The sequence below is a fragment of the Dipteris shenzhenensis genome, chromosome 29 (genome assembly GCF_047967505.1).
Source record: "Dipteris shenzhenensis isolate YYH24624 ecotype China chromosome 29, Dip_SZ_1.0, whole genome shotgun sequence".
Taxonomy (NCBI): Eukaryota; Viridiplantae; Streptophyta; class Polypodiopsida; order Gleicheniales; family Dipteridaceae; genus Dipteris; species Dipteris shenzhenensis.
The window spans coordinates 9,036,132-9,108,220 of record NC_141624.1 but is presented as its reverse complement, the minus strand read 5'-3'; the positions used below and the strand labels follow the sequence as shown (position 1 = coordinate 9,108,220).

The window sequence follows — 72,089 nt, the reverse complement described above, 5'->3', positions numbered from 1 at the left end:
GTGCTTTATGCCCTTGGAAGATCCAACCTTATGTCCCTTCAAGATAGACTTGATTGTCAGACAGATTCCCAGGCTAAACACTAAAATATCCAAGATGCCTTGTGTCATTGACGTCTACAAATCAGACCGCTCGGTCTTGCATGCGTACACCCCTTGATCATTGCAGCCTAGATCTCTCTCTCTCTCTTTTTACCATCCAAATGTATCAACTTTCAAGCTCGCCACAGGATTTCTAGCTTTTGCTGACCACATGCACATCTTAAAAGAAAGAATTGGGTGGTCATCATCATCGTGTCACTTTGGGACCCATGCTGGCATGAGAACTTTGCCTGTGGAGGGTCACAAAATTGGCGAAATGTATCTCACACTTTTCCTATGGAGAGAGCTTATAAGTAAGATGAGGAGTGGTCATCGTCATGGAGTCACTTTGGGACCCATGCTACTCTTATCCTTTGCCTATGGAGTCACTTTGGGACCCATGCTACTCTTGTCCTGTGCGCGGTAGAGTGCCTCACATGCACTTATTGTGAGTTTCCTATATTCTTCTATTGTTGAAGATAAACACTTGGCTGCTCATTTGAGGACCACGATGTAGCATCTTGACCAAGAAAAAATGCAAATCCTTGTGTGGATCTTTTAGGTTCATGGTCCCTTGCATAGTCACTATCACAGTATCCATTCAACCTTGGATGACTTTCTCTGTATTCTATTCCAAACTACCTTGTACCATTGATGTATCTCAAGACTCTCTTGGCTACATTTCAATGAGACTACTTTGGATTTGCCATAAACTGTGCAAGCATTTCTTACTTCTCTTGCAGCTAACACTTAGGCTCATTTTTTGAGTGCTTACTTAAGCACACTTTTTTGGTTATTTTGCTTTCATCCTTAGAGTAGGGTTATGATTTATTCTTTTACTGGGTTCGTTCTCTCCGGCAATCATTTTATGATTGTCTTCTTTTGGTGCGAGAACTTGACTATCTCCTAAGATTACATAGACGATGGAACTTTTGGAGTCCAAACATTAGAAGCTATGTCAACATACACCTTTGCTAGTGAATTGAAGTAACTCTCACGAAATGTAGACATTTTCCTCATATTTATAAGTTTCACTCCTCACCATCTCTAATCATATTTCCTGAAACTTGATTCTCATTATACATAGGACTAAAAGCCTAAATATTCCAAGAGAGATATGATTCGAATATTAGATAATTAAATGAGTATTGTTTTTCCTTTGTGATCCACCAACACACACACGCGCACGCGCGTGTGTGTGTGCGTGTACACATGTGGGAGTGTCTATCCATATATAGTATATAACCCTTCTTATAATCGAATATGTCCCCTGTCCGAGGTAGAATAAATGTAAACCTTTTAACTTGCAAGGACAAACGAGAGCTACTCCTTTTAAATGTAAACTTTTTAACTTGCAAGGACAAACGAGGTAGAATAAATGTAAACCTTTTAACTTGCAAGGACAAACCTTACCTTTTGGTTGGACCTACTCCACAAGAACCTTGCCTTTTGGGTGAACCTACCACACAAGTGTGTGCTTTATGCCCTTGGAAGATCCAACCTTATGTCCCTTCAAGATAGACTAGATGTAAAGAAGTTAACTTGCAAGGCCAAACTTGTCTTTTGGGTGGATCTACTCCAGAAGTGTGTGCTTTATGCCCTTAGAAGATCCAACTTTATCTTGTTAATGGTATTTTAAATTATGGACCTTATCCTATGATCCCTCTCTCATCAGTGGCCATACTAAAAAGTATCAAGTTTGTGCTTTACACCCCTAGAGCAATTAAGTCTCTCCATTTAATGGCACAAATCATAAAATTCAAAAGCATGTCACATATGTGACCATTCAATTCTGAACCACGCATGTACTACTTTAGATCAGCCAATGTTTAGTCTTATATGGCTTGGAAACTATGCATGACATGAAAGTTGAATATGATGGTTGTCAAATTGCAATGGTGTAGATAATGAATTATTTTTTATGGGAAAGCATCATGGCATTATAGCAACCATCACAACCTACTTAATTAACATGTGGCCATCTAGTTTAGAACGAAGAGTGTGGAAACAAAAATTTAGTCTCATATTATGGGTGGAAGTATGCATGATATGAAAGTTGTCAAATTGCATTGATGTAGATGATAAAGTATATTTATAGAGAAATCATTATGGTACTATGGCAATCATCACAACCCAAAGTTTGAATTGATTAATGTACTTTAAAGTTCTAAAATAAAAGATATTTCTTGCAAACTATGTGCCTTTGTAATCAATTAGATACATCCAGTCAATTGTAGTAGTTATTACAAGGTCAATTCAATTACCTCACATCTATAGGTTTGACTCTTTACTATTCTAATTAGCTTGCTTATAATTAATCTGTAGACGAGACCCAAGGTGATTACATAATAGAAGTGTTTTAAGACATATGATGCAAATATTTACCTTTCCAAACTAAATTGTCGACATCAAGAAAATATATTTGCTGTTATCAAGCCCCATGTATGACCGTCATGGAATAAGAGCAAAAAAGAATTCGTATCTATGTTATTGAAATGCGATCTCAAATAAGGATTATAAATTAAGTTTCCTTGGTCACCATATTTAACACTCCTAATATTACATTATTTCTTTCATTTCATGGTAGACCCAAAAACAAAAATAAATTTGCCTCCTCCCCATTCATGGTAAAAATGATAAAAATCGTCATATTGCCAATATTTCCTCCCTTCGATGGAACACCCTATTGTCCCCTTGTATAATTGTTCCTATGGAAAAAATGAACTATATCCACACCCTTTACTAGAGAAGTCAAAGGTCCCCTTTTCTTCTTCTATGTTACATAATTCGTGAGTTCTCCTTTGAACCTACAAATCTCATTGTCCATGGTAAAAAGAGTGATGTTTTATTGAAGTTTTTGTCATCGACAAGGCCAAGGACCTCCCATCAAGCCTCACATACAAGTCTATTGGTTTATCTTTCAAAACCTATGATGTTGATAAACTCTTCATGTTTTCCAAAGCATTAACACTCTATATGTTATAGTATAGGTAATTGTGTAATGTTGACATAAATTTGCGATGAATAAAAGATATAGCATCCAATTGTTAGTGCAAAAAACCACTCCATTTTTTACCACTTTGAATATGTAAATTGCAAATGCACTTTGGAAAAGGGCAAAAATATACATCCATTATTTCAAATAAGTATTTGACAAGAACCAATGAGGATTATCCCACCATCCTTCTCTTATGAAAGGCACAATTGAATATAATCAAGATCTAATTGATATCCTTAGAAGAATCTAATCTCTGCTTCCATGGTGCAAATCATAAAAATCACCCCATTTTGATAAATGAACATATGAATGCATTCTTAGAGTGGTGCTCATTTTAAAACCATGTGTGTGCCCTATCCTTAAAAATTTTCAATCACCTATGTGGCCATTTGTATTAGAACAAATAAACCACTTTATGTACAGAAGATTTCTATAATATGGTTTGGAACTATACTAGATAGGAAGCTTCAAAATGATGGTTCTCAAATTGCATTAATAGTATAAGTAATGAGTTGTCTTGAAGACAAAACCTTGGGGCATTGTATCAACGATCAAACTTAAAGATAACATAGATGTTGGAACACTTGGAGCTGAAACCTTTGCAATTGATTAGGTTCATCTAGTGAATTGTAGCAATTATGACAAAATGTAAAACTTTTCCTCATATTTATACATTTCACTCTTAACAACAACTAATCATATTTCCTTAAACTTAATTGTCATGGTAGATAGGATTAAAGGACTATGATGACTAGGTAGTCGAAGCATTCCGAGAGATATGATGTAGAAACCATATTTTTAAAGAATAATTAAACAAGACTTTAGGGTTTTTCTATCACATACACATATGCAAATCAATATCCCAAACACTCACATCCACGAATCAGTATCTTTCGTATTTTTAAATTGATGGTATGAATCAAATATGAATATTTCCTTTATAAGATTATGCAAGGAATCAATGGTGGAACCTTCGGAATATTTTGCAAGCAATCAACATGTTTCATATTTTGAGGTTGACAGCATGAATCAGCTCAGACTATTTCCTGCATTGGAAGATTTGCAAGCTCTCAATGATGTTTCTTATTTTGTGATTGATAGCATGAATAAGCTCAAACTATTTCCTTTGAAAGATTTTGCAAGCAATCAATAGTGGCACCTTTATAGAACACATCATATCTAATCTTGTCACATATTGTGGCCTAAAGAAATTAGTCCACAAACCACATTTGGCCCATCTATTAGTATACAAAATATATCTTGACTATACATGTCACAACCGTGTGTGGAAAATTGCAGGAGGTAGACTTTAAAATTGCATGTTCAAAGTTGATATATGGTGGTGCCTGTCATTTAGAAAAATCAAAATGACAAGTAAATGTGAGAAGAACTTGCAAAATATGAGTACCACAATCCTTATAGTTGAATTTCTTTATCTTCATGGTAGACTAGATGTCACTTTTTACTGGTCATGGGATACTAGATGTAACTCTTTTAACTTGGAAAAGTACACCTTTTCCCTTACTTGATCAAAACCAAATGTGTTCTTGATGCTATTGCAATGTGCAATCTTATCCTTTCTATAATTTAAACGATGAGTTCATCCCCACTACAAGATGGTGGTTGATTCCCGATGCTTCTCTCTGATTCTTTGTGTGCCTTAGAATTGTTTTTGTAAGCACAAATAAAAAAACATCGTTGAAATTGGCAATGCAAAATTCATATGTTTGCTAGTTAGTATGTGCCACGTTGCTATGTACATCGGTATGCACAATGTGACATGGGTCCTTATTTAAGGTAGGTATACAACCAAATTGAGGATTTGATGTAGGGGCACAATGGGCTGCTGTCAGGCCCTGAGCGTGGGCAAAAATGTAATAACCCGAGGGTATTTATAGCGCATGTCATGGTTAGCCAACCTAAAGACTAGGTCATCCAACAAAGTGACACATCAGCTAGATTGGGGCTCTACAAGAAGTTTAAAGAGGGTTTAAGCTCTTGATATAAACCCCCCCTTGAGGGGCATTAAGGAATTGCAAAGAGTAATCAAATCAGCATTGCAGGCTATAGATCTAAATTTCTGAAGTGCACAAAGAAGTAACATACTGTAACCAGCAACTCCAGCCCTCATATGTTCCTCCACTTAATAAGAGAAGGTGTACCAAAGGCATCAGCAAGGTGCAACAAAGGAACCATTAGTAGCAGCAGCTCTCTCAGTGCTTGTGAACAGCTACTCCAGTGAGCAGATCATGTAATAAGAGAGAGTACTGACAAAGAGTTTTGGGGATCCTCCTTAAGCCACTCAAGACTCACTTCAGAGGTAGGCGGCAGCAAGAGTGAGATGAAAATTGGGAAGCAATCCATGGCCTCAGATCCAGTAGCATCATCCTGATGTCCATGTAGTGTAGGTTGTGAGGTGTGCTTTTGTACCTATGTTTTGGTTATTTATGTGGACATTTCTAAAAAGTTATTGGTTTCCATATCTTGTCGTTTGCTTCAGGTTTGAGGATGGAATTCATTCACGTACATGCACACATATATGGAGTAGGATCTAAATGGAGAAGAAATCTAGAATGGCTACAATTCACATAGCATGCGCTCAAGAAAGTGAATTTATGTTTGTTGCCAAGATTTGTAGTGGACCAATAGGCTAGAAAGAGACCATAAAAAATGAGCAACAAATGTTGTATTTGGAATAATGTGGCAAAACCTATAAGACTGGGTGTGTGTGTGTATGTATGTATGTTAATTGTCTTATGCTATGAGATAGATATGTTAACATGTCTATAATAGATAGTTGGGACATAAGATGGAATATTGGTGCCACACAAAACTTTCTCAACATGTTTGGAGCTGTATTAATTATGCTTAACCTAACCAAATATGCAGCCATGTTGGTTGAACAGATGAAAAAATAGGGTGGACAAGATGATCGGTCGGCAGATCTATAAATCAACCCCCATAACTTCCAAGAGACGTTTTGATGTTTGCAAGTAGGTATTTGATGGTCTGTGTTGTGGTTCCTATGTGGGGAAGAGGATGAGGTTGGCTTACACTAGGAAGATAGTAGATGCAATATACAATGGTGCATCCCTAAATGCAAAATGCAGAGAAACACATGTTTTCACACTACACATTCAGATTATGTTAAAGGTGTTCCTTGGAGATACTTCAAGCAAAGGATATGGTAGCTGAAAGACATTGTGTCTTCTGTGTTTGTATACTTACAATAGGACTATCAAATGACACTTCTACCTATGTAGTTTGTTTCTTTTATTTGATAATTTTTATTTATTTTGTGCTTTCTTGAATGTGTAGTGGTCTGATGCAAAAGCTACTTTGCTAGGGCTATTCAAAAAGAATTTTTAGAATTTCCTTGACAACAAAATAGGAGACAATAGTAGTTTAGTGAATCAGATTGTAGCTGATGGACTCGAGTAATATTTAATAAAACAGAGAAGTCAACAATAATTTGTAATAAGAGGGTTTAAATCATGCAAGGTTTTTCATTATTGGAATGTAGTGCACACAGATTTAGCCTATGTCAAGTTCCAAAGAAGGCTGGTCAAGGTTTAGACATTTCAAGAAAATGGGTTTTCAAGTAGAGTACCAAAGCCATACTATTCATAAGGCTAGCAAAGATTCCTTGGAAAGTACACAAATTGAGAATTTGAATGTTCAAGTTTTTGAAATTGTGAACTATATATAAAATATTTATTCTTGCAAACCAATCCAAATTTTTATTTGCATCGACGCTTGTTTTTATGGGAGTAGGGAAGGGATAGAGCCTTGCAAAAGCTATGGCAAGAGAGAGAGAATGCACACGATGTGTGGGTGCCGAACCACCCTAATAGCTCCTTGCAATCCAATCCAAATTTCTATTTGCATCGCTTGTTTTTATGGGAGTAGGAAAGGGATAGAGCCTAGCGGAAGCTATGGCGAGAGAGAGAGAATGCACGATGTGTGGGTGCTGAACCACCCTAATAGTTGCTTATCCTCATATCTATATGAATGGTACATGTGTGTAAGTATACATGGTAAACACAAGGAGTAGGCACATGGGCCTTTAACCCCAACAACCTCCCACTTAGAGGTCAATGTGCCTTTAAGGGAGAACACACACCATGGACATGCTACCCGATGCCCATCAATAGTTTGCAATGTGCAAACTACTTGGACGACAAGCTCTTCATAAGAAGATCTATAGAATTGTCATCTTTGTGAATCTTCGCAAGCTGAATGCACTTATCCTCAAGCACTTCCTTGATGAAGTGGTACTTCACATCAATATGCTTTGTCTTTGCATGAAACATAGGATTCCATGCCAGCTGGATGGCACTCTGATTGTCACAATGCAAAACTGGAACTTCTTCTGCAATGCCCAACTCTCCCATTAAACGAGCAATCAATATGGCTTCCTTGCACACTTCAATGGTGGCTGCAACATACTCTGTGTCAGTGATAGATATAGTTGTACATGGCTACAAGCAAGAAACGCATGCAACTGCCCCTCCTGCGAATCTGGAAACATAGCTCCTGTAGTAGACTTCCTATTGTCTACATTCCCTACAAAATCTATGTCCACATAGCCAAGGATTGCAAAAGCACCCTTCCTCCTTAAGCAAATGCACAAACCCCTTGTACCATTCAAGTATCTCATGATACTCTTCACTGCTTCCCAGTGCTTCTTGCCAAGATTTGACATAAACCTGCTGACCACTCCCACTACAAATGCAATGTTTGGACGTGTAGCAACCTACATGGCATACTTCAAGCAACCACATGCTGACGAATATGGAACCTTGGCCATTTTAGCCCACTCCTCATCAATCTTGGGACTATCTGCTTGCCTAAGTTTCACATATGGAGGTAACAGAGTATTATTCTCTTCCCCCTCTCTGTATTGAAATGCTAAAGTACCTTGATGATGTACCCACTCATCCAACCGTTTCTCCGCTGCACCTCCCTCTCAAATCGTGCCCTCCCAGGTCATTGTTGCTTGGGTGTAGCCATTTCTGATGAGGTTCAGGGACTTTTCTGTATATGGGTATCTTGCATGACCCATAACTTATGCATTTCTCAACGGAATTCGGCAAGCTTTGTCTTCAAGTTGTAGTACACATTCCAAACTTGAACATGAGAGCAAAAATGTATGGAATAAGGATTTGGAACAAGACCATTAAAGCATTACAAGTTCTATGTTGCATGTGAAGCATAAATCCTGAAGACTATAGGATATAGCAGTTTATTCAAAAACATCAAAATTTTGTTCTATACATACATGCAACCAAGTAATCATTCTAAAGTACACTACGTAAGCTTCTCCCACTACTACACACGGATCCTATTACAATGCTTAAGTACCGACATTTAGCATGCGCGGCGTGCTAATCGTCGGTATTGGAAGTGAGGTTCGTTAAGGGTCGCTATATAGCGACTTTAGTAAAACATTGCTATATAGCAACGTTTGCCTAAAGTCGCTATATAGCGACTTTTATCAGATTGGTAATGGTCGTTATATAGCGACACTGAGATAGTTTTTTATAGCGATGTTTTACAGAGAGTTTTTTTCCCATACCGACCTTAAAAGATAGTTTTTTCCAATGACATTTTTTTTTTATTTTCATACATGTTTGATCTTTTGAGAGAATAAAAGTACGAGAGCATGTACATCAAGCCTTCATATATTTATGTCCAAGTTTGAGATGAAAAAAATCAATGAAGAGCATTTACATCAACGGTTTCATATCCTGAGCCAAGTCTAAGGCGCCAAACAAGTCTATCTCTAACTCTATACCGAGTTGATCTCCTATATCATCATCGTACTCTAGCATCGTACGTTCACCTGAGTACTTGATCATCTTCTTTAATAAAGTGTGGTGATTCTTGATGATCGTCGTCTTCTTCCTCAATATCGTGATCTCCATCTTCCTCCCGTATGATGTCATTATGCGCATCTTCCTCTTGGCTCATATTGTGATCTTCATCTTCTTCGCTAGATTCATCTGGATCAATTGGATCCGACATTGGTAGTGGCATCTCCATATCCACATCTCTATCTTCAAAAATTTGCTTACTTCGTGGTGCAACTTGGATCACGTACCACCATCTTGGATCAAAACGATCCGGATGAAAAACCACCTATATTGAAGATGGGTGCCAAATGCCATCAATTATATATATGAAATTATGCTTAAGTACATGTATCAATGGATCTTTAAAAAGGAAAGCTTTGATTAATTAAATCATTAGTATGCACCTGCTCACAGTGCTCAGGAAGAACAAAAGTATCACTTTCATCAGTCCAAAGTTTGGTGGAGTCTATTGCAAAGAAACTGCTACTGTCTTTTCTCACTATCGCATGGGGACCGTTGTAAATAGTTCTAAACCATTTTACATCAAGAATGAAAATACTAAATTGTCTGAAATCAACTTCATAGATTTCACGTATGGTTCCACAATAATCCAACTGTGAGGAGAGAAGATTGGTATCCGAAGCACTTGCTTGGCTATCTTATGTGAAGTTAGCCATGACTCCACAATCATACGTGACTCTCTTTGAATCGATGCGTTCCACGTGAAAATTAGATGATCTGATAGTGACTGGAAGCAATGATAGCTTCATCAAAAAGTTGAAACAAGACTTATCTACAGAGCTGCAAAAAAAAATCCCATTGTAAATGTAATAAGTAGAAGTGAATATATGTGTGTGGCATTAGTAGAATATAATATGCATCTATTTTATAGCGTATATTGCCACAAATAATTACTTAATTACGTCAAGAGGTAAGAAACTTACATGCATCATACATCCAGATGATAACTCTCGCTCTCGCACTCGTTTATTGTCTCTCCATCACGTTCGGCTTTACGTAGAGCCAATTGTAGCCAATCAAGTGACATGTGAGTGGGGAGAAGAGCCAGATCCTGTGGATATGGTTGTGATCGCCTATACATCACTCTGAATCTTATCCTTGCATTTATTCTTTCTGCTTTGGCCGCTTCATATCTCTCAATCCACTTCTGCATCTCCTTGCTATTGACGATACAAAACTTATTGAATTTCTCCATTTGCTCTTCGCTCATCTTTCTTTCAATCCCTTTTCCTTGGGGAACTTCGCCAACGATGCGATCATCATCCTTGTTACGCCAAGCTTGCGGCATATCGGGATCCATGGATGCAAGAAACTCCGTGATATATACCATTGACTCTTGCACAAGCCATCCCTCTGCCATGCTTGCTTCTGGTCTTGCTCTTTGTCTTACAAATCCCTTCAAAGTTTTCATAAACCACTCGAGAAAAAACATCCATCGACTATGAACGATACCTGCAATGGCCACCTCATCAACTATGTGCACAAGCAAGTGCACTTGAGTTGTCATAATGCTCGAGGGAAAGTGCTTTTCAAGCAAGCATATGGCTTCAATGGATTCCACCCTAGCCTTCTCGATGCTCAATATGGAGATCTCTTTTTTAGATATCCACCTATTTCACATGCCCATGTAAGATATATTCATAATCAGTCTACAGATTATTTAGCTTAAATTGAAGAAAATGCAATCAATGCGATTTGATAGTAAGCATACCTCACAATACCACTGATCTTGAATATAGCATTTCTAACATCTTCTTGTAAGCACCCTTTTATTGTAATTGGGAGGATGAACTATCAAAGCAACAAAGAAGTCATGTCAACAATACAACATAATCATAATTAACACATCACGATGTAAGGTACACTAATCCTACATTTTAGAATACCTGTAAGACCTTGTGCCAATCATGGGACTTGAGCCCACTAAGCTTATTGTCCTTTGAAAATGCTTCTTTCAAGCAACGCATGTACCCTGTGGGTGTTTGAAAAGAGGCAATGTCCGCCTTGACCGCTACCTCCTCTCTCCTAGAGAGGATCCATGTTGCTTTTGAGAGGATAACTTTTCCCGAAGCATGCATTTAGGGCCACAAACGAGACATCCTATTCATAGCACGCAAGTCTTCTCGCACTCCTCTCGAGTCTTTGGAACCAACCAAGTGTGCCCAAATAGTAGCCCCCACATTCTTGAAGATATGCATGGGATCCAAGAGATGATTGATTTGTAACTGACCCCAATAAGGAAGCTCATGAAAGATCGATAGCCTCTTCATACCAAGAGGAGGTTCCTCTCCATTCGCCCTCCAAAAGCCTAAATCCAGTCACTTGCCTTCAAATATGATGGTGGTGGATCAAGCTCACCTCCACGTGCGAGAGGTCTAGCGGAAGGTATTGAGCATGACCTTCATAAACATTTTTCCTCATATGTTTGGAGTATCGTGCAAGCGATCTCAGACCCGGTCCACAAACAGGACGCATGGTACCCACTTGTAACAAGTCCTGCACGTGTGCATGAATGTATTAGTATAAGACGTGTGCAAAAGAGAGTCATAAAAGCATAATCCTATATTATACATGTAAAGACACAACCACGTACCTACGCACTCTCCATATCCTTGGTAGCCATGCATGGTCCACATCAAGATACCCCTAACCAAAATATCATTGGTATGTCTAGGAGCTCTGGAAATATCAAAGACCCGCACTCCTCTCCATAAGATCTATAACTCCTCTATCAAAGGTGCCATGTGCACGTCCATATTTTTGGCCTTGTACTTCCTTGGCACAAGTAGTGCAAGCATGAGGTGCCCCTTCTTTATTGTTAGCCATGGTGGGATATTGTAATTCACCAAGACTATGGGCCATGTCGAGCGTAACCTGAAAGGATTCACTCCGTCCATGGCAAGCCCAAGATGTAAGTTGCGTGGCTCCCTCGCAAAGTCCGGCCTTGTCTATGTGCTTCCAAGTTGCACAATCTACTGGAATCCTCAATGTGTCATCAGTGGACCGCTGAGATGCATGCCATGTCATTAACTCCGCTATGGATTTGCATCAGAAAATGTGCTATATTCTTGCAATGATGAGAAAGTGTCTCAAGACCTTTACCAGTATCTGCTCACCCTACAAGTCATCTCTATATCATTGTTCCCCACACTTCGCACAACTAGCCAAATCTCCATGCTCACGACGAAAGAGAATACAATCATTATGGCAAGCATGGATGGTATCATAATCCATACCCACCGTTGTTAGCATCTTCTTCGCTTCATCTCTTGATGCGAGCATGGTATTTGGTGCAGGCAACATCTTTTGGAGCAACCTATCACAATTCAAACATACATAGGCTTCGAATAATGATGATTTGGTACACTAATCCTACAGCTTAGAATCCCTGTAAAATATGGAGCAAGCTTAGAATCTTACAACATACATAAACTGGGGATACAAAGGCTTCGAATAATGATGATTCTCAAACATACATGATGATTCTCAAAACAAACAATATCCAAATAATGAGTCAAATTAATGCAAGAGCTAACCTCATTAAGGCCAAGACACTTGTATCCGACCACCCATACTTTGCTTACAGATTCAAGATTGAGAGACAAGCACGTAGTTTAGACATCTTAGCACGCTCATACAACTGTGTTGATTGCAACTCTTGCATTTTGACCTCAGACTCTGACATCACGTGTACATGTGATGTAGTGCCCCTAAAAATAGAATCCATCATGTCGACCATACCCTCGTCATCATCCGGGAGACTATAGTCTTGATCAAAGTGCGAAGGTATATGCGCACCCTCGTCACCCTCCTCATCCTGTTTCAAGATTTTGTATAAATATAAGAACTTGTCTCAAGATTTCATGTCATAATGGTATCCAATATTAACCACGAACTCAAATAGCATTGACTTATCGATAATCCATCACCATGTGCAACACCAACGGTGGGTACTGGTTCGGGCTCCTCCCCATACATCCACAAGTGGCGCATGATAATATGACGTTGATGTCATACTTCTCGCTTGCAATGAGTGCAATGACTATACAACCTCTCCATAAGCCACTCTGTGCTCCCGGGCATTGGCGCATCATCTGATGAACTTCCACTCATCCCTTCCATTTGCACACTTCCAAAATCACAACATGAGTTGCAAGGAAATCTATTAAGAGTCAAAAAATAGCCACCCTTGAGCTTATTTTCTCTTTTCTAACAATAAGTGTCCTAAATCCTCGCTATATAGCGACGCTTTGCTCTGTTCCGCGTCAGTATATAGCGACGCTTTGCCCTGTTCCGCGTCGCTATATAGCGACACTTTTTGGGATATAAGCATCACTATATAGCGACTGACCAGTGTCGCTATATAGCGACACTGGGGCTTAAACCCAAAATCCCGCGCTACGATGCTTTCTTTAGCATCTCTATTGCAAGAAAAGCAAAAATCTCTCCTCCCACCTTATATTCGACGACCTCGCTTTCCTCCTCTCTATTCTCCACTCCTCACTACTTAGCCCCTCTCCTAACACTTGTGCTCCCTCTCCACCCTTCTCCCTCTTTACTTGTGTGAAAAGAAGTTTTTCAAGAATGTGAGTCTCTTTAAGCAATGTAGGTTCGTTTTTTGTGAGATTTCGTTTTGTGAGTATTGAAGCATGTTTCTCCTTGTATTGCTAAGGCTATGTTCTAGCTTTCATGCTTGATTTTCAAGGGTTAAAGACAAAAAACGATATTTTGTAAAAGAAAGAAGACTCACCTCTTCTCTTTTTGGTATTTCTCTTCCTTCTCTTTCTCCTTGTTTGTAGGCTTATGCTTGTCTCCTCAATCCAATCCCTTTGAGAAGTTGCTTCTCTAAATTCTCCTTCCTCTAACTAGTTATTTGAAAAATGGTATGTTTCCTCTCTTTTGTAGGGCTAGTCCACAAACACCGAGCAGGACTATTCCAGGTAAGAAAGTCCTTCCTCTTTTTTCCTTTTGTTATTTTTGTTATTTGCATTGGACTACAGCTAGCGCTTAAGGCGCTAGTTGCAGTGATGGGTGTAGGAACCCTCTCTTCCCCTATTTCCTCTTCTTTCCCTCTCTTCCTCTCTTCCTTCTCTTCTTTTTCCCTCTTCTTTATCCCCTCTTTCTTTCTCTTTTTCCCCTCTTCCTCCTTTCCTTCTCTTCTTTTTCCCCTCTTTCAATCTCTTTTTCCCTCTTCCTTCTCTTATGTTTATGCTCTTTCTCCCTCTTCTTCCCTCTTTCATCCACTCTTTCAATCTCTTTTCCTCTCTCTTTCCCCTCTCTCAATGTCTTTTCATAAGCATATGTATTTGCCTATGCTTAAGCTTTGTTTTTTGTTTTTTGTTTTTGTGTTTGTGTCTACGTTAGACATGGGATCATGTCGCACATCCAACGAGTACAGAAACCCTCGTAGGAGGAGACATCATGATCTCTATTCTCCAGAGGACTTTGATTCCCCTCAGGCGACACCTCAGGGGCCTACCCCTACAACTACCCTTGGCTCGACTCCTCTCGAACGTAGCACTGCGACTACCCCTCGGGGAACTCCTTTGCTAGCAGCCCATGGCTTTGTCGGGAGTCCCGACGAGTTTGTGGCATAGATGACCGATGAGGAGGCAGCGAGATTCTTCTCTCTGCTATCCCAGAGGACCTCAGCAATTCCCTCTCCTACACCGACAACTGGACCTACTGCCCAGCCATCCCCTCATGCCCCTTCGATTGAGGGGTCATCACCTGGGCATGCCCATCGTAAGGGAATGAAGAGTAGGAGGGGTCGCTTATGTTGTGCTGACTCGGGAGATGTAGACGAGTCAGCACACTCACATCCCTACAGGTCTCCACTTGGTCCCCAGTCCTAGTACCAGTCAGTTCCCTTGCCCTCTCCTACTCCCACTGCTACTCCTCGCTCCGGAAGCGCTCGCGCAAATACCACTCGCTCTAACTCTGCCACTACCATGAGGAGTCCTTACCTAGTCAAGGACCTGTCCTATCAAATCATGGCTGCTAGAGAGATAATAGAAGATAAAAAAGGCAAAGCAGTGATGGCCACCATGAGGTGGTTGATGAGCCACCACTTCAAGAGCGGCATTGCTACTGATTGGCGGTATCATGATGACCAAAAGAAGCAGGCGGTCATCGATGAATTGAAAGAAAAATACCCTAATCCCCCAGATTGGGAGTTCAATGAGAATTACATGCGAGAGCACATGGGTTTGGTCTTGAAGCATCGTAGATCAACCTTGCGTACTTTCATTGCAAAGGGGAGGGCTAAACCCAGCTGGGCAAATAAAGCTGATTGGAAGTTTTTCAAGAAGCAGAACAGGGACCATCCCGAAATGTTTGAGGATCAGAGGAGGGCTGCGAGGAGATGGCTGGATGCCGTAGATACTTCGCACTTTGGTACAAGCGAACGGTTGGCATTTGAGGCAACCGTGGTAAGTCTACTTCTTCTCATTTAATGTATTGTTCTATTTGTTTTACTACATATTACATGCACTTTATCTAACTCTCGTAAATTGGGTCCACAGTAAGCTACGATGGGTCACCTTCCTACAGATGTAGAGATGCAACACGCATTTCGCGTAGGAACAAAGCCGTGGTTTATTGAGCAAGAGGCAATGGGAGCGACGGTCGATTGGACTGAGGTGGCTGCTCGCACAGTATAAGTCTACTCCTACTTGTAATCTCACTTTTTAAATTGTTTTATTCTTTAAGTTCTAATCTAATTTCCAATTAATATGGTTTCACTCTTAGAATCAAAGCTCGAGCGTCCCATCATCGGAAGCGAGCGATGATGAGGGCCAGGGATCAGATGTAGCTCATGAGGGCAAAGGATCAGGCCAGCAAGACGAGGACGAGGAGGATAACAACGATTTGAATGAGTAGTAGTAGTAGTAGTAGTAGTAGTTTGCATATACTTCGCCATGTATATCCTTTTGTATATCGGCTCGTTTGAGCAATTTTATATCACCCTTTTCGAAAGGGTAATTTTGTAACAAACAATGTTGTATATATTCGACATGTATATGCTTCTATTGCTCGATCGGTTCATTTGAGTGATTTTGTATCACCCTTTTTGCAAGGAAAATTTTGTAATAAAAAACTTCTTTTTGTAATTACTATAAAAAAAACATTAGTGGGGCAAAATAGGGCTTGCTGTGGCCCTATTTAGTCCCATTAATGTTTTTTTTTAAGTTCTGTTAATCATCGCTATATAGCGATGTTTAGCAATGTCACTATATAGTGACATTTATTAGCGTTGCTATATAGCAACGCTTATATAGCGATCGTTCTTTTCTGACGCTTATAACGATGTAAATAACGACCTTTACGCCCATTTTTTAAAAAAAAATAGTGTAAAAAATGTCGGTATTTTCATCGAAAAAGGGCCTATGCCTTGTAGTGTCCTCAACCCAAGGACACACCTAGATGAGATCATTATGCATGGGTTAATGGGCCTCCAAAGTTGTGCTAAAGTGATGCATACCCATTTGATGCTCCGTAACTTTCTTTTGATTTGTTGAAAACCAAAATAGAATGAAAATTTGCAATCCAAACTATTGGGACTAGTGCATGGTGGTCTTAAAACATTGATAGTAGTTGGTATTGGTATCTAGATTCACCCTAAAATGGAAGAAGTTGAAAAAGTGCAATTTGTGCATGTGCAAATAAATCCAGCACTATTTACAATTTTGAATTGTTTCTTTTTCTATGCACTTGCTTGCTATATGGCTCATAAGCATGCCAAAGGTCATTGCATTTAATAATACATAGCATCAAACCCGATAGCGTGCCCTTTGGCCTATTTGTGTTTTGAAGCATTTTAGGCCACATTGCACTTGTTTGGGATATCCAAGTCTACTGACGTGTATCACTAGAGGGGAGAAAACTGATGGCTGAAATTTTGCTACTCTTGCGAATTTTGAATTTTCACACCTCCTGCCCATTAAATCTTGGAAGATTAAGTACCTGCAACCTACCCCCACCCTACAAACACCTTGCAACTTGACCTTGCACAGACTTTGGTTTGCCATTGTCTTCTTTCGGGTAAGTTGTCTTCTATTCTTTGCTTGCCTCACCAGCTAGCTTATCTGGGTCTATTCTGGCTTATCGTGGCCATGGCATCAATGGCAATATGCAACTCGCCATGGCTTGCAAGAGAAGTAGACAGAGGCTACGAGATAGGAAAGCCAAAAAGCCAGGTTAAGGCACAAGGAACAGAGTCCGGGTCGAGGAAAGCGCTAGCACGAGACTCCATGTAGAGCAACAGCAAGAAGTGGTTGTAGATGCACGCATTTGATCATTGCCATCAGAGCGAAGAACACAAGCTGTGGTGTCACGATTGGTGGAAGCATTCGAGGCAGCAACATCAAGCCATTCAGGTGATTACCAGTCTCAAGTCTTCACAAGCTTTAGCCTGCACCCTAAAGTTCATAGAGTAACAACCCTACCAACACCTCGGGAGATGCACACCCAAGAGGCAATGCTCTCTAACCTGAGAAATGGCGTACAGAAAGTGAAAGGGGTGCACAACTTAGATCAATTAGCTGCAAAGAGGGAGACATTAGCTATGTTGGTGTCCACTGAAACAAAGGAGAAATGGCTTGGGCACACAATGTCAAAGATGTTGTCAATTAGAAGGACCAACGTGCCTCCAGTGGTTGAACGTAGAGCAGAAGCAATGCACGATCATCCCGATCTGAGAAGTCTGTGGGCTTCAACAAAACACAAGAAAAGGAGAGACAGCCTAAGTGCAGAAGTCATTACTCCAGTGATGACATTTTGGCACAAAAATACGAGAGTTTCTCTAAATAGAAAGGACATCTGTAAGAAGCGGACGGGATGCAAGGTGTTTGAGGAGCACATCATACACATGCTAGATACAACACAGGTCAGTAGTGCCTAAACTAGCCCGGTGATTGTTTGTGATTGAGCTTTGGGATAGTTTACTTATTTCATTTCTTAAACTAGACTTGGACTAAATGTGATTGTCCGAAACCAACCCGGTGGTTGGAACATCATGCAATCGTAGGCTAGTTCAGCTCAATCGCCAGTTATGTGATTGTCCTAAACCAGCATGGTTGAACAAACATAAGTTGTTGTCCAACCCGGTGGCATGGTTGAGCATTTCGCAATATATTGTTATTTTACTAAACCACGCCAGTTGTTGGAACATCATGCAACCATGGCTGCTTCAGCTCAATCATCAGTTATGTGATTATCTTAAACCAACGTTGTTGAACAAACATTAGTTATTGACCAACCCAGTGGTTGAAATTATTGTGTTTCTTAGTACTTAAATTCGTTAAATTTAATTTCCTGCTATTCGGGTCATATACCACTGTTAAATTGTGGAATTCAGAAATAAAAAGCAATATATTGTTATTTTCTAATGGTGAAATTGAGAAATGAAAAGAAATATACTTGTTATTGTCTAATATGTGAAGTTGAGACCCCGTCAGGCTAAACCAACCCAGTGGTTGAAATTGTGACAGTGTCTTAAACCATTCCGATGGTTAAAATTGATTGTCCTAAATGTGTCCTTAACCAACTTGGTGGTTCACTATCCTAAACCAGCCTGGTGATTGAAATTGTGACTGTCCTAAACCAACGCGATGGTTGAAATTTGTTTTGCTTTATTATATACTTTAATTAGACTGTGTTTTATATTCTTTTAGTAGTAGCAAAAAGGGGGCTCATTGTTTTATTATTATTGCATGCTGGGTCAGCAGACGGAGTTGTATCTCAAGTTTGTGGATTAGAATCTGGAAATTTCAATTGGGCAGAGGAGCTTTGAGCATTGTAAGCCCTGGTACATCAAGAAACTCAAAGACAAGAATGTTTGTTGTTGCAAAACACACCGTAGACTTTGACCTAGCCTGGCAAGCTATGAATGACTTGAGATCTAGTCATGTTGGAGCATTGCTCCATGGAGATCGATGCCCATGCCTCCCAATGAATGCGTAGTCTGTAGGCCACCTGGATCCTCATCATGTGTTTGCAACAGAGGGCAGGTTTTGTAGCCTGAGGTCTCTATGGGAGCCAGTGGTTTGTCCAAAGGGAGACCGTGAGTGGCACAGGATTGCATGTATTCGTGATACATGCAAGCATTGCAGTTTGAAGATGAAGAAGAAGACATTCAATGTCTGTCCAAATGAAATGAGGGAAGACAACCACATTGCTCTAAAATGAGGAGACTGAAAATGTCAATGTTGAAGGATCCGATAAAAAGAGATGGTTACTGTCATATAAGAGCACCCAGCCAAGGGAGCTTGTAGGTCACGTGGTTCAATCCATCCCAAAATATGTGCTTCAGAATTTCATGGCCACCTAGTAGGATAGGCAATTCAGGACGTGCCTTGCCAATTTTCCCTATGACACTATTGTATCTGTCATAGATTTTGCAGAAAATTATTCTTTTCAAGAACAAGATGAGATACAAAGTTCTCACTAGTACAACAAGTAGATAACAATTCTTATGCATATCATGTACAGTCATTTACTTGATTCTTCCACAAGTCCAGGTCAGTGCAATGCACTTACCATTTCTACATTTCAAATGATAGGGAACATGACACCCTATTTGTGCAGCATGCTTTTCTACTATATTGGGAATGGCTGACAAAGGAAATCCTCATGCAGGAAATATAAAACAACATTGGGTGTGGTCAGATGGTGCTTCCTCTCAATTTAAATTAGCACGTGGATTCTACTTCGTTTCAAGGTTCAAATTCATGACCGGTCTAGACATGATGTGGAATTTCTTTGGGTCTTAGCCATGGCAAGGGTGAACATGATGGATGTGGTGCTGTTATTAAGCAAGCTCTACTTAAATACTATTAGATATCAATGCTCCACTCTTGTGTAACTACGCGGGAACCAGCTAACTCTACTTGTAAGCCCCCCATATGAGGAGAAGGCATTTGAGTAGCTCGGTTATCCCGTAGGTCCTGGTTTGGACACCAGATGGGGGCCATGTGTGGCTTGATGGCTAGACGGCTTTAGATAGAGTTGGCACACTGCCAACTAGGCTACATGCAAGTGCGGGAAGGCATCCGTTGACTGACCGCACTGAGGGTGGACAGAGCATTTCCCGGGGCAACCCACTCTCAGGTTGCGGGGCCCGTTTGGAGCCTCAGATGATCCCGGATGGCTGTGGGCCGAACAGAAACCATAGGCGAGTTGCTCTGTTTTGCGCACCGATTCTATCATATGGTCGGTGGCCTATTTCGAGACCGACCCCCAGTCGACCATTTTGGGCAGACTGGGTCGGCCACCCAATTGAGCCTAACCAACCATGACTGGTGGCTATATAAGAGCAAGCCCGTGAAGCCCATTTCATCATTGGCTACAGCAACCCTGATTCCTTGGCATCCAACCTCCATCTTCTACTGTTTCCGGCATGCCATCGAAGCTTCTTTCATAGGAGCGCACGGTTGGGAGGCAGCGCCATTTATTGTATCAGTTCTATAGTAATCAAATTTTTGATTCTCCATACTATCTTGTTTTCTCTCTTGCGTACGAGATCCTATTATCTGTTGAGCACAGATTATGTATTATTTTCTTACAAATACCAATTAGCATGCCCTTAAGAAAAACTCAATGATACCCATGATGCTGTAACATGGCTTATAGCCAACCTCTCCATAGGCACACATTCAACATACAGTAAACGAAGTCTTAAGAATATTGTAGTATGCAGAGTGTTCCATGAAGTGAAAGTGGATGAAGTGCAAAGGAGAAGAAGGCACGATTGCGAGAAAATTAAAGGAGTTCGTGGTCTGCATAGCATACGGGGCTTTTCAAACAACCAACTAATTAAAACGAGAAAACTTTCTTGTTTCTGCAGTGCATGCATCATAGGGGTGTGAGAACATTGCAACTACAAAGACATGGGAGCGAGTTCAAGTTTTCCCTCTACGTTCAAATGGAGTGACAAACAATGGAGAGACAAACAACTTGCCACACTTTGGGGAGAGTTTCGATGACCTCACTGACTGCTTGGAAGAGGGGGATAACTTTGCAGTTGTTGCAGATTCTAGGGAGAACGAAAAGATGACCCATACTTTCTATTGCAGTGCACAAAACCTAAGTACAAGGTTGAGGAAACATTTAAGGATAATTGGGGAACAACCTATGAGAAGTGGGATGTAGTAGTTGGAGCTTTTTGGTACAAAAAAACATCCAAGAGAGGCCGCAATTACAAACTACTACATAAGAGTCCACAAACATGTGTGTACTCTCATCTAGTAAGAGCTATTAAGTTCCAAATGCAACCTGTGCCACAATGAAAGAAGGGCAAGAGTGTCTTCAAATTGGATTTAGACACACATAAACACATCTTGGGGTGTCTTGGAGCAGTGGTCAAGGACGACTGAGATAGTACTAAGAAAATGTATGTAGTCTTATTGCAGGGAAACAATATGTCCACTTGTCCTACAAAATGGAATTTGTATTGAGACTACTTCTTTTTAGTATATCCCAAATAACCACCGATGCTGGTTTTATTAAATTGTTTTTGTAAATCCCAAATGGTAAAACCCATGCTTGTTTTTAGTATATCCCAACAACCATCGTGCTAGTTTTCCATAACGAATCTACACATCCTACAAATCCATTCATCTTGTAATAATAGAAGCAAACCACCATGCTGGTGGCTGTTCGTATCCTAGTGCAAACGAACCACCGTGCTGGCGATAACTTATCCTATACTACTACTGTGCTATCCCTACACTACTGTTGTGCTATCCTAAAATTTGTTGCACAGTGCTATACTAAAATAGTGCCAAAGTTTAGACTGTTTATCGTTTTGTTAACTGTCAGATTTCATCCCATGCTTGCTTTTAGTATATCCCAACAACCACCGTGCTGGTTTCCCATAACGGATGCATTCTTCTTGTAATAATAGAAGCAAACCACCACGCTGGTTGCTGTTCATATTCTAGTGCAACCAACCACTGCGCTGGGGACAACTTATCATGCACTAATCCTGCACTACTACCATGCTATCCCTACACTACTGCCATGCTATCCTAAAATTTGTTGCACAATGCTAGTGCCCCTTAGATGGGTTATAGATAACCATCAGATTTCAACCACCAAGCTACTTAAAACATTTAAGTACTAACATGAAAGCAGGTCGATACAAAATCACGTATTACAAGCACCATGAGAATATCCACAAGTTCAAGAAATATTTGCAAGATTTTTATTATTTCAAAACACGACATTTGCCTTTTTCTAGGAAATTCCAGACTCCCAATTATTTTATCAACCTCTCTATAGCAAGCATCTCCCAGCTCTTGACGCCAGTCTGCTACACAATGGCAAACCTCTTCACACACTCAGATTACACACTGCTTGCTTGACTCTGCCAACTTATACACCCATACTAACTCCTCCTTTTGCTGGGGGTCCTCTTCATCCTGGTCTTTGCGGTCTATACATCTTCGCGCCTCTATCATGTCCTGCCAAAAGAAACCTACATCATGAGCTTGACAAGTACCTTAAAGGAGTAGGAAACACAATAGCCAGGGAAATTAATATTCATTGTCTGTGCCGACTCCAAGTAATAAACCCACCATCAAAGCATGTCCTCCTTGCAACTATTTTCCTCCTTCTTCTTCGGGTCTGTTTCTGTGAGGATTTCATCCAACATCGTTTTCAGATAGAACAAAAGCATTCCAAAGTCTTCTGGGTATGCCATAGATTCGTAGTAGGTGGATCGGTGTACAGAGTTTGGATCGGTGTATAGAGTTTGAGCCCCACCTTCTTATTCTTCAGTCTCATGTTAGTTGTCTAATATAAATCTTTCATCTCACATTAGTTGTCTAATCGAAATATTTTGTCTCACATTATTTTACTAATCGAATCTTTCAGTCTCACATTAGTGATCTAATCAAAATCTTTCATCTCACATTACCTGTCAAATCAAAATCTTTCATCTCATTGTTATCACCGCATTGGCATGGATCAAAGGACACTATCTAGTCACATAGCTGAGAAAACATTGCACAAGTAAACTCTAGAGAATATTAACAATTCAATAGATTACACACAAATTACATAGATTACAATCTCAAAGTCTCCTTTACTTCAAATTACATCTCAAAGACACCTTGTTGAGCTCCCTGATTGTAGGCTCGGCCCTCCTTGCTCCTTTCCAGAATGGGGCTGGTTCCTTCCTACAGGGGCCCAGCCCTTCCCTTCATGCCGCTTCCTCTTTCCTTGATTTGAGCTTCCTGGTTATAGGCTTAGCCCTTCTTGCTCCTTTCCTGAAGGGGGCTGGTTCCTCCCTTCAGGCTCCTTTTCCTCGTGATCAGGTTTTGGTCTTGGCTTTCTTCAATTTGAGCTCAAATGGCCAATTGAGCTGTAGCATCTACTTTCTCATCATAGATAGCTATAGGAGATAGGCACCTTGGCTTATGCACCTTCCCTGAGACTTTTCTCAAGTTGCGCTGCCTTTGCTACATCAGTCACTTTCTCTTGTAGAAAAGTCACCTTCTAAGACATCTGCTTCTCGTACTGCTCAAAAATCCCTTTGAGGGTAGATGCCATCAGTTGCATTGCAACTCCAGTGGACTGGGATGACAATTGGGATTTGCCATCCATGCAGTTCTTTAGGTTGGTTAACACGCTCTTGAGATTGCCCTTGAGGAAGATACATCACATCCTTTGAGTTGCTCTACTACTGCTTGAACTTGCCAAGTCTTGCAGGTTCCTCTCATATCAGGAAAGAAGTGAATGGTCTTCTTTAGCACATTTTCGAGGTCTATTGGCGAGCTTGAAATCTTGACTCCACCATCTTTACTAATCTAAGCGTTGGGTATACATCTAGAATATCTTGTCTCTTCCACTACTTGAAAAAGTGTGCTTGCAAACTGACTCCAGAAATTCCTAGAGCATTTTCAATCACGCTTTCATTGATGGTAATCTTTTGACCTTGACAGACTAGTTGCCCCTCCTTCACGTTCACGTCCTACACCATCCTGGTGAAGTTTTGGAGAGAATCCAAATTGGGCTTTTGAAGAGCGAGAGAGGAGCTCCCATATGTCACAATTTCAAGATCAAGGGAGGTGGGGCTCTCACACTGTGCTGTAGAGGGGGACGAAAGATTGTGTGAGGAGCTCCTGGACTATGCAAGGTCCATTACGAGAGGGGATAAAAGTTGTAGGAAGAGTGCAAGGGAGATAGAAATGGTCGAGAGGGATAGAAGATGAAATAATGAAGGAAATGGAATAGTCAAGGCTTGAGTTTGCAGTCCGATTGCAAGGGAGAAAGAAATGGTCGAGAGGGATAGAAGATGAAGCAGTGAAGGAAATGGAATAGTGGATGCTTGAGATTGCAAGGGAGAACGAAATGTTCGAGAGGGATAGAAGAGGAAACGGTTAAGGGAATGGAATAGCAGTTTGTAGCCCTGACTACACTATCAAGGTGAGAGCCACCGTAGTGGTTGTAGCCCGACTATTGTCAAGGTGAGAGCCATTGCGATGGTTGGCTTGAATTTTGAATGATTCAAGGCAACAGTACTGACTTGCATGGTAATGAATGATTAGAGGTGGTGACATCTAAGATTCCCAACCACGTCTATGGTGGCAGCTAGGACGGCTGGCAATTAATTACCAGCTGATGCAGTGGTCTGCAATTACTCAGCTTTGAGTTACCACCACCGGTCTTGCATGCATGATTACTACGAGTGCAGTAAATTATGGTAATGAGGGATTAGAGGTGGTTAGGCTTCATGATTTACTTTTATGGGAATTACTGCCTGATGGTGGTGGCTATCATCAGCCATGTCTGTCATGGCTATGATTCCACCGTGCCATCGCTCACCCACCATCGTGCTTTAGCATGCATGATCACCACTACGCTTTAGCATGCATGATCACTACAAGTGCATGCAAAATTACTAGTCACCGGGCTCGCATGCTAGTAGAGAACTAGAGTGCATGGTAATGAGTGACTAGATATGGTAATGAGTGATTAGACATGGTAATGAGAATTACTTCCCAGTGGTGGTGGCTCTCATCAACCACGTCTGTTGTGGCTACGATTCTACCATGCCACTGCTCACCCACCACCGGCTACGATTCTACCATGCCACTGCTCACCCACCACCATGCTTTAGCATGCATGATCACTACAAGCACAGTAAAAATTACCAGTCACCCAGCTCACATGCTCAGTAGAGAACTAGAGTGCATGGTAATGAGTGATTAGACATGGTAATGAGTGATCTAGACATGGTAATGAGAATTACTGTGTTTAGTGGTGGTGGCTCTCATCAGCCATGTCTATCGTAGCTAAGATTTCACCGAGCTAGCAGTTAATTACTAGCCACCGGAGTGGCACCACATGGCATCTTCTTCATGATTACTAGCCCCCGTCTGGGGGATTCCACTGCGGTGGCCTGCAATTAATATGGATGGAACCTCGGGCTCTAGCACCGCGGTGGCTCAAACTTTATAATATATATAATATCCGTGGCATTTGGCATTTTACTACACATTGCTCTGATCTGCCCATGCTCTACTACTTTTCTCCACACCCCTCCTCTAGCTCTTTTTTGCCCCTGCTCTGCTTTGCTCCACGCTCCCTCCTCCAACTCTTGTCATTGCATCTGCTCCCATGCTCATTTGCTACTCACCCACTCATCTTCAGCATGATTACTGCCACCCCCCCTCGATGCTCTGTGATCCCAATAATATCTACCTTCTCATATAAGGTGATTGCATTACACTCACCTGGAATAGAAATGCTAGCACTAGTGGAGACCCTTTGTTCCCAAAGGCGATTCCCCACACATCTGAATGTCATCACCTTAGATAACATGCTCACAAAGGGCCTCTTTATGGCTATGCTGTATGGGTTTCCCCAGATGTCGACGAAGGCCTCAATATTTTTAGAGCAGAGTACTTTCGAATTGTTGGGGGGGCCATAATTTGAGTCTTGGCAATGTGCATGGTCTTCGGCCTCTCCATCGTATCCTCCTTTGGCTTCCTAAAAAATTTTAATGCAACAAGCTAGACTGGCAAAAAACTGAGTTGTACAAATTCCTTCTTGCTTAGACGAGGCTCTCAGCAATGGTTGGATGTAATCTTTTGGGCTCTCAACGATCTTTTGGCTCACTGGATGTAATGTTTTGGTCTCTAAGGCATTTATGTAATCTCTTTTTGTTCAATTTGAGGCTCTCAATATGCACTGTTGTTAACTTTTATATTTATATTTGAATGGTTATGGCCACTACCTATAATCTTTTGCCCTCATTTATATTTACTATAACAAGGACTAAAATACTAGGAAAGAAGGACTATAATTTCCTTAGTTTATGACCAAAATAGTGCTAAAATAACTCCAATGACCCCATCGTTGTGGTTGCATGGAGATACATCTAGAAAAATACAATTAAACTTTCAGACAATGCAATTGATGATATGGCCCTTGAAGGGTCCTCTCTAGGGGCAAGGGCCATATCGACGTGCATTATACAATATCCAGAATGTCACTGGACAAAAATGGCATGTCAATATGGCCCTTGCTCCTAAAGAGGACCCCTCAAGGGCCATATCGTCAGTTGCATTTTGCTTGGTCGCACAACGGAATACATTTTCCTTGGTACACAAATATATAACTCCAAGAACCAGTGCGGTGGCTTTCATAGATATCCTTCTATATGCCAGCGCACTAGTCATCATAGACCTCCTCTTGTAATACGTAAAAATATAACTCCAAGAACCAGCGCGGTGGTCTCTCCAAGACAACCTTGAATTCTAGGCGATGACAGGTGGTCAAGCCACAGAGTGCACTGAGGCAATGCTCAAAATGATAGATTGTGTCTCATTATTACACCAAAAACTAGCGTGGTGGTCTCTCCAAGCCAACCTATGATTTGGATGGGCTGCGGGCAAAGAAGTGGCAAAAGGTTGCATGATGGCGGGTGGTCCTGCACTGCGGCAGTGTTCCAAAAGATAGATTGCATCTGATTATTACGGCAAGAACCAATGCGGTGGTCTCTCCAAGCCAACCTTCAATTTTAATGATCTGCATGGGTGCATGCCCAGTGATGATAAGTGGCAAAGCTATAGCAAAAGGCTGCACGATGATAAGTGATCAGGCGACGTAGGCCAGAGACTGCACTACGCGAAGCAGTGCAGAGATGCCATGTATCGACCTATGTAGTGTTCTGAACAAATAGATTTCATCTCATTATTACACCAATGCGCCTTCATGACATCGGGAAAATTTCCATCAGAGCACGGGTCCGCACAAAATTCAAATATTCACCCAAGAGCGCATCACGTCGCGGCCCCAAAATGGCCCCGAAAATAGTTCTGTGATTGGCTACACCCAAGCAAATGTTGACCCTCCCTTCAGCTCCTATGCCCATTTGCACCCTACATCACCTCGTTTCTCCCTCACCTACTTCTTGCTCTCACACATATTTTACGAGGTACTTACACCTCGGTAGATGGATCTTTTGGGCAATTCAATACATTCATCTTCTCTTCTAATCAACTCCCAATATCCTTTTCCCATGATAGGTTTTTCCATCCTATAGGACCATGTACTAAAGTTGTCCTTTGCATGTTTTTCGCCAATAATTTGTGTGACCTGTGAACTCTCTTCCATGATTCTACCACCAATTTCCAACCTTTGGATACAATGATTGCTACTAATGTGCTTTCGTGGGCTTCGCTTACTTCTCCCCCATTTAGTTTTCCTTTCAGCCCATCCCCCTTTCTCCACTGCATGCTCCTCCTCAAATCATGCCCCCCTTCAGCCCCGAGGTTTGCACCCCTACATCCCCCCTTTTCAGCTTGCATCTCCCCCCCCTTCTTTTCTTTTCCTCATTATGCCCTCCTTTTAGTCTCCCTTTCAGTCCACTCATCCCTCGATTTCTCCACTATAGCCCCCTCTCTAATCGTGCCCTCCCTTCTGCTCCTATGCACATTTGCACCCCTACATCACCCTTTTCTCCCTCACCTACTTGTCCTCCCCCCTCCCCCCCCCCCCCTTTCCACCCTTCTCCCCTTAAGCCCCAGTTAACTTCAGTCATCCCCTGTTACTCTATTAAACCAAATTTATAGCCCACTCATCCCCTTTTCCCATTGCACTTCCCCTTTTCTTTATCTTTTATAGCCCCCCATTTTAACTTATAGACATGTCAATTTTTACACCCTTTGACTCTACCACCAGATCATAGTCTAGCTTCACCAATTCTTAGCTAAAACAAGCGATGCAAATACAAAATTGGATTGGATCGCAAGGCTAAATATTATATATATAGTTCACAATTTCAAAAACTTGAACATTAAATTAGTTTGCTCATTCTCAATTAGTGCAACTTTCTAAGGAACCTTTTTGAGCCTTATGAATAGTATGGCTTTGGTACTCTACTTCAAAACCCATTTTCTTGAAATGTAGAAACCTTGATCAGCTTTCTCTACAACTTGACATAGGCTAAATTTGTGTGCACTACATTCCAATAATGAAAAACCATCCACGATTTAAAGCATCCTATTATATATTACTGTTGACTTCTCTATTTTATTAAATATTACTAGGGTCATACAGCTACAATCTCATTCACTAAACTACTATTGTCTCCTATTTTGTAGTCGGTGAAATTCTAAAATTTCTTTTTGAATAGCCCTACTAGCTTCTCCCAAGTAGCTTTTTCATCATACCACTGCACATTCAAGAAATCATAAAACAGATAAATTTTATCAAAGAACAGAAACAAGATACATAGGTAGAAATTTCATCTGACAGTCGTATTGTAAGTATACAAACACAAAAGACACAATGGATTTCAGCATATCATGGCTTAAGGAGGATCCCCAAAACTTTTTGTCAGTACTCTCTCTACTCATTATGTGGCCTTCTCACTCTAGGAGCTCTTCACAAGAACTGAGAGTTGCTACTACTAATGGCTCATTTGTTGGACCTTGTTGCTGCCTTTGGTCCACCTTCTCTTGTAAGTGGAGGCACATCTGAGGGCTGGAGTTGTTGGTTGTATGTTAGTTCCTTTTTGCACTTTAGACATCTAGATCTATAGCCTACAATGTTGATTTGATTACTCTCTACAATTCCTTAGTGCCCCTCAAGGGGGGATTTATATCAAGAGCTAAAACCCTCTATAAACTGTTGATAGAGCCCCAATCTAGGTGATGGATCAGTTTGTTGGCTAACCCAGTCTTTAGGCTGATTAGCCATGATAGGCCCTTTAAATACCCCCCTTGGGCTACTACATTTTTGCCCACGCTCAGGGCTCATAACAGCCGATTGTGTTGGTTGTATACATGTCTTAAATTTGGACCCATGTGTGGTACAATAGATGGCCAATAACTGCCCTTCTCAAATCAAAGCTTCCCTAAGGGTAGGTCTCTATTAAATTTAAGAAGGACCATAATGTGATGCACACATGGCAGCCTATCTCTACCTCTGTAACCCCTCTACATCACTACATGTGTCACTTACCCATGCTCTCCGCATTTGGGGTCTTATAGTGGAGTTGACCCTTCTTTTATGACACCCCCTCTCAACAAGCCATTGTGAGACACAGCCCCCTCCTTGAAGAAAGTTCTCAATCTTCTCCCTAGGAAGAACCCTTAGGAACACATTAAATGGTTTGTCTCCTTCTTTTATTGGTATTGGCCAAAATCACGATTTGAGGTCAAGACTTGTAAAGAACCTTGCTCCTACCCAACCTATTCTTGCTCCCTGATCTTGACTACTTCCCCCTCCCCCCACCATCTTCTCTCCCTCTCCCCTCATCTCCTTGTCCCATGCCTTCTCCTTCTCCCCACCTTCTTCCTCTTCTTCTCTCTTGCCTTGCTCCCTTTCCCTTTGCTATCATACACCATAGGTTTTTCATGCTCCACCTTCATGACTTGAGGCTCTGTGAAGATTTCTTGAAGGTCACTGTGCAGCCCCCGCCTCAGCTCAAAGTGGGGGCTTTGGGTATTTTCAAAGGCTTTTGGCCATATAAAAGGAGCCACTAAAAGGCTCATTATGCATCTAATTTGGCTGAAGATTAGAGTTGTAGAAAGCCTACCTCATGAACCTATACATAAGATGGATTGTAGTAGACAAAGCCTTCACCATTTGGCTATCTCTACCAAGTCAACAAGCAAGACGGATCCACATGGGAGATTGGAATCCTACCTCATGGACATGTACAGAAGATGGATTGCAATAGACAAAGCCTTCACCATTTGGCTATCTGTCAGGTCAACAAGCAAGACAGATCGAGATGGAAGATTGGAAACATGTCCAAAGCACATACCTATGTGCACGGGTAAGAGATATGTGACTCTCAAAAGAAAATAGATGCATCATTAGAAGCACATGAAAATCCTTGCATAGATCATTAAAGATAAGGAGGACATAGAAATGGTGAATAATATGCCTTTCCAACATGATATTGTGAGATTGCACTCCTCAATGCTAGTGGTGCAGGGCATCCTTGAGTGGACATGTAATGAAACCTTTGTAACTCTAAAGACTCATACTTCAATTACAATTTTAGCTTTAGATAGCTCTAAGACCGTGTGAGTAAACAAACAGTTATGTGACTCACTAGGTCAGCCTAGTTTGGCCAACCAACTCGCCATGGTTGGACATATTACAAGCCACATCTGGTTTCAATAAATGATGTAGCCAGTTCCAACATTGCATCCCATATTTTCACACCATAGCTACCCTAATCTTTGTCTATATAGCGGTTGGCCTTCTCCCCTAGATGTATATAATGCCTACCCTCCTTAGGATCATGCATGGGAGCTACCCCAGATCCAAAACAAAGATGATGACTCTCTTGACTATATACTGGTTGGACTTCTCCCCTAGATGTATACAATGCCTACTCTCCTTAGGATCATGCATGGACCTACCCTAGATCCAAAACAAATATGATAACTCTCTTCATCTAGTCATCATGTGTACAATATTGATTTTTGATACATTTCCACCTTACATATATATGTGAGCTCCTATAAATAGAGAAGCTAACATTGCCAAATGTTGAAACCATTGTTTGGCCACTCTATTATATATCATAAAGTGATTAACACATGTCAGTACACTAACTCTATTCAATACTAGCTCTACTACATGGTCAAGGTGTAGCTTCTGATAGCCCCTTTCCCTAATGGTGCTAGATATGACTGGTCTATGTAGCTTGTATTAGGCCTATAAGCATGCTCCAATACTTAGCATCGAGATGGCCAACCTAATGCTAGCCAATAAGGCATGCTGGATCAATCTAAACTAACCCTTTGTCCCATTTCTCAGAGATGATTTCCCCCTTCTCTCCTTTAAGAAACAAGTTCCTCACCCTTCATATGCACCAAAAACCATTGTTTGTGAGGTTCAAGGAATTTTTTGTATATAGGTATCTTGCATGACCCATAACTTATGCATTGCTCAATAGAATTTGGCAAACTTTGTCTTCAAGTTGTAGTACACATTCCAACTTAAACATGAGACCCAAAAAGTATGGAATAAGGATTTGTAAAGATATAGTTAAAGCATTACAAGTGCTATGTTGCATGTGAAGTATGCATCATGAAGACTCACTAAAAACTATATGATATAACAATTTATTCAAAAACATCAAATTTTGTTTTGTTTATATATGCAACCAAGTAATCATTCAAAAGTACACTATGTGATCTTCTGCTCAACCCAAGGACACACCTAAATGAGAACATTAGGTACAGGTTAACTTGGTCTCCAATGTTGTGCTAAAGTGATATGCAAACAAATTTGAGGGCATGCTCCATAACTTCTTATTTTTTGTTGAAAACAAAGATGGATTGAAATTTTAGAATCAAACTACTGGGACTACTTCATGGTGGTCTTAAAACATTAATATTTGTTGATATTGGTATCTAGATTCACCCTAAAATGGAAGAAATTGAAAATGTGCAATTTGTGCATGTGCAAAGATCTTTTACTAAATCCAACACTATTTATAATTTTAAATTGTTTCTTTTCCCATGCACTTGCTTGCTATATGGCTCATAAGCATGCCAAAGGTCATTTCATTTCATAATACATGGCAACAAACCCAATAGCACGCCCTTTGGCCTATTTGTGTTTTGAAGCATCCTAGGCCACATTGCGCTTGTTTGGGATATCCAATTTTGTTGACGTGTATCGCCGAAGCCTGGGAAACCAAGCAACTGAAAATTTTTCTACTCCCATAAATATTGAATTTACACACCTTCTGCCCATCGAATCTTGGCATATTAAGTACTTGCAACCTACCCATGCCTTGCAAATTTCTTGCAACCCGCACCCACCTCGACGTGACCTTGAGAAGACTTTGGTTTGGCATTGTCTTCTTTCAGGTAAGTTGTCTTCTATTCTTTGCATGCCTCACAAGCTAGCTTCTAAAGTTCTATTCTGGACTAATTGTGGCCATGGTGTCAATGGTAACATGTAGCTCGCCATAGCTTGCAAGAGAAGTAGAGAAATGCTGTGAGATAAGAAAGCTGAAAAGCTTGGCCAAGGCACAAGGAATAGATTGTGGGTCGAGGAAATCAATGGCACGGTATCGAAACGGCAATAGAAGAAGCTTTTGCAACATTTTCAAATGGAGAAACAATGAGAAGAAAGAAGACTCCTTGTAAAGCAACGGCAGAAAATAGTTGTTGCAGGTGCACGCATTCGATCATTGCAATCGGAGCAAATAACATGATGTGTGGTGTCAGGATTGGTGGGAGCATTTAAAGCAACAACATTAGGCCATTCAGATGAATATCACTCTCGAGTCTTCATAGGCTTTAGCTTGCACCCTAAAGTTCATAGAGTAACAACCCTACCAACACCTCGGGAGATGCACGCCCAAGAGGTGATGCTCTCTAACTTGAGAAATGGCCTATAGAAAGTGAAAGGGGTGCACACTTAAATCAACTAGTTGCAACTAGTTGAAAAGAGGGTGACATTAGCTATGTTGGTGTCCCCTAAAAAAAAGGAGAAATGTCTTGGGTGCACAATGTTGAAGATGTTGTCAATCAGAAGGACCAACGCGGCTCTAGCCGATTGAATGTAGGGCAGAAGCAATGCACGATCATCCCAATCCGAGAACATTAGGGGAGATTTGGGATCTCAAAAGGGCCTCCAATTAGTGTTTCCTAATTTCAAGGGATTAGAGAGGGATTTGAGGTGTACCAATGAGAGTGCTTCTTTTTGTGGAGCAATGGTACATTGAGGTGTACAAAAGGACATGTTGAGCATTTATGGGTGGAGAGACCTCTCACCCATGGTTTAGACCCATGATCTTCATTCCTAGCCATTGATCTCATCTACAATCCAAGGGATACCTTCAAAATGTGGTATAATCCTCCAAGCCATTAGATCAAGGTGTAGATCCAATGGATGCCATCAAAGGATAGATGGATCAAATCTAATCCCTTGAAAATGGCAAGGATCTAATGGATGAGAAAATCACTAGGTATCTCTTACACCAATACTTGATTCAGGGGAGTAATTCATGATGGTGGTGGTTGAGGTCCCAGTACTGGTAGCGGTAATGGAATATTTTGAGCCCTAAATTTCCCTTGATTGGTTGATGTGGCTCCTTGTATTGCCAATTGTGCCCGATTGGATAGATTGGTCAGTGCACACAATGTTAGCTATGGCCTTTGTTGATACATGGGTTGCGGAATCACCCTAGGATAATGACATTGGGATGTGTCGTGATTTTCCCAACGAACACAATGGGCACAATAGAGTGCTGGCCTGGCTCTAAGACGAGGGCACTCATTAGTGGCATGGTTTCCATTGCATACGCCATAGCATACATTATCTCTTTGTGGAAATAGACAGGGGTTTCTAGGAGCATCTTTCAATGTTTTTGCCTTCCATTGTTGGCCCAACTCATACAATAAATTGGTGGCCAACTCTTCCATGTTTAGTACCTTAGGCGTCATGCTTGCATCTATAGCTACTTCTAAGGTTAAAGCCTTTACTGTTTGGGACATATCAGGGGAAGCTAAGGATTAGATGATGAGAGAAAGATGACGAGGGGAAGCTAAGGATTAGATGATGAGAGAAAGAAAGTGCAATGCAAAATCATACCTTGAATTCCCCGAAAACGATGCCAAATATGTGTAGTCTCGACGGTGATTCACGTGTCATGTGATCATCCACTCCAAGCTACTCCTTGTGAGAGCAATGCAAATCATGAACCATCCACAAATGTCACTCAAGCAGCTCCTAGATTGTTGCAATGTGTTTCCACGAGAGAAAGAGGGAAAGGGGAGATGTGAGAAAAGAGGGAGAAGGGGAGGAGAAGAGGAGAATGAATGGGGATGGAGTGGCAAACACAAAGGCACTACAAAGGAAACAAGAGAACACCCAAAAACACTCTTGGAAGAGAAGAGGGAGCTTGTATTTCAAACTTGTGCATGCAACAATGAAGACCAAAGTTAACCATTTGGCCTTTTATACATGTCACCTTTTGAAGGGATGGCCAAACCTAATCTCTTTATACCACTCTCTTTCCTCATTCTTTATGATCAACTTGGGCCTATTTGGCTCCAAGGCACAATCCTAGCTCTATGGACTTGCAACTATCCATCAAATGATTCATTAACTAGCGGTGGCACATTGTTAACCAATCAATTAACATAATATCCAATGAATTGCTTCACAAGGCAATTATGATTGAGAAGGGTGTCACTTAGTGAACCCAAAGAAAGAAGAAATTTGTTGATATTTTGTGAAATGGACAATGAAGAAGAAGAAAAAGATGGTCTAGCTATCAAAAAAGCTAGCAAGGAAGAAAAGACCATCTAGTGATCATGCTAATTGAGGAAAATGGAGAAAAGACCACCTTTATCACCAAATGGTGGGGCATATTTAAAGCAAAGTGATTCCATTCGGGTGAAGAATCACCAATACTTGGTGGAAACCTTCCAAGAGTACATTAACAATTTCTTATGAATTATCTAAGATGGTTTTCTAAGAGTACATTGACAATTTAATACAAATCATCTAAGATGGTTTTCAAATCGACAAATGAAGCTAACACACTTGGAATGCCTACAAAGGGTATTCCAAAAATGTTGAGAGACCTAAATCTCCCTTAACTCATACATGTGTGTTCAGTGTGTTTTTCAAAGTCTTGCTATGGCACCCGATTTACGGTGAAGGCTTATCCTAATAGGAAATTCAAACATTGATGACATTCAAAAAAAAAAGAAACTAATAAATATTTTAAAACTTTGATCATTCATGGAATTTATAAGATTCTACAACAAATTTATCAAAAAATTCCTATCATAGTTAAACCCCTACATCAGCTCACAAGATAGCACACAAACTTTGACTCGAATGTTGATCAAGCTGAATCGTTCTAGATCTTGTACACGATGGTAATAAACTTTGAAAACCATATTGGAATAGAAATTTCCATGTGCATGTGGGTGCATAAAGGATGGCAATTAGTCCATTCTAGCTCAGCAAGATGGGAGAATGGATCTTCCCATCTTTTATGCGAGGTCAAATGTTCTCAATAGTGGAGGTGAATTACTCAATAGTGATAGTGCATAGCATCCAAAAGTTTCACCACTCTCTATTGGGCAACTCACCTGAGAGCACCTCATGTGTTATTGCAATATTTGTTTGAAGCTTTACATGTCTTTTGTTGTATCACGAGAACTCTACTAGGAGTCCCTTCACAAAGTGCCAAAATAACATCTTTGTGAAGTACAGAAGGACATCCCCATGGGGAGGCTCTTTGCCATATACATTAATGTAAATATCACATGCACATGCTCGGTTCTCGAGGTGCCTGCAATCATAGATCTTCCATCTCTCATGCTACTCAATAGGTTGAGAACTGGACATCGAGTTGGCTTCCCTAACCTTTGGATTGGTCACCCTGTGTATTTACTAGCTAGATGGATAACACGTGTTCCTTGGACACCAACCTTTTGATATCCTTTCACTAAGAACCCCTAAGATCTGCCCATTGTGAGGTGCATTGGATAATTTCTAGCAAGCAGTGAAGAGGTGCAGTGGCAATCCTTTGCATACACTCAAAACGTGCTCTGATTTCATGGGGATGATCCTCTTTCTTCTTGAGACTCGTCTCATGCAAGAGGTCTCATCCCTTCTCTTTTGGTTCTATCATCATGATGTGGCTCATCTTCCTAACATTTTGAATCGTGTTGTTTGAAGGTACAAGTAGGTGCAAGAAAGGCATTCTACATGCAAAAATTCAAGCACATGGACAAATATAATATCAATGCATGGAGCATATAACATCTCACAATTCAAGTATGTGTACCATTTACAGAATGCATGCAACACTTGTAATCGACCTTCAATCGATGGTATAGGGTGGTTGTTGATGGTTGTACCCCTGTTATGATGATAAAATATTTGTTTTGCTGTTTAAAATCGCACCAAATTTAGCTATGTTGGAATAGGCAAAGGGTTGTCATTATTCCATGCATGATTTTGTGATAAGGATGTTTGCAAACGTAAATCACACAAAGTTGTATGATTACATAAATATGTAATCGTTGGCAACTATTTGCTCCAAGCCTACAACCTCCACATTGACACCTTCACTGCATGCGAAGAACTTTGATTTCCCTTTTTCACTCCTACTTGCAAGCATAGTGCTTGAGGCATCTGTATTTTTGCCAAGAGAATATTCCACTATGTATCCCTTCCTAGTTTTTGAAGACAACACTTTAAATGGAATCAACGTGGGTGCACTTGACATTGCTACACTTACATCATGGTGAAGCTTTAGTGCACCTATCTCTAGATCAAAGAAGCACGCTAGAATGGTCTCTTGCAACACATCACTAGACTCATAACAAGTTCCTTTTATCCAATGGCAGCAAAGATACTATCATTGTCCATGTTAATGCAAGGAGAAGTTCCAAGATAAAGTAGGAGCCTTTAGATGGCAAATTATGGGAAAGGAAATTATATAAAGACATCACATGAGTCCTTGAAAATGTAAGCCACTCGAATCAGAGTATCATCTATAATTAAAGGCCCGATTAAAAACATGCGCATGACTGCAAAATTGATAGCTAGTTGCTACTACAATTGGTAGCTTTTTGAGATCACATCTGGATCTAGCCTCTATCTCCTAACATGATTTTATGACTCAAACAATTACTGGCTCCATTCTTCTCTTAATGCCTCCCTCAGACTCATGACAATTTCCTCTTTAGCCTTCGATTGTTCCCTTGACACTACTAACAATTTCTTATATGTCTTAGTTTCAGCTCTCTATGCCTCTATTTGATGCTATTAACCTCTTACTGTATGGCTAGTCTTCTGGGGCATAGAGTGCAGGATCTAGGATTTAGGGTTTAGCGTTAAGGATTTAGGATTTAGGGTTTAGGGTTTAGGGTTTATGATTATTGTTTTAAGGTTTAGGATTTAGGGTTTAGGTTTTAGGGTTTAGGGTTTAGGATTTAGGGTTTAGTATATAAGGTCATGAGCTTAGAGTCTAGAATCTAAGAGTTAGGATCTAAAAATTAGGTTTTAGAATTTAAGCTATAGGGGTTAGGGTTTAAGGTTTAGGGTTAGGGATTAGAACTGTTATATAAGTTTAAGAGCTTAGATTGTATAACCTAAGATATAGGGAACTTTAGGATTTAAGATTTAGGGTGTAATATTTAAGGTATATAGACTATATAAAACATGCATTCCAAAGTATTTAGTTTAGATATATATAGACTATGTGTTATATGCTTTCCAAAGTATTTTATTTATATCCAATACTAGGTATGATCCTTTGCAACGGCTTTACTTTAAGTAATTATAAGTCTATCTAGTCAAAGTATCCTACTGATGATTAGGGACAAGCAATAGGCTAAAAGCACACCGATTCATATTTTCTTACATTCATGCTGCATGGTGTATCAGAAGAAATGAAGAAGTATGTGATAAGAAATATTCAGAAGAAATATGTATTCCATATCATGGATTCATACCATGGATATCTGGTGGTTACTAAAGTAGAAAAATGATATGGATTCAATGATACTGTAGTTTTGTGCAAAGCCTTAAACAAAGTTTAAGGCTTTTGTAAAGTATTACATACTATAACAAAGATCCTTGACGCTAAACCCTAATCCCGCTTCCTCTCTCCCCTCCCTTCCCCTCTCCTCCTGCTTCCCATCCCCTCCCCTCCCTTTCCCTCTCCTCCCACTTCCCATCCCCTCTCCTCCTGCTTTATCTCTCCCCTCCGTTCCCCTCTCCTCCTGCTTCCCATCCCCTCCCCTCCCTTTCCCTCTCCTCCCGCTTCCCATCCCCTCTCCTCCTGCTTTATCTCTCCCCTCCATTCCCCTCTCCTCCCGCTTCCCCCCTCCCCTCCCCTCTCCCTCCTCCTGCTTCCCCCTTCCCCTCCCTTCCCTCTCCTCCCTTCCTCCCTCCCCTCCCTTCCCCTCTCCTCCCTTCCTCCCTTCCCCTCTCCTCCCTTCCTCCCTCCCCTCCCTTCCCCTCTCCTCTTGCTTCCCCCTCCCCTCTTCTCCTGCTTCCCCCCTCTGATTATGAATCCTCTCCCTCCCTCCCCTTCCCCTTCGGTACTTTTTTTTTTGGGAGCGGGGAGGCGGAGCGCCTTTTTTTTTTTTGGAGCGAGGAGGAGAGGAGCGGTTAGGGGGAGGAAAGGTAGAGGTAGAGGGGGAGGCAGGGAGGCGAAGGAGAGGAGGGAGGCGAGAGGCGCAAGAGAGGTAGGGAGGCGGGGAGGAGAGGAGGGAGGAGGGGGGATTAACCCCTCCCTGAACCTGTTGCGCGTGCAACAAGTTCAGGGGGGGTTAATCCCCTCCCCTAAGCCCCCAAAGGGGGGCCTGTTGCGTGCGCAACATGGCCCGCGCAGGCCCCCCTTTGGGGGCTTAGGGGAGGGGATTAACCCTCCCTTAAGTGGGGGCCCTTTGGGGCTCCCAAAAAAAAAAAAAGGGATGAAAAAAAATTAAAACAAATTAAATTAATTTTTTTAATAAAAAAATTAAAATTAAATAAATAAACAAATTTAAATTTTTTAAAAAAAAATAAATTAAATTTTAAATAAATAAATAAATTTAAATAACTAAAATAAATTTTTTTAAAATTAATTAAATTAATTATAAATTTTAATTTAATTTAAATAAAATTAAAATTAAATAAATTAATTAAGTTTATTTTATTTTTTTTTAATTAAATTAAATTTTAAATATATAGATATATAAATAAATAAAATATAATTTTAAAAAAATCAAATAAAATTTTAGAAAAATTAAATTAAATTCTTTTATCTATGTTTATAAAATATTTTGAACTAAATTATTTATGTAAAAAAATATTAGATAAAAAATAGTATCTAGAAATAGAAAAATATATTTTTAAAAATATATTTGAACTTTTAAAATTTCAATTAATTTTTATTTTTTAATATTTAAATATTTAATTAGCAATTTTTTTAATATTTTGAGTTTGAAAATCATTGTAATTCTCATTTTTTGTTTTTGATTGCTTTGCAGAAAACTATGGCTTCGAGTTTTGGTTCCAAGGTGTCTTTCAAATATCTTGAACATGCTTGGTATTTTATGGAGCGCAAATCAAAGTATTTTTTGGTGATCACTACCGAGAATGTGTCAAGCGTGAAATATTCTTCAGAGGCAGTAAAAAATGGTGGCATGGTCTCAACTATCAACATTAAAGAAAACAATTTGATAGAAGTTGTGTGCAAAGGGAAGAATGACGATGTGGTCTACAAGTTACAAGTTATGCACAAGCACTTCTTGAAGCCCTTTCCAGATTCAATTGAGGGATCCCAAGAATGAATTAGTGCCTTGGAAGCATTGAAGAAAATGTGGGATGCATTTCCAAGTGGTGGTGGTGTGCCTTCAACAATAGTAAGTACACCATCTATAACATGTAGCTCTCAAGTTGTACCGCCAATATTTGTGGCGATAACTATAGTATCTCCGACAAGAGTAACTACAATATCTACGGCAATAACTACAGTATCTCCAACTGTACCTACACCATCGACTGCTGCAACTACAGGAACAAGAAGGAGTGATCGTCGTGGAGCAGATTTAAGTTCCATAGCTATTCCCAGAAAGAGAGCCAAAATAACTCCTACTCCACGTGCAGATCGTTCAAGTGCTGATCAGGAGGATCCGCAATAAGAAGATACAAGTCTCGCAGACTTTTCTACAAGTGTGGCAGACTTACATCCTCCAGAGGATGAGGGGTACATTTGGGGGTTTTCACAATTCAGCATGGCCACAATGCTTATTGATTGAGCTTCATTGTTCACAAATCAAAGAAAGCTAGATAAGACATTTGCACACAAATTGTATGAAGATACAAGGAAAACAAGAACTCCAGTTGCCATTAATATCACTCTTTGTCCTATGGCATTAAAGAGACTTCAAGAAGATGATCCTACATTGCCTGATGTCACATTTCAAAAGCGCGTGGACTTTCTTGATGCTTTTGAGAACTTTAGAAGGAGTGACTTTGTTCGTGGGGAGGCTTTGTACCAAAGTTGATATAGGACTGACATCGAGAAGAGATACATGCTGGCAAAGAATAGATTAAGATGCAAGTTTGAGCCCATTGATGGGCAACACTTTGTGAAGCTTGCAGGATCGCCCTTGATGAGGAAAGAAAAGGAAACTTGCCACAAATTGAGTGGATGGAAAAGTTTCAACAGGTCATTTGTCATGTATGCATATTTAATGATGACTCGAAGTACATTCTAGGATCAGAAAGGTTGAATTCTGCTCCATTTAGGTTGAAAAAAAGCTCTTCTCTTTCTAAGATCCTGTGATAAAGGCAAGGGAGTTATGGGTGGGCTGTGGAAAGCCACAAACAATGAAGGGCAGGAGACCTACATCTGAGTACATGGCAAAGAGGACTCAATTCTATAGATGCTTCAAAGGTGTTGTAAAGCAATACGCAAGGCGTACCAAGTAATAAGGTTGAGTTTGCCAAGCATATGAAATAGGAAAGATATCCTTTGAGGCACCAGAGCACACTGCAACTCAAAGGAAAGAAATAATGAAACCGATGTCTATTGTTTGGTGGAGAGCATTAAGGTTTGTTCCAAATGCAATAACAGAAGAAGTATGCAAGAAGATCCTAAGCGGTGACTGCTTCTTTGGAAAGAAGAGCAAGCATAGCAACTTGGATGAAGTGGTCACCCGAATGATTCAAAGTGAGGCTGCTCTCTCCGAACTATTGTTTTTATTGAAATCTGATGATGAGTTAGCTGGCAAGTCAATTTATGTGGATAAGAAGAAAGCACTTAGCCTAGGTCAACTGCTTGATAAGATATGGGCTAGAAAGTGGTTGGCTTCAATGGATGCAGATGCCACACCAACAAAGGATCTAAGAGCTAAAATGCCAAAGGTTGTAAAGACAGAATATATGGACATCAAGAAAAAGTTCTTGCAGTCCACTGCGCAAGGTAGAGCAATTGGTGGTTTAGATGATGGTTCTCCATTCAGCTTCTCCTATGATCTCTTGCTATCAGAGAATGATACAAACTTTGCACACATCAATGGCATTGATACAGAGCATTTCATAACAATGAGCGGTCATGCTTGGGAGAAGCCATGTGTATTTTTCATAGATGAATTGCAAGACCTTGCAGTGTCACGGATAGTTTTTTTATTTCTTTACTCTCATTATTGTGTATAAAGATTGTTTATGAGGTCCATTTTATACTTAATGGTGTATTTTAAACTTTATGTCAATGTATTTTTATAGTTAAGGGTGTTTTTTAATACCAAGTGAGGTGTATATGTACACCACTTACACATAAAAGGATTTATGTACACTACCTTTCTAAGGGGTTTATGTACACCACTTATACATAAAGGTGTTTATTTACACCACCTTTCTAAGAGAATGGTCATCTATTGATGTTCTTAGGCGATAGTAGCTCAATTCATAAGAAGTTATGAAGATGTTTATGTAGACCACCTTTGTAACAGAGTGTGTTGCATTGACCTGGACTCCTGTGAGTCATCAAGCAGATTGGCATCAGGCGTGGAAGAATCAAGCAAATGACTATACGTGATATGCACAAGAATTGTTATTTGCTTGTTGTACCAGTGAGCACTTTGTATCTCATCTTGTTCTTGAAAAGAATAATTTTCTGTAAAATCTATGACAGATACAATAAAGTCACGGGGAAAATTGGCAAGGCACGTCCTGAACTGCTTATCCTACCAGCTGGCTATGAAATTGTGAAGCACATATTTTGGGATGGATTGAACCACGTGACCTACAAGCTCCCTTGGGTGGGTGCTCTTATATGACATTAGCCATCTCTTTTTATTGGATCCTTCAACATTGACATTTTCAAATCTCCTCCATTTTAGAGCAATGTGGTTGTCTTCCCTCATTTCACTTGGACAGACATTGAATGTCTTCGTCTCAGCTTCAAACTACAATGTTTGCATGTGCTGCAAATGCATTCAATCCTGTGCCACTCACGGTCTCCCTTTGGACAAACCACTGGCTCCCATAAAGACCTCAAGCTACAAAACCTGTCCTCCCTTCCAACACATGACAAGGATCCAGGTGGCCTACAGGTGGCCTACAGACTGTGCATTCATTGGGGAGGCATGGGCATCGATCCCCATGGAGCAAAGCTCCAACATGACCAGATCTCAAGTCATTCATAGGTTTCCATGCCAAGTCAAAGTCTATGTGTGTTTTGCAACAACAAACATTCATGTCTTTGAGTTTCCTAACGTACCAGGGGTTACAATGCTCAAAGCTCCTCTGCCCAATTGAAAAGTCTAGATTCTGATCCACAAACTTGAGATACAACTCTGTCTACTGACCCAACATGTGGGAACAACTGAACAAAGAGCCCCCTTTTTGCTACTACTAAAAGAATACAAAACACAGTCTAATTAAAGTATATATGAAGCAAAACAACTTTCAACCACCGCGCTGGTTTAGGACAGTCATAATTTCAATCACCAGACTGGTTTAGGACATGTTTAGAACTGTCACAATTTCAACCATCGGGATGGTTTAGGACACTGTCTCATTTTCAACCACTGGGATGGTTTAGCCTAATGGTACTTCACATATTAGAGGATAACAAGTATATTTCTTTTCATTTCTGAATTTCGCCATTAGAAAATAACAATATATTGCTTTTCATTTCTAAATTCCACAATATGACAGTGGTATATGACTCGAAAAGTAGGAAATTAAATTTAATGAATTTAAGTACTAAGAAACACAATAATTTCAACCATCGGGCTGGTCAACAACTAATGTCTGTTTAACCATGCTGGTTCAGGACAATCACATAACTGGTGATTGAGCTGAAGCGGCCACGGTTGCATGATGTTCCAACCACCGAGCTGGTTTGGTAAAATAACAATATCTTGCGAAAAATATTGTTGTTAATTTTTGCTCAACCATGCCACCGGGCTGGACAACAACTAATGTCTATTCAACCACGTTTGTTTAGGACAATCACATATTAGACAATAACAAGTATATCTCAACTTCACATATTAGACAATAGCAAGTATATCTCAACTTCACATATTAGACAATAACAAGTATATTTCTTTACATTTCTGAATTCCACAATTTAAGTACTAAGAAACACAATAACTTCAACCACCGGGCTCATCAATAACTAATGTCTGTTCAACCATGCTAGTTCACGACAATATTGCTGTTAATTTTTGCTCAACTATGCCACCGAGCTAGACAACAATTAATTTCTATTCAACCACGCTAGTTCAGGACAATCACATCACTGGTGATTGAGCTAAATCAGCCTATGGTTGCATAATGTTCCAACCACCGGGCTAGTTTAGGACAATCACATTTAGTCCAAGCCTAGTTTAAGAAAAGAAACAAGTAAACTATCCCAAAGCTCAATCACAAACAACCATCGGGCTCGTTTAGGTACCACTAACCTGCGTTGTATCTAGCATATGTATGATGTGCTCCTCAAAACCGTTTCATCTCGTCCGCTTCTTACAAATGTCCTTTCTATTTGGAGAAACTCTCGTATTTTTGTGCCAAAACGTCGTCACTGTAGCAATGACTTTCACACTTAGGCTGTCTCTCCTTTTCTTGCGTTTTGTTGAAGCCCACAGACTTCTCGAATTGGGATGATCATGCATTGCTTTTGCTCTACGTTCAACTACTAGAGCCATGTTGGTCCTTCTAATTGACAACATCTTCGACATTGTGCGCCCAAGCCGTTTCTCCTTTGTTTCAAGGGACACCAACATAGCTAATGTTGCCCTCTTTGCATCTAGTTGATCTAAGTTGTGCACCCCTTTTACTTTCTGTAGGCCATTTCTCAAGTTAGAGAGCATCACCTCTTGGCATGCATCTCCCAAGGTGTTGGTAGGATTGTTACTCTACGAACTTTAGGGTACAGGCTAAAGCTTGTGAAGACTCGAGATTGGTAATCATCTGAATGGCCTGATGTTGCTGCCTCAAATGCTCCCACCAATCATGATACCACAGCTCATGTTCTTCGCTCCGATGGCAATGATCAAATGCGTGCATCTGCAACCACTTCTTGATGCTGCTCTGCAAGGAGTCTTCTTTGTTCTTGTTGTTTCTCCCTTCAGAAATGTTGCAAAAGTGTCTTCCATTGCCGATTCGATACCATGCCAACGCTTTCCTCGACCCGCACTCTGTTCCTTGTGCCTTGACCTAGCTTTTTGGCTTTCCTGTCTCGCAGCCTCTGTCTGCTTCTCTTGCAAGCCATGGCGAGCTGCATGTTGCCATTGACGCCATGGCCACGATCAGTCAAGATACACCCAGAGAAGCTAGCTGGTGAGGCAAGCAAAGAATCGAAGACAACTTACCCAAAAGAAGACAATGGCAAACCAAAGTCTGCGCAACGTCACGTTGAGGTGCATGCGGGTTGCAGGGTGTTTGCAAGGCGGGGGTAGGTTGTAGGTACTTAAATCTTCCAAGATTTGATGGGCAGGAGGTGTGAAAATTCAAAATTCATGGGAATAGCAAAATTTCAGCCGTCAGTTTTCCCCTTCGACAATACACGTCAGCAGAATTGGATATCTCAAACAAGTGCAATGTGGCCTAGAATGCTTCAAAACACAAATAGTCCAAAGGGCACGCTATCGGGTTTAATGCTGTGTATTATTAAATGCAATGACCGTTGGCATGCTTATGAGCCATATAGCAAGCAAGTGCATGGAAAAAGAAACAGTTCAAAATTGTAAATAGTATTGGATTTATTAAAATATCTTTGCACATGCACAAATTGCACTTTTCCAACTTCTTCCATTTTAGGGTAGGCCATAGGTCAAAAGCAATTATATATATACCTAGATGAATCCAGGAACATTCCCAAACTCATCCTCTAAAATCACGACATAGTGCAGTTTCAATCTCATGATAGTCACTCATAAGGTTGAAAACAGTGAACTCCATCACGCATAGCAAGGACTAGCTACTATGGCATCCCTACTGACGAAAGCAAAACTTGCAATTGCAGGCAGAGACCTTAAGGCTCGCAGATTGCAGTCACAGTTCAAAGCTCAAACTGATAAGTCAAATATAGCTCAGATTGCAGACTCACATGATGTTGAAGGCCCACTGTTGTCAGATAGATTGTTAATTGTTCTAGATCAAGTTGCAAGTTGATCACAGGTGCAAGAAGTACATCATACTTGAAGAGTTCACAAAGGCTCGCACCTCTTAGTTCATAGGTAAAAGACCAGAGAGGGTCATGACCTATAGATCAAAAGAGTCAGGGCAGATCCAGCACTAGCATGCACCACTCCGCTGTACACAGTGTGTGGTTTGTGAGTGCACCATTTTGTAATACATAATGTGTCCTTTCTTGGACATTCTTATTCAAGTATTGGTGCTCATATGTTGCTGTCTATTCCAGATCTGACCGTGTGGTTTACATTTACATGTATGTGTACACATCTCATATACGATCTAGAGTGCTTAGGTGTGATCTCGTGGGTGATTCAATTCACCGCTTGCGTGCTCTAACATGGTACCAAAAGCCAAGACTTGAGCTAGATGTACATGTTCAGATATTTTCCCAACTGGCATCAGAGTCAATTCACGATTCAGAGTTGTAAGAGTGATTGAGCTCCAAGGACACACAGATCGACAAAGGAGTGGATCAAAAGGTCAACTCGGAGGTTGTGTGCAAAGAAAGGAAACAGAGTTGCTATCTGTCAGTTTATGTCCGTATCGTGTAGGATCTGATGGCTTCAAAGATGCCATTACCCAATCTAGGGGACGATGGCAATGCCAGTCTGTAAACTGGGTCGGCCAGTCCACAAACTAGTCAGCCGGCTACCAGTCAACCAGATCTAGGGGGATTTCTATAAATAGCCCCATTGGTGGGGTCATAGTCACCAACCCATTCCATTGGTATTCCAGCCCTCTAAAAGTGTTTTTAATTCCAAATTTTAAATCCCAACAAATCAAAAGAAAGTTATGGAGCATGCCCTCAAATGGGTATGCATCACTTTAGCGCAACATTGGAGTCCCATTAACCCATGCATAATGATCTCATTTAGGTGTGTCCTTGGGTTGAGGAGAAGCTCAGTAGTGTTAGAATGATTACTTGGTTGCATGTATGTATAGAACAAAATTTTGATGTTTTTGAATAAATTGCGATATCCTATAGTCTTCAGGATGCATGCTTCACATGCAACATAGCACTTGTAATGCTTTAACGGTCTCGTTTCAAATCTTTATTCCATAATTTTTTGCTCTCATGTTCAAGTTTGGAATGTGTACTACAACGTGAAGACAAATTTTGCCGAATTTCATTGAGCAATGCATAAGTTATGGGTCATGCAAGATACCCACATACAGAAAAGTCCTTGAACCTCACCAAAAATGGCTACACCCAAGCAAAAAATGACCCATATGCACAAATTGCACTTTTTCAACTTCTTCCATTTTAGGGTGAATCTAGATATCTCTACCAACAACTATCAATGTTTTAAGACCACCATGCACTAGTCCCAATAGTTTGGATTCCAAATTTTCAATTCGTTTTGGTTTTCAACAAATCAAAAAAAGGTTATGGAGCGTGCCCTCAAATGTGTATGCATCACTTTAGCACAACATTGGAGGCCCATTAACCCATGCATAATGATCTCATTTAGGTGTGTCCTTGGGTTGAGGAGAAGCTCACGTAGTGTACTTTAGAATGATTATTTGGTTGCATGTATGTATAGAATAAAATTTTGATGTGTTTGAATAAGTTGCTATATCCTATAGTCTTCAGGATGCATGCTTCACATGCAACATAGCACTTGTAATGCCTTAATGGTCTCATTTCAAATACTTATTCCATAAATTTTTGCTCTCATGTTCAAGTTTGGAATGTGTACTACAACTTGAAGACAAAGTTTGTCAAATTCCATTGAGCAATGCATAAGTTATGGGTCATGCAAGATACCTATATATAGAAAAGTCCCTGAACCTCACCAAAAATGGCTACACCCAAGCAAACAATGACCCTAGAGGACCCTCCTCGTCCACTAATAACTTGTAATTGCTACTCTACATTCAGTGCAGCATCACTATTATGTGCATCTTCATCATCAACCACTTTCACTAGTATTACCAATTGCTCATTTCATCAAATGAGCATCAAATACAACATCTGATCTGCTTAGTGTAAATTTGTGAGTGGAAGGGTTATAACACCTATACCCTTTCTCATGCATAGAATATTCAATGAAGACACACTTTACTGCTTTGGGATCCAACTTGGTCTCAACTCAGTAGGGACATGTACATATGCAATGCATCCAAATGCCTTAAAGTGTAAAAGGTCTAGCTTCCTACCAGTATACTTTTCTTTTGGTGTCATTCCATGCAGTACTACAACGGGGGTTCTATTTGTAATATGAGCATGACACCTTGAGCTTTGTACAAATATACACTAAGATCTATATTGATATGAACCCAAAGAAGCATTTATATACAAGTGGATTATAGTTAGAATTTTAAGTCCACAAAGTATAGTATACTTTGTATGACAAGAGCAAATTACAAGTCTCAACAAGTTGTTCTTATATGCATTCATTAAAGAGAATAATTTAAAATATAATTTAATAATTATGAAATGAAATGTGAGAATATGTTTCAAATACTAAGGAGGAAAGTAATCTTGTTATGATGTTCATATTTTGTAATGTATGCTTTCAACTATTTTTTTAATATTGCTATCAACCTACAAAGGTTCACAAGCATTTAATGTAAATCTTGTTCTTCATGCTACTTGAAATCTTCTCTTCAATGGATATTTGCAATGGAGACAAGAGATTTATCCATTTTAAGTTTGTGATACAAGGAATATCATAGAAGGCTTTACAAGGTTGGATGTCAAAGAAAGGGAGTGCAACACTAAGATGTCACCATGGAGATAATGCAATTTCAGGCTATTTTATGGAAGTCAAATAACCACCCAATAATAACAACATGTGAGCATGAAGATTTACAAGTATGAATGACAACATTTTCTATCAAAGTATGCATGAAGATTTACAAGTATGAACAACAATATTTTCTATCAAAGTATGATTGTGCCTAGATTCTGCCTAGTGAATAATCTGTGAGCATGAAGATTTACAAGTGTGAATGACAACATTTTTCTCCCTATCATAGTATGATTGTGCCTAGTGTAAATAAATTACTTGCTTCTTCATTGGAAACTTGCAGTAATTTAAAGTCTCTAGTTCATACACTCACTCGTGGATGGCATGTCATGAGATTGGGTTTTGATGTGAATCAACCTATCCAAAACAACTTTCATGGTTGGGCGATGGCGTGGGCTTTCCCGAGTGCACACAAGGGCTACATTCTGCATGGCAATGAGTGAGTCTTCCAGTTGGTGATCCGGTTCACTTGATGTATAGCTTCTCCACAAAGTAGCATCAATGGATTTCAAAGGATGATCACTAGAAGAAACCCACTTTGATAGGGATATTCCAGCTGGAAGATCGTCACTTGTTGGCATCCTTAGCGTCAGCATCTCCAGAAGCAATACACCGAAGCTGTACACGTCTCCTTTAGTGGTTATTAGTCGTGATGATGCATACTCTGTCATTGATCATTGACATACCGAATCTCTCATGAGTAAGGGAAGCAACTAAAGAACAGCAACATAAATGATAAGGAGGTACATGTAGCAAAAACCAGATCTAAATTAATTAAAATTATCACCGGGTGCCATGTATCCGATGGAGCCTCGAAGCTTTGTTGATGATGATAGAGAAGCTGCTCCTATGTCAGCTCTTGTAACAAACTTGGCAATCCCGAAGTCGCTGATCTTTGGAGTCATGTCCTGGTCTAATAATACATTGCTGGGCTTGAGATCGCCGTGAATAATGGGGGGCACACAATGATCGTGCAGGTACACCATTCCCTGAGCAACACCGATGGCAATGTCTAGACGTACTTCCCAAGCTAGATGGCACGTCCCGGTGCCGTTGTACAAATGGCGTTCAAGGCTTCCATTTTTCATTAGCTCCAATACCAACGTACTTGTCTCCATGTTGTGACAGTAGGTTAACACCCTCACCAAATTTCGATGTTTCAGATGGCCCAAGATCTCGCACTCTGTAATTAAGCTCTGTAGAGCATTCGGGTTAGCGACTTTGAGAACTTTGATTGCTACTTCCTGATCTAGCTGTGGTTTTCTTCCTCTGTAGACACTGCTGGTTCCCCCCAACCCAAGTAAATGTTCTCCGGCGTAACCTCTCGTGGCAACATAGAGGTCTTCTTGAGAAACCTTCAATCTCACAGCTTTGAGCGTTGGCAACTGGGTCGATACCTTTTTGCGAGCACGCAAAATGCAAAGAGTACGCACAGAAAAGAAAAGCACTGCAATTACGGAGGTGCAGATGGCGGCAATTTTCCAGAAGGTGATAAATATTGTTTCGGCCCTGTTTGTAGTAGAGGGGCAGGCCGATAAGATGGGAGGGCCACATAGTCGGGGATCGCCTAAAAAAGAGTTTGCAGTCAAGTTGTCGAAGACACCTCCTTTTGGCACAGCACCTTCCAAGTCGCTATTGTATGAGAAGTTGGCGAAAGTAAGGAGGGAGAGTGTGGCGAGAGACACAGGAATCTCTCCAGAGAAACGATTGACTGAGAAGTCGATGTATACCAGGTTTTCCAGTTGGCCAAGGATGTCCGGAATGAAGCCAGTTAGATTATTTTGCGAGAGATCCACTCTTACTACGTGAACCAGGCTTCTTATCCCTGCAGGTACTAGGCCGTTAATAGAATTATGGGAAATGTCGAATTCGACGAGACTAGCAGGTATTTCTTGTGGGAGAGGACCGGAAAGCCTATTAAAACTAAGGTATAGGTAATTCAGTTGGGAACAATTTCGGAGGCCGCCTGGTATGGAGCCTACCAACCTGTTGTGAGATGCCGAAAAATGCATTAGATGCTGAAGCTGCCCTAACGAAGAGGGAAGGCTACCTCTAAGCATGTTATTTCCCAGGTCAAAGAGTTCGAGACTAACACATCCAGTTATTAGTTTCTGAGGAATTGTGCCGGTAAGTGCATTCGAATCCAACCTCAATCCCTGCAGGGTTCTGAGACCTCCAAGCCCTGCAGGGATTTCCCCTGTGAGTCGGTTGTCCCAGAGCATCAATTGTTGAAGACCGCGAATACGACCTAACGTGGGCGGGATGGGTCCGGTCAGCAAGTTGGTATGCAACCACAGCTTCTGTAGCGACGAGCAGTTGCTCAACTGGGGCGGAATGTTTTGTGAGAGACGATTGCCCCACAAGCTCAAAAATTGCAGCTGTTGAAGACGACCCAGAGAAGAGGGGATGGAGCCCGTCAAAGAGTTAATAGGCAAATCCAGCAACTGTAGCACAGAGCAATTCGCCAACGTTGGCGGAATGGCTCCGGAGAGATTGTTGCCCCACAAATACAAATTTTGCAGCTGCTGTAGACGACCCAGAGAAGATGGGATGGAGCCAATTAACGCATTCTGGCTAAATGAGAGGTTCTGTAGAGAGGAACAGTTGCACAACTCCGGCGGAATGGCTCCGGAGAGATTGTTGCTCCACAAATACAAATTTTGCAGCTGCTGTAGACGACCCAGAGAAGATGGGATGGAGCCAATTAACGGATTCTGGCCCAATGAGAGGTCCTGTAGACAGGAACAGTTGCCCAACTCCGGCGGAATGTTTTGTGAGAGACGATTGTCCCACAAGCTCAAAATTCGCAGCTGTTGAAGACGACCCAGAGAAGAGGGGATGGAGCCCGTCAAAGAGTTGCTAGACAAATCCAGCATCTGTAGCACAGAGCAGTTCTCCAACGTTGGCGGAATGGCTCCGGAGAGATTGTTGCGCCACAAATACAAATTTTGCAGCTGCTGCAGACGACCCAGAGAATATGGGATGGAGCCAATGAACGCATTCTGGCTCAATGAGAGGTTCTGTAGAGAGGAACAGTTGCCCAACTCCGGCGGAATGGCTCCGGAGAGATTGTTGCCCGACAAATACAAAGTTTGCAGCTTCTTTAGAAGACCCAGAGAAGATGGTATGTATCCCGTTAAAAGATTCCCATCCAATATGAGGCTCCGCAGTCGAGAGCAGTTGCCCAACTGCGGGGGAATGCCTCCTGAGAGATGATTGCCCCACATGTGGAAATGGCGCAGCGTGTTTGGACGAACCAAAGAAGATAGGATTGATCCGGTGAGGGAATTGTTACTGATACCGAGCGTCTGTAGCAGCGAGCAATTGCCAAGCTGAGGCGGAATGGCACCGGAGAGGTTATTGCCATACAGGTACAAGATGCGCAGCTCCTGCAGACGGCCCAAGGTTGGGGGGATAGATCCTGAGAGCTGGTTTTGGGAGAGGTCCAAGTATTGCAAGCGGTGCAAGAGCGAAAGGTGGCGAGGGATGGATGAGGTGAGATAGTTTTGGGAAAGGTCGAGGATGGAGAGGAAGGGAAGGTTGGAGAGGGGGAAGATGGAGTGAGGAGGGAGTAGTAGAGATCCATGGAGGGAGCGAGCGCTGAGTTCGAGGGACGAGACGCGGAGAGAAGACGAAGCCCACGTGCACACCACCCCGTTCCACTCGCAGACATTTTGAGGCATTGCCCAACCGTCAAGGGCATGCACAGGGTCGAGTGTTATCACTTGGAGCTTGAATTTGAGTAAGGCCTTTGCATCAGACTCCAGTAGTGAGGAGCTCCTTAATGCATTACCACTAGTACCCACAACAGCAAGGAGTAGCACCAGGACGAGCTCCATTCTGCATGATTCCATCTTCAAACCCCAAAACTCTTTCGCTTATAACACATCCAACACACTTTGACTTTGTCTCTGGTGAAATTTTTGTGTGCAATTTCGGTGGCCCAAAAATATTCAACCATATTGCTCCAAAGAATGCTCTCGTATTGAAAAATCAATTGCATTAGTTTTCCCTCCCTCGTCCACAGAGATTAGCCTAAGTTGGGCGAGCTTAATTCATTGACACAAGTTAATCTAAGTTGTAAGGTAAGCTCATGCACACGTTAATCTAAGTTGTAAGGTAAGCTGATGCACTGTCGTTTTCCTTTTAGCTCCTTCATTGATCATGCGTGCTCCAAGAATATCTCCCCTCCCCCTCTCTCACCTCCCTTGATTCTCGTTGAGGTTGAATATTTCAAGATGTTGGTTAAGCCAAATTATCATCCATGCTAGCAAGCGCACTCCTTTGCAATTTCATCATCAAAAATCCTAGCATGCATCAATCAACCAAGGTCGAGGAACTATGCAAGCAATCAATAGTGGAACCTTTCTATGAAAACATCATTATCTAATGTTGTCACATGTTGTGGTCCAAAGACATGGTATAGCATCGATTTGATATTTCCATAAACCACATAGGTCCCACTTAGTGTATATCTTCTCTAGACATGTCACAAATGTGTGATGCAAATTATTATGAGTAGATTTTAAAAATGCATGGATTCAAAGGTGACATATGGTGGCGTGTGTTATTGAGAAACCTAGGATGACAAGTGCATGTAGAAATAACTTTATAATTGACAAGTGAATGTGCAAAAAACTAGCAATAGCAAAATAGAAAACACCACCATATATCATCATCCACACAATTGAAATGATGTACATTTTTAAACCATATGCATGCCCTATCCATATAAACTTTCAATCACATATGTAGTCATTTGACTTCGAAGAAAGCATTCACTTTACACCAAGAAATTTGCATATGGGCTAGAGGTATACATGACAAGAAGTTAAAGAGTAGTGGATATCAAATTGCATTATTGGTCCAAAGAAAGACTTATTTTAAAGAGAAAATATCGTGGCATTGTATCAATGCTGACAACCTAAGATTACATAGACGATGGAACTTTTGGAGTCCAAACATTAGAAGCTATGTCAACATACACCTTTGCTAGTGAATTGAAGTAACTCTCACGAAATGTAGACATTTTCCTCATATTTATAAGTTTCACTCCTCACCATCTCTAATCATATTTCCTGAAACTTGATTCTCATTATACATAGGACTAAAAAACTAAATATTCCAAGAGAGATATGATTCGAATATTAGATAATTAAATGAGTATTGTTTTTCCTTTGTGATCCACCAACACACACACACGCACGCGCGCGTGTGTGTGTGTGTGTACACATGTGGGAGTGTCTATCCATATATAGTATATAACCCTTCTTATAATCGAATATGTCCCCTGTCCGAGGTAGAATAAATGTAAACCTTTTAACTTGCAAGGACAAACGAGAGCTACTCCTTTTAAATGTAAACTTTTTAACTTGCAAGGACAAACGAGGCAGAATAAATGTAAACCTTTTAACTTGCAAGGACAAACCTTACCTTTTGGTTGGACCTACTCCACAAGAACCTTGCCTTTTGGGTGAACCTACCACACAAGTGTGTGCTTTATGCCCTTGGAAGATCCAACCTTATGTCCCTTCAAGATAGACTAGATGTAAAGAAGTTAACTTGCAAGGCCAAACTTGTCTTTTGGGTGGATCTACTCCAGAAGTGTGTGCTTTATGCCCTTAGAAGATCCAACTTTATCTTGTTAATGGTATTTTAAATTATGGACCTTATCCTATGATCCCTCTCTCATCAGTGGCCATACTAAAAAGTATCAAGTTTGTGCTTTACACCCCTAGAGCAATTAAGTCTCTCCATTTAATGGCACAAATCATAAAATTCAAAAGCATGTCACATATGTGACCATTCAATTCTGAACCACGCATGTACTACTTTAGATCAGCCAATGTTTAGTCTCATATGGCTTGGAAACTATGCATGACATGAAAGTTGAATATGATGGTTGTCAAATTACAATGGTGTAGATAATGAATTATTTTTTATGGGAAAGCATCATGGCATTATAGCAACCATCACAGCCTACTTAATTAACATGTGGCCATCTAGTTTAGAACGAAGAGTGTGGAAACAAAAATTTAGTCTCATATTATGGGTGGAAGTATGCATGATATGAAAGTTGTCAAATTGCATTGGTGTAGATGATAAAGTATATTTATAGAGAAATCATTATGGTACTATGGCAATCATCACAACCTAAAGTTTGAATTGATTAATGTACTTTAAAGTTCTAAAATAAAAGATATTTCTTGCAAACTATGTGCCTTTGTAATCAATTAGATACATCTAGTCAATTGTAGTAGTTATTACAAGGTCAATTCAATTACCTCACATCTATAGGTTTGACTCTTTACTATTCTAATTAGCTTGCTTATAATTAATCTGTAGACGAGGCCCAAGGTGATTACATAATAGAAGTGTTTTAAGACATATGATGCAAATATTTACCTTTCCAAACTAAATTGTCGACATCAAGAAAATATATTTGCTATTATCAAGCCCCATGTATGACCGTCATGGAATAAGAGCAAAAAAGAATTCGTATCTATGTTATTGAAATGTGATCTCAAATAAGGATTATAAATTAAGTTTCCTTGGTCACCATATTTAACACTCCTAATATTACATTATTTCTTTCATTTCATGGTAGACCCAAAAACAAAAATAAATTTGCCTCCTCCCCATTCATGGTAAAAATGATAAAAATCGTCATATTGCCAATATTTCCTCCCTTCGATGGAACACCCTATTGTCCCCTTGTATAATTGTTCCTATGGAAAAAATGAACTATATCCACACCCTTTACTAGAGAAGTCAAAGGTCCCCTTTTCTTCTTCTATGTTACATAATTCGTGAGTTCTCCTTTGAACCTACAAATCTCATTGTCCATGGTAAAAAGAGTGATGTTTTATTGAAGTTTTTGTCATCAACAAGGCCAAGGACCTCCCATCAAGCCTCACATACAAGTCTGTTGGTTTATCTTTCAAAACCTATGATGTCGATAAACTCTTCATGTTTTCCAAAGCATTAACACTCTATATGTTATAGTATAGGTAATTGTGTAATGTTGACATAAATTTGCGATGAATAAAAGATATAGCATCCAATTGTTAGTTTCAAAAACCACTCCATTTTTAACCACTTTGAATATGTAAATTGCAAATGCACAATATACATCCATTATTTCAAATAATTATTTGACAAGAACCAATGAGGATTATCCCACCATCCTTCTCTTATGAAAGGCACAATTGAAAATAATCAGGATCTAATTGATATCCTTAGGAGAATCTAATCTCTGCTTCCATGATGCAAATCATAAAAATCACCCCATTTAAATGAACATATGAATGCATTCTTAGAGTGGTGCTCATTTTAAAACCATGTGTGTGCCCTATCCTTAAAAATTTTAGACAAAACCTTGGGGCATTGTATCAACGATCAAACTTAAGGATAACATAGATGTTGGAACACTTGGAGCTAAAACCTTTGCAATTGATTAGGTTCATCTAGTGAATTGTAGCAATTATGACAAAATGTAAAACTTTTCCTCATATTTATACATTTCACTCTTAACAGCATCTAATCATATTTCCTTAAACTTAATTGTCATGGTAGATAGGACTAAAGGACTATGATGACTAGGTAGTCGAAGCATTCCGAGAGATATGATGTAGAAACCATATTTTTTAAGAATAATTAAACAAGACTTTAGGTTTTTCTATCACATACACATATGCAAATCAATATCCCAAACACTCACATCCATGAATCAGTATCTTTCATATTTTTAAATTGATGGTATGAATCAAATATGAATATTTCCTTTATAATATTATGCAAGGAATCAATGGTGGAACCTTTGGAATATTTTGCAAGCAATCAACATGTTTCATATTTTGAGGTTGACAACATGAATCAGCTCAAACTATTTCCTACATTGGAAGATTTGCAAGCTCTCAATGATGTTTCTTATTTTGTGATTGATAGCATGAATTAGCTCAAACTATTTCCTTTGAAAGATTTTGCAAGCAATCAATAGTGGCACCTTTATCGAACACATCATATCTAATCTTGTCACATATTGTGGCCTAAAGAAATTAGTCCACAAACCACATTTGGCCCATCTATTAGTATACAAAATATATCTTGACTATACATGTCACAACCATGTGTGGAAAATTGCAGGAGGTAGACTTTAAAATTTCATGTTTAAAGTTGATATATGGTGGTGCCTGTCATTTAGAAAAATCAAAATGACAAGTAAATGTGAGAAGAACTTGCAAAATATGAGTACCAAAATCCTTATAGTTGAATTTCTTTACCTTCATGGTAGACTAGATGTCACTTTTTACTGGTCATGGGATACTAGATGTAACTTTTTTTAACTTGGAAAAATACACCTTTTCCCTTGATCAAAACCAAATGTGTTCTCGATGCTATTGCAATGTGCAATCTTATCCTTTCTATAATTTAAACGATGAGTTCATCCCCACTACAAGATGGTGGTTGATTCCCGATGCTTCTCTCTGATTCTTTATGTGCCTTAGAATTGTTTTTGTAGGCACAAATAAAAAAAAATCATTGAAATTGCCAATGCAAAATTCATCTGTTTGCTAGTCAGTATGTGCCACATTGCTATGTACATCGGTATGCACAATGTGTGCACACATACCGATGCTCATATTGACAAGCGTACTGATGGTATCACATTAATGCATACAGATGAAAGTACATAAGGTGTTTTCAAGAGGACCAAAAGTCATTTGTCATGCATCTTTGATCATTTTGAAGATAGGGTGGCTACAGAGATAGAGACAGGCTACCATGTGGCCAGCACATTATGATACTTCTTGAATTTGATATAGACCACCCTTTAGGAAAGCTCTGTTTTGAGAGGGATAGCCATGTTATTGGCCATCCTTTGGGCCACACATGGGTCCTAATTTAAGGTAGGTATACAACCAAATTGAGGATTTGATGTAGGGGCACAATGGGCTACTGTCAGGCCCTGAGTGTGGGCAAAAATTGTAACAACCCAGGGGTATTTATAGGGCATGTCATGGTTAGCCAAGCTAAAGACTGGGTCATCCAACAAAGTGACCCATTTGCTAGTTGGGGCTCTACAAGAAGTTTACAGAGGGTTTCAGCTCTTAATATAAACCCCCCTTGAGGGGCATTAAGGAATTGCAAAGAGTAATCAGATCAGCATTGCAGGCTATAGATCTAGATTTTTGAAGTGCACAAAGAAGTAACATACTGTAACCAGCAACTCTAGCCCTCATATGTGCCTCCAGTTAATAAGAGAAGGTGTACCGAAGGCATTAGCAAGGTGCAACAAAGGAACCATTAGTAGCAGTAGCTCTCTCAGTGCTTGTGAACAGCTACTCCAGTGAGCAAATCATGTAATAAGAGAGAGTACTTACAAAGAGTTTTGGGGATCCTCCTTAAGCCACTCAAGACTCACTTGAGAGGTAGGCGGCAGCAAGAGTGAGATGAAAATTGGGAAGCAGTCCATGGCCTCTGATCCAGTAGCATCATCCTGATGTCCATGTAGTGTAGGTTGTGAGGTGTGCTTTTGTACCTATGTTTTGGTTGTGGACATTTCTAAAAAGTTATTGGTTTCCATATCTTGTTGTTTGCTTCAGGTTTGAGGATGGAATTCATTCACATACATGCACACATATATGGAGTAGGATCTAAATGGAGAAGAAATCTAGAATGGCTGCAATTCACATAGCATGTGCTTAAGAAAGTGAATTTATGTTTGTTGCCAAGATTTGTAGTGGACCAATAGGCTAGAAAGAGACCATAAAAAATGAGCAACAAATGTTGTATTTGAATGTGGCAAAACCTATAAGATTGGGTGTGTGTGTGTATGTATGTATGTTAATTGTCTTATGCTATGAGATAGATATGTTGACATGTCTATAATAGATAGTTGGGACATAAGATGGAATATTGGTGCCACACAAAACTTTCTCAACATGTTTGGAGCTATATTGATTATGCTTAACCCAACCCAATATGCAGCCATGTTGGCTGAGCAGATGAAAAAATAGGGTGGACAAGATGATCGGTCGGCAGGTGTGTAAATCAACCCCGATAACTTCCAAGAGACGTTTTGATGTTTGCAGGTAGGTATTTGATGGTCTGTGTTGTGGTTCCCATGTGGGGAAGAGGATGAGGTTGGCTTACACTAAGAAGATAGCAGATGCAATATACAATGAGGCATCCCTAAATGCAAAATGCAGAGAGACACATGTTTTCAAACTACACATTCAGATTATGTTAAAGGTGTTCCTTGGAGATACTTCAAGCAAAGGATATGGTAGCTAAAAGACATTGTGTCTTTTGTGTTTGTATACTTACAATAGGAATGTCAAATGACACTTCTACCTATGTAGCTTGTTTCTTTTATTTGACAATTTTTATTTATTTTGTGCTTTCTTGAATGTGTAGTGATTTGATGCAAAAGCTACTTTGCTAGGGCTATTCAAAAAGAATTTTTAGAATTTCCTCGACAACAAAATAGGAGACAATAGTAGTTTAGTGAATCAGATTGTAGCTGATGGACCCGAGTAATATTTAATAAAACAGAGAAGTCAACAATTATTTGTAATAAGAGGGTTTAAATCATGCAGGGTTTTTCATTATTGGAATGTAGTGCACACAAATTTAGCCTATGTCAAGTTTCAAAGAAGGCTGGTCAAGGTTTAGCCATTTCAAGAAAATGGGTTTTCAAGTAGAGTACCAAAGCCATACTATTCATAAGGCTAGCAAAGATTCCTTGGAAAGTACACGAATTGAGAATTTGAATGTTCAAGTTTCTGAAATTGTGAACTATATATAAAATATTTATTCTTGCAAACCAATCCAAATTTTTATATGCATCGATGCTTGTTTTTATGGGAGTAGGGAAGGGATAGAGCTTGGCGAAAGCTATGGCAAGAGAGAGAGAATGCACACGATGTGTGGGTGCCGAACCACCCTAATAGCTCCTTGCAATCCAATCCAAATTTCTATTTGCATCTCTTGTTTTTATGGGAGTAGGAAAGGGATAGAGCCTAGTGGAAGCTATGGCGAGAGAGAGAGAATGCACGATGTGTGGGTGCTGAACCACCCTAATAGTTGCTTATCCTCATATCTATATGAATGGTACATGTGTGTAAGTATACATGGTAAACACAAGGAGTAGGCACGTGGGCCTTTAACCCCAACAACCTCCCACTTAGAGGTTAATGTGCCTTTAAGGGAGAACACACACACCATGGACATGCTACCCGATGCCCATCAATAGTTTGCAATGTGCAAACTGCTCGGACATAAGAAGATCTATAGAATTGTCATCTTTGTGAATCTTGACAAGTTGAATGCACTTATCCTCAAGCACTTCCTTGATGAAGTGGTACTTCACATCAATATGCTTTGTCTTCGCATGAAACATAGGATTCCATGCCAACTGGATGGCACTGTGATTGTCACAATGCAAAACTGGAACTTCTTCTACAATGCCCAACTCTCCCATTAAACGAGCAATCAATATGGCTTCCTTGCACACTTCAATGGTGGTTGCAACATACTCTGTGTCAGTGATAGATATAGTTGCACATGGCTACAAGCAAGAAACGCATGCAATTGCACCTCCTGCGAATGTGGAAACATAGCTCCTGTAGTAGACTTCCTATTGTCTACATTCCCTGCAAAATCTATGTCCACATAGCCAAGTATTACAAAAGCACCCTTCCTCCTAAAGCAAATGCACAAACCCCTTGTACCATTTAAGTATCTCATGATACTCTTCACTGCTTCCCAGTGCTTCTTGCCAAGATTTGACATAAACCTGCTGACCACTCCCACTACAAATGCAATGTTTGGATGTGTAGCAACCTACATGGCATACTTCAAGCAACCACATGCTAATGAATATGGAACCTTGGCCAGTTTAGCCCACTCCTCATCTATCTTGGGACTATCTGCTTGCCTAAGTTTCACATATGGAGGTAACAAAGTATTATTCTCTTCCCCTCTCCATATTGAAATGCTAAAGTACCTTGATGATGTACCCACTCATCCAACCATTTCTCCGCTGCACCTCCCTCTCAAATCGTGCCCTCCCAGATCATTGTTGCTTGGGTGTAGCCATTTTTGGTGAGGTTCAGGGACTTTTCTGTATATGGGTATCTTGCATGACCCATAACTTATGCATTTCTCAACGAAATTCGGCAAGCTTTGTCTTCAGGTTGTAGTACACATTCCAAACTTGAACATGAGAGCAACAATTTATGGAATAAGGATTTGGAACAAGACCGTTAAAGCATTACAAGTTCTATGTTGCATGTGAAGCATAAATCCTGAAGACTACAGGATATAGCAGTTTATTTAAAAACATCAAAATTTTGTTCTATACATACATGCAACCAAGTAATCATTCTAAAGTGTACTACGTAAGCTTCTCCAACTACTATACATGGATCCTATTATGATGCTTAAGTATTGATGTTTAGCATGCGCGGGGTGCTAATCATCGGTATTGAAAGTAGGGTTTGTTAAGGGTCGCTATATAGTGACTTTAGTAAAACATTTCTATATAGCAATGTTTGCCTAAAGTCACTATATAGCGACTTTTATCAAATGGGTAATGGTCGTTATATAGTGACACTGAGACAGTTTTTTATAGCGACGTTTTACAGAGAGTTTTTTTCCCATACCGACCTTAAAAGATAGTTTTTTCCAATGACAATTTTTTTTTTCATACATGTTTGATCTTTTGAGAGAATAAAAGTACGAGAGCATGTACATCAAGCCTTTGAAGCTCATATATTCATGTCCAAGTTTGAGATGAAAAAAATTAATGAAGAGCATTTACATCAACGGTTTCACATCCTGAGCCAAGTCTAACGCGCCAAACAAGTCTATCTCTAACTTTATACTGAGTTGATCTCCTATATCATCATCGTACTCTAGAATCATACGTTCACCTAAGAGAACTTGATCATCTTCTTTAATAAAGTGTGGTGATTCTTGATGATCATCATCTTCTTCCTCAATATCGTGATCTCCATCTTCCTCCCATACGATGTAATTATGCTCATCTTCCTCTTGGCTCATATTGTGATCTTCATCTTGTTCGCTAGATTCATCTGGATCAATTGGATCCGACATTGGTAGTGGCATCTCCATATCCACATCTCTATCTTCAAAAATTTTCTTACTTCGTGGTGCAACTTGGATCACATACCACCATCTTGGATCAGAACGATCCGGATGAAAAACCACCTATATTGAAGATAGGTGCCAAATGCCATCAATTATATATATGAAATTATGCTTAAGTACATGTATCAATGGATCTTTAAAAATGAAAGCTTTGATTAATTAAATCATTAGTATGCACCTGCTCACAGTGCTCGGGAAGAACAAAAGTATCACTTTCATCGGTCCAAAGTTTGGTGGAGTCTATTGCAAAGAAACTGCTACTGTCTTTTCTCACTATCGCATTGGAACCGTTGTAAATAGTTCTAAACCATTTTACATCAAGAATGAAAATCTTAAGTTGTCTGAAATCAACTTCATATATTTCACGTATGGTTCCACAATAATCCAACTGTGAGGAGAGAAGATTGGTATCCGAAGTGCTCACTTGCTTGGCTATCTTATGTGAAGTTAGCCATGACTCCACAATCATATGTGACTCTCTTTGAATCGATGCGTTCCATGTGAAAATGTCGTCCATATGACCATAATGCACTGTACTTTAATACTATAAAAAAGCATCATTAAGACAATGAAGATGCATCTATTTTATTGCGTATATTGCCACAAATAATTACTTAATTACGTCAAGAGGTAAGAAACTTACATGCATCACACATCCAGATGATAACTCTTGCTCGCGCTCGTTTATTGTCTCTCCATCGTGTTTGGCTTTACGTAGAGCCAGTTGTAGCCAATCAAGTGACATGTGAGTGGGGAGAAGAGCCAGATCCCATGGATATGGTTGCTATCGCCTATACATTACTATGGATCTTATTTTTGCATTTATTCTTTCTGCTTTGGCCACTTCATATCTCTGAATCCACTTCTACATTTCCTTGCTATTGAGGATACAAAACTTATTAAATTTCTCCATTTGCTCTTCGCTCATCTTTCTTTCAATCCCTTTTCCTTGGGGAACCTCGCCAAAAATGCGATCATCATCCTTGTTATGCCAAGCTTGCGGCATATCGAGATCCATGGATGCAAGAAACTCCCTGATATATACTAATGACTCTTGCACAAGCCATCCCTCTGCCATGCTTGCTTCTGGTCTTGCTCTTTGTCTTACAAATCCCTTCAAAGTTTTCATAAACCGCTTGAGAAAAAACATCCACCGACTATGAACGGTACCTACAATGCCCACCTCATCAACTATGTGCACAAGCAAGTGCACTTGAGTTGTCATAATGCTCGAGGGAAAGTGCTTCTTAAGCAAGCATACGGCTTCAATGGATTCCACCCTAGCCCTCTCGATGCTCGATATGGAGATCTCTTTTTGAGATATCCACCTATTTCACATGCCCATGTAAGATATATTCAATGCGATTTGATAGTAAGCATACCTCACAATACCACTGATCTTGAATATAGCATTTCTAACATCTTCTTGTAAGCACCCTTTTATTGTAATTGGGAGGATGAACTATCGAAGCAACAAAGAAGTCATGTCAACAATATAACATAATCATAATTAACACATCATGATGTAAGATACACTAATCCTACAACTTAGAATACCTGTAAGACCTTGTGCCAATCATGGGACTTGAGCCCACTAAGCATATTGTCCTTTGAAAATGCTCCTTTCAAGCAACACATGTACCTTGTAGGTGTTTGAAAAGAGGCAATGTCCACCTTGACCACTGCCTCCTCTCTTCTAGAGAGGATCCATGTTGCTTTCGAGAGGATAATTTTTCTCGAAGCATGCATTTGGGGCCACAAATGAGACATCCTATTCATAGCACGCAAATCTTCTCGCACTCCTCTAGAGTCTTTGGAACCAACCAAGTGCGCCCAAATAGTAGCCCCCACATTCTTGAAGATATGCATGGGATCCAAGAGATGATTGATTTGTAACTGACCCCTATAAGGAGGCTTGTGAAAGATCGATAGCCTCTTCATACCAGGAGGAGGTTCCTCTCTACTCGCCCTCCAAGCCTGAATCCAGTCACTTGCCTTCAAATATGATGGTGGTGGATCAAGCTGACCTCCACGTGCGAGATAGTCCAGCGGAAGGTATCGAGCATGACCTTTATAAACATTTTTCCTCATATGTTTGGAGTATCATGCAAGCGATTTCAGACCCGGTCCACAAACAGGATGCATGGTACCTACTTGTAACAAGTCCTGCATGCATGCATGAATGTATTAGTATAAGACGTGTGCAAAAGAGAGTCATAAAAGCATAATCCTATATTATACATGTAAAGACAGACCATGTACCTACACACTCTCCATATCCTCGGTAGCCATGCATGGTCCACATCAAGATACCCCTAACCAAAATATCATTGGTATGTCTAGGAGCTCTGGAAATATCAAAGACCCGCACTCCTCTCCATAAGATCTATAACTCCTCTATCAAAGGTGCCATGTACACGTCCATATTTTTGGCCTTGTACTTCCCTGGCACAAGTAGTGCAAGCATGAGGTGTCCCTTCTTTATTGTTAGGCATGGTGGGATATTGTAATTCACCAAGACTATGGGCCATGTCAACCAAGATGTCGAGCATAACCTGAAAGGATTCACTCCGTCCATGGCAAGCCTAAGATGTAAGTGAGAGTGCTCTCAACGGAAGCAAGAATGGAAGAGGGAGAGAGAGAAATAGAGAGCCACACAAGTTTTGGTGGGTGAAGAACACCCTAATCTTCTTTTTCATTCATTTATATATGTGTTTGAGTATTGTACATAACCGGGGTAAAGGCACAGTGACCTTTAACCCCCACAACCTCCCACTTAAAGGACAATGTGCCTTTAAGGGAGAACAACTAGTGAGCATACTATCCAATGCCCATCAATACACGACAATACTCAAACCGCAGACTAGGAGAATATGATCTGCAAGTCCCAAATCCTTCATATCAAAGGCCTCATGCAACTTGGCCTTTAATGCATCTAGCTCATAAGTATTCTTGCTAGCCAATAGCATATCATCCACATATAGTGCCAAGATTATCAGGCTATTATCCTTAGCCCTTTTAGTGTAGAGGCAGTGATCAATTTCACTCCTTCTAAAACCCTGGGACCGAATGAAAGCATCAAACTTCTGATACCATTCTCTAGGTGCTTGCTTAAGACCATAGAGACTCTTCTTTAGCTTGCAAACTAAATGCTCTTTGCCCTTTTCTTCAAAGCCTTCCGGCTGCACCATGTAAATTTCCTCATGCAAATCCCCATGCAAGAAAGCTGTCTTGACATCCATCTGCATAAGCTCCATATCCTCTGATGCCACTAGTCCAAGCATGCATCTAAGTGTGGTCATGTTCACAACCGGAGAGAATATCTCATCAAAGTCCACACCCTTCTCTTGCTTGAACCCTTTAGCAACCAAACGGGCCTTGTACCTAGGCACATCATCACCTGTGACCTTCATTTTGTAGACCCATTTACATGGCAATGCTTTCTTTCCATGTGGCAAAGAAACCAAGTCCCAAGTCTTATTCTTCATAAGTGAACTCATCTCTGATTGCATAGCATACTCCCACTTGCGTTGATCCTCACACATCATAGCCTCTTTGTAGCAAGAAGGCTCCCCGCAATCAGTAAGCATCACAGAGTCTACCCCTGGAACAAACCTATCAGGCGGTCTAGACACTCTAGATGATCTTCTCAAGGGCATTTCAGCTTGCTGTCCCACTTGCATATCAGCCACATTTGGCTCATCATTTCCACTAATAGATGATCCATCATCTACCCTTGATTGTATACCTGTGGGAGTACTTGGTTGTACCATTTCTTGCACATTTGGTGCATGGACAGCTTGCTGTCTATCAACATATGCAAGTGGATTCACATCCTGGAAAGTGATTCTCCTCATTTCCACATCCCTCATGGGTGCCTTATGCATCTTCTTCTCATTGAAGACCACATCATGGCTGCGTATGATCTTCTTTGCTTCTGGATCCCAGAGACGATAACCCATCTCTCCACTTTCACCATAACCCAGAAAGATGCATTTCCTAGACTTAGAATCTAGCTTCTTTCGAAGCTCTTTTGGCACATGTGCATATGCCTCACACCCAAATATACGCAAATGAGAGTAAGAGGGCTTCTTGCCACTCCATGTCTCTTCAGGAATACCACCATCCAAACTCTTACTAGGTGATCTATTGATCACATGCACTGCAGTCTTCATTGCCTCAGCCCAAAAACCACCAGAAAGACTTGCATTGGAAAGCATGCATTGCAACCTTTCTTGAATGGTACGGTTCATCTTTTCTGCAACTGGATTTTGCTCTGGAGTACGAGGGGATGTAAGCTCCCTCTTAATCCCACGAGTATCACAGAAATGCTGAAAGTCATGAGAGAGATACTGTCCACCATTGTCAGTCCGTAGGCATTTAAGCGTTCTACCTGACTGATTCTCAACAAAGGCCAGCCATTTCTGAAATACCTGGAACACATCACTCTTCCGAGCTATAGCATAAGCCCACACTTTCCTAGTTGCATCATCAATGAATGTCACATAGTATTCAGCCCCGCCTAATGACCGTGTAGGCATGGGACCACATACGTCTGAATGCACCAAATCAAGCATTTCAAACTCTTTCTTTCCCCTTCTTTTATGGGCTGATTTAGTCTGCTTCCCATAGAGACAATGCTTACAAAATTCAAAATCAGAGAAACTCAAATGCGGTACATAACCCAAATGGCATAAGAGTTTCATTCCATTCTGGCTCATGTGCCCCAACCTGCAATGCCACAAAGAAGTGCTTGGCTGCTCGGTTATTGCAACAACATGATCAAATACCCCTGATACATGTAAGGGATACAAAGTCCCACACTTGGCACCCCTAGCCAAAAGCATAGAGCCCTTTTGAATTTTCCAACTTTGAAAGCCAAAAGTGGTGTGAAAACCAGCATCATCTAGCTGACCCACTGAAATAAGACTCTTGGTCAACTTAGGCACATGTCTCACATGTTTCAAAACAAATGCAGACCCATTTGCAAAAGAAAACTTTGTCACCTGCTCCCACTATGTCACATGCATAGTCATTTCCAAGATGCACACAACCTGTCTTTCCACTATCATAAGTGGAGAACCATTCCCTATGGGGAGTAACATGGAATGAAGCACTAGAATCCAAAATCCAATCCTGGGAATATGCATCTGAAGTGGTAAGCAACTCTGCAGATAAACTAGACATGAAGAGAACATCATTGTCACTATCATGTGTGACTGCATTGATCTCCTCGATCTTCACTTTTCCTTTGTCCTCCCTTGGACTCTCTTCCTTTTGATTTGCACCCCAATTTGCATTCTTTTTCTTATCCTTTTGCTCTCTTTTCAGCTTGTAGCAATCCTTTTTCACATGGCCCTTCTTGCCACAGTGGTAACACTCAATGTTCCGTGCCCTGGATTTGCTACGAGACTTCCCTCTTTCTTGGGACTTCCCCCTGAACTGTGATCTGCCCCTTTGCACATTTAAGGCTGCATCCTGCTTGTTGCCATCCATAGACTTCCGTCTAATCTCCTTGGCCAACAAGCTACCACAACATCATCAAATTTCAGTACTCCACCAGGTGTAGAGTTACTGACAACTGTACGGAAGGTATCCCATGAGGATGGCAATGAACATAAGAGAAATATTGCCTTAGTCTCCGCATCAAAATTCATTTTCTGAGCCTGAAGCTGGCTGAAAATAATATTGAATTCATTCAAATGAGAAGCAATGGAGACCCCTTCCTTCATCTGCAGCTCAAACAACCTCTTCATGAGGTAAACTTTATTAGAGGCAGTTTCCTTCTTATAAGTGGCACACAATTTCTTCCACAAATCTTCAGTAGTCTGCTCATTTACTACTGTGAAATAAACTAACTCTGCAAGATGAAGTCTAATAGTAGACTTTGCTAATGCATCCAACTCATTCCAATCATCCTCAGACATATTTGCAGGCTTAGCTTCAATCCCTGCCAAGGGTTTAATCTGCTTCTTTTGAATAAGCACATCCCTTATTTGTTCTTTCCACAAAGAAAAGTTTGTCCCATCAAACTTTTTAATGTTGAAAAACTCCTTTTCAGACATGGAAGAGGATGCCATGATGCAAATAAAGCAAAATCCCAAATGCTAGTGCCTCAAGAGAGAATCACACCAAATACCAGGTGCACCCAAATGTGTATGCCACAATAGAGTGAAATATCACCAAAACTCAAAGCTCAAAGCATCAAAAGATGCATCTGACTCATGTGCATATATTATGCATCCATATGAGCAAATCTGACCCAAAAGAAAATGCCAATAAGTGCCAAATGACTCAAGCATAAACACCGTCCACTGGCATATGCATCAATAATATCTCATCCAAGAGAGCATAGCACTATCAGTGCATCACCAGCAATGTGTCAAAGCTGTCCCTCAGCATAAAATAGCATCCATGTGCAAAGCGTCCATAAAAAATAGCATCCCACAAGGCAATTTTGGCCTATCAGCGCATCCAATAAGGACCGCAATGCATCCAAATGGCCTATAAATCATCCACTGCAACCCAATACACACCACGAATGAGCGCACACTGCTCAAATTGCAACCAGAGTGATCTGCATAAGGTATGCTCAAGAAATCATAGTCTCATGGTAATGAGCGCTACTGAAAATAGAACCTGATATGCCTCAAAACATGGGCGCCATTGCATAATCGGAATCAGCAAGAAAATCTGCAAATATCTCTCTTCTGCCAGAACTCCAAAATCCCAACCGATGAGTGAGAAATGGGAGTCAATACTTATCCACTGCCATGTGGCATAAATCTAAGGTTTCAAAACCTTAGTATGAAAAATGCATAACAGAGAGACGAAATCGAATACACAGAGATTTATAACTCTGAAAATCCTCCACCGAATCACGCAAGAACTGATAGGTAGGGGTTTTAGGGCATCCGGAACGCAATGGGACAGACGGTTTTGGAAACCGTGGTCTCAATCACTGGGTCCAACACACGGATTGAAAAATGTTTTTGGAAACAGAGCTATCTGTAAACTCCACCAGAGTGCGAATGATGAGCAACATAGAAGTTTTAGGACCTCCTGAGTCCACTGGAACTGACAGATCTGCAAATGGTTGCTCCAAACTTGAGTTCCAACACCCGGGCAAAAAACGCAGGAACTGACACAGTGAGTCAGAAATCCAATGAAATAATCCCAGATTCAAGAATGAAGGTGTTTCCAAGCTCCTGAAGTGAAGTGGACACCAAAAGCAAGCAATAGTTGCCTCTACAAGTCAATATGGAGTCTCTGTCATCGAACGGAACAGGGAAAAGCTCAAAAAAATGACTTTTTCTTTGAAAGCTCTTAACATGCTCTCAAAACCACTTCGCAAAGCCAAAGTGACTTTTCCAAAGGTTCCTCCAAGGTCTCTGCACACTCGGATGCAAGTAAAGTCACCCACAAAGCTTCCCACAGAGCTTCTCCTTCCTCCCACAGAGCTACTGAGCTTCCAAGCATTCACGCACGCTCAGCTAGATCACCCGGGCTCTGATACCAGTTGAGAGTGCTCTCAACGGAAGCAAGAACGGAAGAAGGAGAGAGAGAGACAGAGAGCCACACAAGTTTGGTGGGTGCAGAACCACCCTAATCTTCTTTTTCATTCATTTATATATGTGTTTGAGTATTGTACATAACCGGGGTAAAGGCACAGTGACCTTTAACCCCCACATCATGTACTTCAAACTAGAATTACATTTATGTGCTATGACATAAATAAATTTCAAGCAATTATAACTAGAGATGTCTATGTTGGAGAATGGTTATTGAGTGCCAAAGGCAGGATGCCTATGGCCACACAATTATTTTATCTAGAGGTAGAATAAAAAATGTCCTCCTTTACATAAACACTTAGAGGCCTAATGCACAATAATCATACGACAACTCTAAATGGTGGTAGTTTGGGTGGGGGGGTTGTCAGGATATGTCTCCTTCAACCCTCCATAGAATAAAAAATGATGGAGTAGGGTTGCATAAAGGAAAGTACACTTCCCTTGGCAGGAGGATGTGACAATTTCTTTACCCCTACTTGATTGCAGAATTCTTTGAAAGATCCTTGCTTGCAATTTTTTTCATTGGCAATTGTTTGCAAAATCATGTTTTCTCTTTAGATGGTACCGCTTTATTATTTTTTAGGCTTTTGTTCTTTCAAAGACCAATATCCTTACTGAGGGTATGATCCCAATGATTTTTTATATTTGTTGAACTACTTAGATACTTTGCAACATCCTATTGTTCTTCTTTGTAGAGCAAGTTGGCTCTATAATCACTCTAAATTTGCTACAAATATAGAAATAGATACATGCAAGGAAGAGAACATGCCTTTATCAGTTAAAAGAAGCTTGTATCCATCATATTAATGTATTCACATTGGTGTGCAACTCAGGTTCCAAATGCTTGCTCTCACTATCTCTCTCTCGAGAATTGAATTCTAATGGATTTGATTGAAACTAGAGACAAAAAGCCATTGCTCCAAGTGACCAAGTAGACCCTCATGCTAGCATGCGAATCAACTCAAGTGCTAAATGCATTCTATCTCTCTCTCTCTTTGTTGATGTGTGGCTCTATGCATGTGGTTCGGAGATTGTGACCTAGATATCTTGATTAAGGCATCCATTTGCCAACTCGCCACCATGTAGGCTCGCCTCCAATACCTCTATGGAGGTATCTAGTGCCATATGTGTTGCCATGTATGATCCCAACAAAACCTAAATCAAGGTATCCATTGCCAAATGTGCTACCATATTGGAAGTTTACAATACCTTGACTAAGGTACCCCCCACCAAGTGCTACCATGTAGTATCGCTATCACATAGATGAGTCTTTGTAGATATGGTTCAAAATTTTATCTTTCAATTTAACTGAGGAGTTAGCTACCTTTATCAAGGTATGGCCAGATTGCCATATGAGTTGGGAATTCCTCAGACCCTGAGGTATCAATTGTTGGTAGATTTCCATATATAACATTTGAGCCTTGATTGGTGTATGACCGGATTGCCACATGGGTTGGGGGGCCTTCTTACCCCTTACCTCAATTGAGGTATCAGTTGTTGCTAGTAAATTGCCACATAGGACACTTGAACCTAGAGACAAAACCATTAGTTGCCTTGTAATTCATAGGACACCTAAGCCTATAGACAAAACCACATAGGACACTCAAGCCTAAAGACAAAACCATGATTTGCCTTGTAATCCATTAACATAATTCAATCAAGGTATAGCTACCCATTGCCTAGTCCTCTAGTTCATTTGCATTGTGAGTGTTGCATTTTGCTTGAGACCAACCAAAAGTGGGCACCCTTAGCTCGCAACACCCAATTATGGACTCTTTGTGCCCTATTTCATCGAAATTGTGGCCAACATATATTGCCATCCGAGTGTAGCGAATATCATCTAGGATAACATAATATATTTTGGATTTACGTGCCCTAATACACAATGCCTTCTCACCTCAGAAGAAGCAACAAAATCCCACATGATGTTTTGCTGACTTTCCCAATGAGTAAATAGTGTGAAGTCTTTCATTGAACTTTGATCTATTGACTACACTAGTAGCCAAAACGTGCCTACATTGCAAATTTGTCCATCCCCCACATGAGAAGACTTGGATATCACTTGAGTAGGCAATAATTCATGTAACATTTTGAACCCAAGGATGAGCATCCCATGCTTGTTTCATTGCATGCACCATTTTTTTCCTCATCAATTGCTAGCAACTCAAACATGCAATCATCAACATACCTAATAGGAAGCTCAATGACTTGAACAAGATTCATGATTTCTTGCACATGTTTTTAGAGCTTGCTCAATCTATCAATACAACAATGGAAGTTGAAAATGAAACCCAAATTGCATAACAATTGAGGAATTATAGGATTCCAATGCAGATACTCGGGATTTTGTTGATGTTTTCACATTTGTGTTAACTCCTCATTCACAAACGTCATGTTGGGCTAAAAGTTGCATGAAAATAATGTGATCATGATAGTACCCTAAAAAATTCACCGATGAACCGGATAAATATATAAGTAATAATAGGCATAATACCAGCGATAATAGTAGTGATAAAAGCCTAAATACTGGTAGCTTTCTCAATATTGCTGTCATAAATGCCTACATAACATCGATCTAAATATTAATAGTGATAGTGTTACGACATGTCAGTGGTATTTTTGACTAGTTTTCCCACCCTTTTTTTGCATATTGAAAGCTTGCGAGAGCCACGAGCATTCTTCATTTGGCAAGATTGTAGTCCATAGCTCTCACCAATTATTAGCATGATGGGGTAAAGTGGACCACAATTGAATTGTGTGTGTGTCGTGTGTGTGTGTGTGTGTGTGTGTGAGTGCGTGCATGCGTGAGTGAGTGAGTGAGTGAGCGAGCGAGTGAGAGAGAGAGAGAGAGAGAGAGAGAGAGAGAGAGAGAGAGAGAGAGAGAGAGAGAGAGAGAGAGAGAGAGAGAGAGAGAGAGATCATTGTGGTTGTTGAAGTGGTTGATTGCTCTGATCTCATTAATGTAGAGCCCAAA

General features: G+C 40.4%; 1 protein-coding gene across 1 annotated transcript; it reads right to left on the bottom strand.

Moving 5' to 3' along the window:
- Positions 1 to 48,664: 48,664 nt before the first annotated feature.
- On the bottom strand, positions 48,665 to 52,207 carry LOC147882402 (uncharacterized). The gene is made up of 2 exons (XM_087400232.1): positions 49,156 to 52,207; positions 48,665 to 49,032 (listed from the first exon to the last, which is right to left on the bottom strand). The coding sequence occupies exons 1-2, from the start codon at positions 52,205 to 52,207 to the stop codon at positions 48,665 to 48,667; spliced, it is 3,420 nt and encodes a 1,139-aa protein (XP_087256358.1).
- Between the last annotated feature and the right edge of the window lie 19,882 nt (positions 52,208 to 72,089).

Excerpts from the sequence above, each read along its gene's own strand:
- LOC147882402 (XM_087400232.1), bottom strand. The coding sequence starts at position 52,207 with ATGGAGCTCGTCCTGGTGCTACTCCTTGCTGTTGTGGGTACTAGTGGT. Across the intron at positions 49,033-49,155 it reads CATCGGATACATGGCACCCG|AGTATGCATCATCACGACTA; the intron begins GTGATAATTTTA and ends GATCAATGACAG.